This window comes from Fistularia commersonii, chromosome 8 (assembly GCF_037954325.1).
Source record: "Fistularia commersonii isolate RoL2024-O1a breed Wild chromosome 8, RoL_Fcom_v1.0, whole genome shotgun sequence".
NCBI classification, from domain to species: domain Eukaryota; kingdom Metazoa; phylum Chordata; class Actinopteri; order Syngnathiformes; family Fistulariidae; genus Fistularia; species Fistularia commersonii.
This window is the reverse complement of record NC_141291.1, coordinates 17,965,891-18,026,838: the sequence shown is the minus strand read 5'-3', so window position 1 is coordinate 18,026,838 and position 60,948 is coordinate 17,965,891. Positions and strand designations below refer to the sequence as shown.

Sequence of the window (60,948 nt, the reverse complement as noted above, 5' to 3'; positions counted from 1 at the left end):
ATTTGGGGAGGGTTAAGTCCCTTCATTCTGTTTCTCATTTGTACTTCTTTTATATGGTTTAACTCTTTGTTGCACTTCTTTTCCCTCATTAACTCCGCCCTTTTCTGTGCCACACATGTAACATCCCAGCCTGTAAATAGCATCATGTCCATTCATGATGACATCATAAGCAGCCATCTTCCCCCAAGTGATATCCCACTGGCTGCTTCGACAATGCGATGTTATGATACCCTTTGCTACGTTACAGTCTTTTTTTCCAGAATGCTAACTTGATGCCTAACATAGCAGAAAGCAGTGTGCAAAAGACGCAGCATCGATGGGATATTCTTTAGGTTAATGCAACAGTCGCGATCACTAATCAGGAACAATGCTTGGGGAACGAAAAAAAAAACGAGTTTGAATCCAGAAACATGTGATTAGGGTATGTCTCAGGTCATTTTTGGATACCTTCTTGAAGAAAATAAACACTGATGGTAAAGACTGTATGTGTGATAATGTATGTATTTAAGAATCCTGGAAACTCACTATTTGGCTGCAAGTAGGAGTAGGAGTCAAACTGAACCATTGTAAGAATGCAATCATACAGACATACACACACAAAACACATGTAAAACCTTAGATTGAAGATGTTCAAGGAAGCAGTACAAGACAGATGCACAGGAAAAAGGTGATGTGTCAAGAAATGCAACATAGCGGCAATTGCGGCTCAGTTGGTAGAGCAGGCGTTGCCTGCTCAAACCACCAATCAAATTGGAGGGTTGGTGATTTGATCTCCGGTTCCTGTCTACATGTTTAGATCTGATAATCAGACAATGCACTGTACCCCCAATTTGCTCCAAATGGCATGCCAAATAGTTGTTTGTGTTTGTTTTTCTCTGTGTGTGTGTGAATAGGTGTGAAGAGGTTTGAAACCACAATGTAAGCACAAAAAACGTTGAGACCGTCCAGCATTTACAGATGAATAAAAATCAAAGACAAACAGGCAGATTTGAGCTGATGATCTAAAAAAGAAGATCTTTTTAAAAGAGAAACTTTTGAAGGCACTCATTTAGGTGTGTGGTGGAAAATACATATTTTAACATTAGTAACTTCTCTGAATGTGATAATTATGGTAAACATTCAAAGAAAACTGTTAGATAGGTATTAGAATGACTCCAACTGAATCACTTCACAGTGAAGTAATGCAAAGTATTATATTTGCTGTCATAAAATTTAACTAAAAGCAAAGGAAAAAAAACAGTCAACTAAACAGTTGTGAGTTACTCAAAGGAAGTGATCCTTTTCTTACACATGCTTCAGTACAAACAAATAATTGCAAAAGTATGGGGGGCAATTGGGCGGAGAGTAAAATAAAGAAAATTGCATCTCCTCAATTTGTAACTACTCAAGTATGTGAAACAAGGATTATGACAAGGAAGATGTGAGCTGATTGGGGTCATTAGAGCGATTCAGTGTTTTTACGGGTAGAAAAGTCATCAGTGTTGACTAAAAAGAAAAGTCTGAAATTTTTGAGTAATAATGACAGCCTGATGTTATAATGTTGGAACCCATGTTTGAACCCATATAATGTTGGCTCAGATGGCCTAACAAAGGTGATCGGAAAGTGAAGTTGCATTGTGGCGGAGTTAAGAAAGGTACTACTGACAAGACAAAAAGCCCGACATAAAATAAAGCACACTGCAGCATGATCAAACATCAGTAAAGCAGGTCTGGAGATATGATTGTTTAAGAATAACGAAGGGTCACATGAGTTTTCTTTTCTTACTTGCCATTATATTGTCATGCCTGGTGCATAGTCCTGGGATAATTAAATACACCAGCTCTTTCCCATTTCACACATGCACTTGCAACTGTTATCGCAAACATGACAAGCTTACAGCAACACACCAAAACATAATTAATCATGATCTGTTTATAAAAAGTACGCACACACACGCACGCACGCACGCACACACACACACACACACACACAAGCACACACACACACACACACACGCTTAATGAAGTCCAAGGGTTGGTTAACTTCCGGCAGAATTCCCTCCTTCCAAAGGGGGGCGATAGTGTTCACACACCGACAGCAATAACGTCCAAAGAAGAAGATTAGGGCGGAAGGGTACGGCACGAACGACATCAAGTAACCTTTTATGTTGTATTTATTCATTTGTTAACTCGGTGACGAGAGATCAATTCTTGTTATATATTCTCTCAAATCAAGAGGTATGAACCAGGAAGTTAGGGTTTGGGCATTTCGAAAATTCGAAGCACGATTTCCTCATTCAAGTTAGCGCCTTTCCAGTGATTTCAGGAACGGCTCGTATGTTCGCTTATAAAGCATGATAACAACAAAGAAATAATTGCTAAACTTGGAGAATTGGAAGTTTAAACTCGTTGGCTGTTTTGTTTATTGTTTTGCTGCCTTGGTGCTAGCTAGTTTCGCCTGCTTAGGGCGTTGCCATGATAACGGCTGTAGAGACAGCTACAGCCAGGGCTAATGAGCCATGCTTTGCCATAAGCCCATCTTTTTATTCTAATTAGCTTACCATTCCGAAAACATTTATTCTTTACATTGAAAAATAAAACATAACTCAAAGCCGGGATTCGATCCCATTGTCATCTATGCTGGCTAATGTCTTTTAACTCACTTGGCAGTCACAGTACCCGGTCACTGCTGGTGATACAGTATCAGCGCCATGATCGTCACAAGTTCCTTAGCAATGAAAATAATAACAAATACTAAACAGTTTCCTGTACTTTGAAAAACGAATGGTTGATATTCAGCAGTTGGTTATTGGCTTTTGAGTCTAATGCATGTCACGTTTAAGTATCTGATGTGCGGATTTCATGTGAGTCAAATAAATAAAGATGATCCATTTGGCCCACTGAGTGGTCTGTGCCTGCTCCCTTTTCACAGTAAAATGGAAAAGACTTCAGACCAGGCTCAGAGGGATGGCACAAAAACACTGCTTGTCCGCCATCTACCAGCCGAGTTCAGCCAAGACGACAAAGAGGACCTGTTGACGTATTTTGGAGCAGAGTCTGTACGGGTCTTCTCCAACTCAGGTCGTCTGGTAGGTTGCATTTCACAGTGGTTGACTTTTGACTCTCCTGGATTCTATTTTGAGACAATATTATCGACCTCGCAGAAACATGCTGCCTTTGCAACCTTCAGAAGTGAGAAGTCCGCAGCAAAGGTTAGTGTTTTTATTTTTTTTCCACTGAAATTATTGTTTACAACATCATAGTTTTAAAGAATCCCTTCACAGGTTTTAACTGATCACACATTGTTTTACTCAAGGCTCTTAATAGGCTCCATCAGTTAGAAGTTCTTGATCATACGCTTGTTGTGGAGTTTGCAAAAGGCCAAGATCATGTGACTGTATTAAAGGATCCACCAGTGGCAGACAGGTTAGTTACATAAATCATATGAATTAAGAGCCACTGTCTCGTTCTCAAGATGATGGATTGGATTCTAAGCCTCCCCTCTTGTAATTTTAAAATAAATCCCAACTGCATGAAAGATCAAAAATTGCTTTTGCTTTGGTTTTCATCCGCAGTTTTAAAGATGCAAATGGAGAGCAGACAAAATGGGAAACCAAACAGCCCAATATTCCCCTTGTGAATAATGCCATTGCACCCAACCTAGGGTAAGTGCACAAAATTACTGTGCCGATAATCATCCGTAGTCATTTATAAATGCAGCATTGTACACATTTATTTATGGTTTGTTTGCTTTAATACCCAGTCTCCGAATGAGCAGTCTTACACTCACTGACCTGGTGCAGTTGAGTGCTGTCTGACTCATGCAGTCCACACCTAGTCAAAGTTGCCACTTGAGGTGTTAGTAGCTTCTCAGGAACAGGGCGACGGATTAAACCCAGGTGGAAAATTGAGAGTTGTAGTGGGGGGAAGAGATGGGGGATGGCGGTTATCTGCTGTGGGCTGCTTCCCATTGGATGGCCAGGTTGCCACTGAGGTCCTGATATGCCGTCTGTCCAGCCAGTTGTTGGGACCAGGTGGCCTTTGATACTGCCCGCTCCAGTAGTGATATCCATCTTGCTGCAACTATTACAGCTATTTTCCATATTTTAAAGCGGGTTGCATCCTAGTATCAGTCTACTTACAAACACCCATGATGAATAGTTTTGGTGAGGGCTTTTCTAATAGTCACTAAACATTATGAAAAATGGTTGTCATCCATGAACCAAATCCATGAACATTGATATTGTCAAAAAAAAAATGCATATTATTTTATTTTTGTCCCCAAATCCTTTCCTGATTAAAGGATATGTTGGTAAGTTACTTAATATCTAATATCTTCCTTGTGAATGAATTATATAGTTTTTCACAATCTAAATAAATGAAAAAAAATCTAAATTGTTCTCATGGTTTAGATGCTTTCCCAGTTACCTAGATGTCACTGTCTTATTCGAGCTATATTTCTACTAGCTATGTAAAAGCAATCATAAATCTCTCAAGATATCTTGGTTCGTATAAAATTGTCAAAAACACTTTTCACTTGTTGGCCACCATTGTTGTCTCCGTCACAATGCTGTCTGGGAAGTGACATCATGAGCTTGCGCTGGGCTTCGGTCACATTCATTTTACCCTACGGTGGAAACACATATCATCTGTGTAACACTTCCCAAATGAATTCAAGAGAGACATGAGCGAGGAGGATAACACAGAAGACAGAATTCAAATTGAGCTTCAAAATGAAGACAAAACCTAGATGCGAAGAGAAAAAAGTCTGCCAAAGTCAATGGTGTGCATGCAGCAGCTGTGTTGCTATGCCGACAGGGAGAAAGAGCATCTATAAGGAGCTCTACTTTTAGTCCTTGGTTGTTCACTGTAGCCTTATGGACTGCTGTGTGCTGTGTTGACTGACCGGGAGACTCATTGTCAGCTTCTTCCATGATCGTACTGGTGCCTGATTTTTTGTCATCAGATCTTCTCATTGAAAAGTGAAGGCATGGCATTTGGCTTCAGTCTCCGTTTAAAACTAGCAGCACCCGTGAGCTCTTTCACCAGCTTAGCTTGGCTCACTGCGTCTAAAGCATCCAGAGAAAAGTGGCGAGAACACAGCTAAGGATCCTTAAGAAGCTGTGTACATCAACAAGCAATTTCCCGGTCCTTTCTTCTTGTCCTGTGGAAAGCTGCGTAGAATAGCATCAGCCGCTTTGTTTCCCTTGGACTGGAAATTGTACCCAAAAGCAGCACAATGTGGCATTATTGCGAAATATCATACTGTATGGAGCAAAAGTTAGCACGATGCAACCCGTTTATCATCAACCCAGCATGCATTGCACTAGTAAAACTATAGCTGTGCTCGTAGCTTGAAATATGTGTTATAAATTGTGATTTTTAAAGAAACAATTCTTCATGCTTTTTTTTTTAAACAACATTTAACCATATTTTGCTATTTAGTCCTCCAAGGCAGGGTTCTTTTTAAGAAATATAGTCAAGTATATTTTCTCCTCTGTTGAGAACCGTTAATATGCATGTGATGCAAGACCAGTGGCTGGGAAAAGTACCTTTAAAATTTCAGCAGCACAAGTTAAAGTTAAAGGAATAGTTTACCCTAAAATGAATGCTACACTAAGCCCTCTTGATGAGAGAAGGTTGAAGTTGTTCCTTTAAACGACAGCGTTTGGCTAAATGTACATTATGTGCCAGAAAGGATTCCTCTCCCACGCTGTTCCCATTTTGAACTGCTGTATTACTGTTGCTTTGCAGAGAAGCAGGCCATATTTTATTTTGATTTCATCGTAGGCTTGTGCTATTTTTTATTATAATTTGACCTTGTGGATGTGACAATGTTTCCTGTAACCAGGGCACGTGTGTGGCTGCCATATGGACACAGCTGGACTGCAAGAGAATGGATGCTTTTCCTAATCCATTCCACTCTTGTTTTCCCTTGAGGAATTATTTTTGAATTTGCAAAACTCTGAGCAGAACTATTCTGAGTATTGTCAGCGTGCATATCAGTCGCTGGTGGCAGTCATGACATTATGATAAGATGTATTCAGGGCCACAATCCAGTCATTCCTCTTGCACTTAAATAAACTATTTGGATTTGAATAACTAATGTGACATGTGGCCCACCTTTGACTAATGCGCAATTGATCCTTGTCTTCCAGAAGCCCTGATTTAGTGTTAAAGAAGAAGCAAACCGTGCATGATTTTCGTTCCTCCAATTTAGTATTCAGTCAGCGATTTATGGGCTTTGTACAAACTGATTTTGACTATTCTTCTCAGGCCTGGTGGATCACAGGTTTCTGCATCATCAAACCCCGTGCAGGTTTAATTAATGCTTGCACACTTAACTTCTGACTTTGCTTATGAGGCCTAATTTAATTAATATCTGTTCATTCATGCCTAGCCTTGACATTGCTTATGAAATAATTATTATTACATGAGGACAAGCCCCTGGTATTGATGTAGCATGTTTCCTCTGTGGAATCTCAATCTAAGCTGCCTCGTTGCTATTTAGCGGCCATGCTTTAAAATTAGTATTGGATTTTCTTTCTTTATGGTGTCATTTTTTTGGTGGGATTTTGTTTATTCATCTTTTTTGGGAGGATACCCTCCAGAAATCTATGAAGTCTTTGATAGTACAGTACTGTAAGAATGTCTTGAATTTCATTTTTTAAGGGAAAAATGAATTTTGGGATGTACTGAATTCACATCTATTATCTGTTTTAAAAATTATAATGTATGAATATGTAGGAAGCTTTAGTTCCAAACGTGGCGCAGGGGTGCACCTTATGACAGCTGGGATAGACCCCCGTATTCCTGAGTGCAGGATAAGTGGTATAGATAATGAATCAATGAATGATCTTTAGATGTCTCAAAATTCACCTTGAAGTGCTTTTTTTGGCTTGCGGGGTTATAGTTTTTGCGTTTAAAGAAAATCTCGATTTTCCAACGATGTGTCTATGAAAAGTTATCCATCAAAAAAGCAGCAACACCATATAGTGTCAAACTACCATGTGTCAGTACTGCACCATGAGGTTCAATACACAGCGTTTTACTAGTTGCAGCTCCAGTTTTTCAAGTTGCCTAATTCCTTCTCCTTTGTTTCATACAGGGTGAATTTTCAATCAAATCCCACCTTGAAATATGCATATCCACCACCTTCCAGTGGTGTCCTGACAAATATCACCCATGCCCTTGTGAGTGTGCCAAAGTTTTATGTTCAAGTAAGTACTACCTCTTTTCTTACATGTTTTTGCTCATATAGCTGCTAATGTTTTAATATGCAGCTATTCATACAGTCCGTATTTCTGCAATCTAATGTTGTTGCTGTATTCATGCTTTTAGAATATATTCATTAAAATTTTGCTTGACTGGCCTCGAGATTAACATTTTGAAATGAAAATAAGATTCTGAAATTAATTGATGAGCTGTATCCAACCTCCTAGAGATCAAACAGCAAACATTTGCTTTTTAAATTTCAATTTGAAAAGCAAGTGTTAATAATAAACTCTAAGTGGGAAGCATGAGTTATGGGTTTAACATTTCCCTGCAAGCTGAGTTGCCTCGTGTGTGGTGGCTGCTGTTTGCTGCTTTTGCACCTTGGTGGTGCTGTTGTGTTTCTCAGAAGCCACTTCAGCGCTCGCTGTCACCGATGTTGACTCACGTCTACCTCAATCCCTCTTTGATCCATGTCGTTAAAGCAAGAGTGCAAAAACTCTGAAGTGTGTCTCACAAACTGCGCCCAAGTTACACACTGCTTGTTGGAGAGCAGCAGCATCATTTCGTAACCAGCATCTGGCCTCACCTTTGTATCAATCGGATTGAAGTGTCCCTAATACTCCCTGTTTGAGCAGGTTCTGCATCTGATGAATAAGATGAATTTGCCATGTCCGTTTGGACCAGTCACTGCCCGACCCCCCATGGTAAGTTTCGATTATGGAAACCCCCGGATTGACGCTTTCTAGATAAATCCGTACAATTTTGGTGTGATCACTTCTTCAGTACAGATGTAGATGTTAAAAGGCTCTCTGTAACAACCAGTTGATGGGTTTATATAGTATGCGAGTTGTTTTGAATTGAAGTTTGTCGCTCCTGGGCTACTAAGCAATCCATACATTGAATTTATTCTGTGTGGCTAAAGATTTTTCATCTTTATACAAGGCACAATTCTGCATTGAATCACATGTATTTTTTAACAGTAGAGCTGGATTTTGCCATTGCTTTCTTGCAAATAATTGTAGTGACGATTTCTATGACTTTCTATGATACCATGAACACTCTTAAGTACCTACATAAAACATTCTGCACTATCGTGTCACCAAAAACACACATTTATAAAAATGCTCAGTCGTTCAGACGTTTGATGCTCATGAATCTCAGTGTGGGCAGGAGGCAACAATCTCATTGCTTACTGGGGAGTAAAAGAGGAGTTTTTCTAAGCCGTGGGCTTCTCAAAGTAAATCATGATGTTCCATGCAGTTTGAGCTCCTGCCACCCACCCCTCCTATCCCAATGCCACCTCCCCTGCCTCCTAACTATCCCCCTCTACCTGGGGAGGAGATGGAGCTCTCCAGTGAAGAATCCGAGTATGAGAGTGGAGATGATGAAGACAAGGAGAGGTAAGCCGTAGAACGTGTGTTTCAGTGCATGCAGTAAACTGAAAACTAATAATATGCAGGTACTGGCAAAAATGTATTGTCATACATTCACAGTCTGAGTTATACCTATAACTGCCACCATTATAAATGTATCATTCTATTGAGCTGATTCAAGTGTTATCCGGGTGTATTTATCAACAAGATATTGGCCGACTCCTCAAAATCCCTTGGCCTGGTAATGCATCTGGATTTATTGGTGAGCTCTCAAGCAGGCTCTCTAGCTAGCAGCTGAATCCGGCAATTGTTTTTTTCTAAGCTGTAGTTTCAAGTCTCTGCTTAATATGCAGTGCTGTCACAGTTTCTTCTCCTTAACGGTGGACAGTTGCTAGACTTTAACTTAAGGACTGTATTTGGATGACACTTTTACTTTTTGTACTTTTACCTTCCTTGATTATTTTCCACATTATGCATAATTCAGTCTTCTCCTCCATTACATTTGTCTGCTTATCCTTTATTCGTTACCTTTCAGATTGCAATTATTCATCCATTCCTGTCAATTGTAATGCCACTGATTTCAGAACACGGATTATAATGTGAAGGACTCTCTTTATGGATAATTAACATATGTCTTTATGTAAATAAAATATTTTCTTGAATTAAAAACATGTCAAAGATTAACATCCCACAACAGTAGAATAAGTATGCATGTTGTCACATTATGATTCCAAACATTGTTTTTACTTTGAAACACAGGTACATTAACTCGCAAAAGGTTTTGAATGCACACCGCTCGTCATTAATGTGCAATAATATTTCACAAAATTCCTGACCTCTTCCGATAACATTGGGTGTGTAGTTTTATTTCCAATGGAGAAATTCTTTTTACTTACTTCCTGTGCTATGCCTCGTTTTAGGATTGCTCGTGTGATGGGTCTGGTCAACCAAGCATGCAAGAGACCCCTGAGACCAAAAACATCTTCAAAGAGAAAGAAGCCCAAGATCAAGGATCTCCTGTATGCACCCAAACCCGACTCTCAGAGGTACATCAAAGCTGGCCATGCATGTCACAGTCCGCACGTATAACTTGTCTTGAGACCCCATTCGGAGGCATCGAAAAAACAAGCAGGACAAAAACCTCCAGACAATATGCTCTTCTCATAAAACCTGCTGCTAGGATAGTGTTGTTTCAGCATCTCACACACACACTCGCACAAACACACAGTCCCTTAATGACACACCCCAAACCCTGTTTCGGAACTATAAACACACTCTCCAGCCTTTCCTGGCCAAATGTGTGCAGACCGGGAAATATCTCCGGTTCACCAGAATAAAATATCCAGGCCCTGGAGTCACTGAGGATTGGGGTTTATTGTGGACACTCTTAAAAGGCGTCTGCTGAGGGCGCTGATGATTGTCTGGGCTGTGTTTAGTGCTCCAGTGCTGCAGCCCTCAGACGTGTTTGAGCAGCCCCACCCTGCTGGACCCAGGAAGATTGAATTCCACATTTCGGCACCGGAGGTGGCCGCCATAGTGGAAGGAAGTGGGCCCGGTCAGCAAATGCAGGACGATCAAGGCAGTGGTGAGGATTCTATATCACGACCCTTTTTATACTCAGGTGTTTTAATTTTGTTTGTGAATCTGTTGGTCATTCAGTTTTGTCATCATATTTTGGAGTCAAAATATATGCTCTGGCTCCCATGTTTTGGGTTTGATCTTTTTTTAGACCAAACATTAAAATGTTCAATGTACAATTCAATAGCCTTAGAAATGTTTGGCTGTGAAATTGGAAACAGTTATTTGAATCTGAATTTGACACCTCGTAATAGACAAATTTCTCTACTTAAGGATAATGGCTAGAACCTCTTAAATTAAACCCTGATGAAGGTCGGGCTAGGTCACTCCTGTTTGGTTAGATGGAATGAATCCAGATGCCTTAGAGAATAACACCAGCAAATTATTAACATCAATTCGCTTTTTATTTCTAACTATCTAAAATTTGGATAAATGTGTGAGTGAGTGGTTTCAGCTCTATTTTCAAACTAGTCTTTTCCCACCAGCGCGGATTACAGGTAAAGACCTCATGATGTCCAGCATGATAGGCAGGTCGTGTTAACATTTTATCACAATCAATTCACAACTTGACCCAATAAATTGCATTAAGATACATTATACATTAAAATTCAGCATAGTTTTAAACATGTTTGACTAAAGTTTGTATACTTTCCTTTCCTGCAAGTTAGCTTCGGGAATTGGTGAAAAAAATTAAGTGATCTGAAAAAGTCAAGACATAATTGCGGAAATATTTTATTGTAATTTGATAAACTTTTTATTCACAATGAATTAATTTAATCAATTGTGAAAAAAAGAATAGGACATAATAGCAAGTTACATAAGTCTAGAAAGGAACAGTTATATAGAAAATCACCTAATGATACAAATGGAATAACCTGAATTAAACAAAAAGGAAACATCAATAATGTATCCCTTAAAGTAAAAAAAAAATGGTAAGAAAAAACATAAGTGCACCCCAAGAAAAAACACAATGAGGCTCTGTGTTCTAAATCTTCACCCCCTAGTAACACTGACCAAACTCAAGCTCTGGAATACAAGGGGGAGATGAAATATTGAAACAATGGTATTTAAATGCCACGATATATTGGTGTATCAGTAATATTGCACAGCTCTCCCTCCCCTAAATCATTTGTGTCATGGATCCTTGTGTGAACTAACAAATAGAAAAAAAAGAGGAAAAAAAAAACAATTCACCTTCAGTTAGCGGTGTACTTAACAAAAGCAGACAAATGCTTATCGGTGGAATTATTAAAATCACACTGCCAACAGGCAAGGCCTCGTAAGGCCTTGATTATTACTATAGGTCACGTTTATTATCACAGTAAAACAGGAGGTGGCTTGATACTGCTGCTAACATAAGTTAAAGCTCCTGGTGAGGGTGAAGTCGGTGCCGAGTCGCACACAGCAATACATCACAGAAGGAACTTGTGCCGCAAAGGTTTTACCATTATCTCCAAAGAAATGTCATTGGGGGCACAGTCTGTGTTACTTGTCCGCTTTGTCGTTCCCTTTCTGCCTTATCTCCCTACTCTCTAGCTACAACTTCACTCCCCGGCGAGCCCTGGAGAAGTAAAATAGATCTCAAAGTCAAACAGGAAAGATTTCCTAAAGGCGAGGGGGAAAGATAAACGTTGACAGGTGGCTTTTTGGATTAGTCTTGTTTTGGGCAAATGGGGATGGGAGTGGGAATCCGATAAACAAGCTATTTAAATGAAAAGAGGGAGGCGGGGATCTGATAAGGTGCTGGATAATTTTGAAAGCTTGGATCTAGTTTTCTGGCAAGTGTATATCAGAAAAGCTCCCCCAAATTTTTTTGCTCCAGTGCTCACACACTCACACCTTGTTCCATGACAAGCTTTTTCCCCGTTTCCCTGGATTTGTACTGGCTTACTGATCTTAGTAATTTCATCTATAGTGTCTAGGTGCACAGGTGGACCCTCGAAAGTCTGCCTTATCCCTCTGTTTGCATAACAAAAACAAGGTGTCAAGAGTGCATCTTAATTTGACCAGACTTCTTAATTAATATAGACTGTGCATCTAGCTCACTCATTGGTTCCCTCATCTGGTAGCCAAGGATTTATTCTTGTATTATTTATTTATTAATTTATTTTGCTTCAGAGAACAGCATCCATTGAATTAAATTCCCACCGCTGAAATGTTGTCACTATCATTACACCCGGTTCCAAGAAGAACATTTTCCATTTGAAGGGCAATAGGTTTCAATGAAAGTGGTTATTTGATTGTCTGTTCTTAGTTTGGTCATTAAGAACTTTAAGCTGTTTTTTGGAATCGAGAGAGACAGTCCATCTGGTTTGGATCCAGCAAAAACTCCAAACTAAACATTATGCTTATCTGCAAATATTTGGCTTTGTCCATCTTTGCATAGGCATGTTTGATAATTATAAATTGGAATTTTCTTCATAACTGAAGTAAAACATTTTAATGGGGATTTAGCTTATTCCAAATGACTTTCTAAAGCTGTAACTGCAACTTGTAACACGGTCAAAACTCATTTAGACTCCAAAGGTTTTTCATAGGAACACCCTGTTGCAAATATATCGTATGCATTTAATCTGAATGCTGCATATTACAGTGACAGACTTTGACCCTTTAGTTTTAAAATTCAGCCCTGGTATCAGCGTCTTCTATGATTCTAAGAATGATTTCTGCCAACATTAGTTAGGTTGCAGAACATTAATTTGATAACTCTCCATTGTTTAGATTTTGAACTTGCATGATGTACTGCCCTAAGATCTGGTGTCTTTTCTCAGTGGAGGATCAAAGTGATGCTGCCCTCAGCTGTAGCCTGGATGGAGCAGAGGGATTTGGGAAGATCTACCCGAGCGCCCAGATGTCCCACGACCAGGGGGAGCGAAGCGAAGAAGAGCAGGACATCCCATCAGATGTCATCTCCAGAAAGGAGCTAGAGAAAGGACGACTGTCGAGAGACGGTAAAACCATTGTTACAAAGGGTCAACATTTGTTGGTCAACATTTTCCCTGGGTGTATAACATTCCAGCTCTTTTACGACTAAACCAGAAATGTTGCATTCCATGAAAGTTGTGCTTCCTTATATTTAGTACTCTTAACATTTCCTTGCTCACTGAACAACATTCAGAGGAGCAATTAACTGTGGCTTGTTTTAAGTGCATTTAAAGGAAACAACTAATAAGTTCCTCTGAGAAGAATAGGGAAAAAAAACCTTTTCATCCCATAGATTTGAAGAAAAATATTCTTTTTGCGATGGCGTTTCAGCAGTTCCTCCAGGGCCAAATCGGATTCCTTGACCACTTACCTGGTCAGAAGTCCTGTCAGGTATCCCAGGTTTCTCTCATGCTTGAAGTGCTCGTGTTTTTTTTTTTTTTTTTTTTTTTTTTAGCAAGGACATAAATAATAGTGCCCATTCTCTTGGTGTCAAGACCAAAGGCTTTAAACAGACTATAACCTCTTCCAAATTAAGATTCAGTCACAGTGAGAATGACAAAACAATTTGTAGCAATGAACCAAGAGACCAGCCACCAACGTCTGCAGCTCTACTCATTGTGTGAGTGGTCCTTTTTAGCCCTATGACATCACGCGCCATCGCTTTCTCTTAAAAAGATGGTGTAAAAAGGACTAAGAATGAAGCTGCAAGAGTGAATTTTATTCTGGTATGAAAGTATGAGATGGAAACAGAAAAAAATTATCAAAAACATTTCATGCTATTGTGTAAATCTACAACCGTTTGCTTAGAGGAAGTCTCTTTTGAATAGTCGCTGAAAAAGTGTGTTTTAAAATCATTAAAAAGCCTTGAGGACAGACGGAAATCCCTCAGAGTCTCACAGCCATTTTTTAATTAATCCACGTTGGGACCACATTTTAAAGTAGCATCATTCAGGGATATATCAGTGGAGTGCCACTGGTATTTTATTATCAGGATTACGCTTGTGATTTTAAAAGTAATAAATTATAGTTATGTTGTTTTTATGAAAGACTAATTATTAAGCATTCCTCGGCAATGATTTCTTTCTTTTTGTGCCACCACCTAAATCCAAGTTTGAGGACAGTCTTCTACTTTAATCTTTTAAATATTTCTTCTGGGGGAATGTTAAGTGGAAAATGCTTATCAAGGAATCTGCTAAAAACCGAACCGCTATACATGCATTTCTGGGCAAAAATGTTCTTTTTGCGCTTTTAGCAAACGCAAATCCCCATATCTGTATTTCTCTATTTTGTGAATAACTTCTTTTATCCTCCACTGACACACACTGATCATTGTATGCACAGGCTGAGACAGGATGTGCCAGAGTATGTGCTCATAGGCCGCCAGGTGTGTTATCACATCCCACATGTAGTGATGAATAAAACATACACAGTGTGATGAAACACACTGTGTTGATGACGCCTGCTCAGAATAACTTTGAATTGACCCATGAGTAGCGGCATTCATTTTTTTTATACCGGTTTATCATGCACCTTGTATCAAGTGTTTTTTTTTTTGTTGTTCTTTTTCCCGCTTCTCTCCTTAAAACAGAGATAAAAAGGATGTCTGTGTTTAAAAATTATGAACCGGGTCAGCCAACCTGCAGACTCTACGTGAAGAATATCGCAAAGCAAGTGGAAGAGAAAGTAGGTTCCTCTGCAGCTCTCGACCCTCTGAGCACACGATGGCAACGTTATTTGCATACACCTACCTGTATTTTCTGGACTATTTTGTGCTCCTGGATATAAGCCACAATGGCTAAAAATAAACAAATAAACATATGGGTACATATATAGGCCTCACTTGTCTGTAAGTCGCAGGTGTCCACGCTATAACATGAGATATTTACACAGAAACATTTTTTTAAAGTTTAATTAAATACTCTAATATTTGAGTGGATGTGCCCAACTATGATGATTTGCTGGATAACAAACCTTGTCTTTATCATAGTAATTAAAACAATAAACAATCTGCGCTCTCCTCTCTCCACTCTGCCCCCTCGCTCCCGCTCATCACAAAAACCCATTGATAGCCAGTTTGAAATCACAGAATTCTTGACATTCCTCTTAACAGTACCGCAGGGTTTCTACAATACATACCAGCAACATCCACAAATATGTACTGGGAATGCTTTTTTTTTCTGACTATCACATGACTGATGAAAAAGATCGATAATAAATAACACAAGGAAAAGTCCATCCATCCATCCATTTTCCATCCCTGCTTTTTCCTACTCCACCCGATCGCTATCTTTGTCTTCCTCCTGGGCACAAAAACCATTAAAGTCGTCTTCTACGGTGTCGGAATTGAACAGCCTCAGAATTTCACGGTAATTTCATCGGTCTGATGTGACGAGGCTAAACGTTTTGGTGGCATGAAACTCGTTAGCCCAAAAAAAAATCCATAAATCAGCCGCATCATAGGTTAAGCCGCAGTGTTCTAAGCGTGTGCGAAAAGCAGCGGCTTGTAGTCCGGAAATTACGGTACCCTTTTTTTCATAGATACATTGTCACCTGTGAATGTTGATACATGCTAAATGAAACATTTGACACAAGATGTAAAGCTACAAATTGACAAGTCAAACCTGTTGGTTTTAATGAAATACTGACTCTCCCTTATGATTTGCCTTCCAGGACTTAAAGTACATTTATGGAAGATACATCAATCCTTCGTCAGAGACTGAGAGAAACATGTAAGTTGTGTTCCCCTCTGTTCTTCTGTCAAATAGAATGAGGTATAAATGCTTGGACTCTTTTTTTTGTTTGTTTGTTTGTATTTGTTTTTTTTAACAAATAGCAGTAGTGGCTTTTATTCTCTCCTGAGCTTTGCTGATTTTGTGCATCACTTCAGTCTCCATGAGCTCTGTTTTGACTGATCTTTTATTTTTATTATTTTTTGTACATTCGTTTTTAGAACGCATACTCCCGAGTTTTTAGTTGGAGCATGTATTGAGATGAAGGCCAGACTTATGGCACAAGTAGATTTAAAAAAAAAAACAGCACTTGTTTTAAAATGGGCTCTCAATGAAAACATTAATGCTGCCACAAAACATCATCAGTATTAATCACATTAATCAATCTAGTAAGCCCATTACTGTGTGGTGAGCCATTTAGACATATTACAATTTCAATCGCTTTTAGCGTCACATAACTTCAGAGCCTTTTTCGGGTTTTCAAACATCAATTTCAAATATTTTTTGCTATTTCTTTCTCCCTAACATGGCCACAACAGGTGTCTGTTTTGCGCAAAGGAGAAGAAAAAACAGAAAAGAAAGAATAAAAAGGGAAAAGACTCTTTTTATTTTCCCCTTTTCTCACAGAATTGTAAGAGATTGCAATTTTCAGTGGTGGCACAACATTTTTGGCTTAGTGCTTTACTGAAGTAATTAATTGAATGTGTCTATTCAGCTTGCACAGAGGGGCACACAATCCTTCATACATATCCCCAGTAGTGTCCTTAAGTTGTGTTTCATGCTAATTTTTCAAGGGTCTAGAGATCCATTTCAAAACACACTCTCGCACGAAGTCATCTAGGTCGAGATAAGAACCTGCAAAATCTGTGATTTCCATTGAGATGTACCTGTAGTTAGTTGTTAACCCCAGCTCCTCTAGCAGGTAATGTTTTCCATATGTGAGGACTGAATCACCACAATAGGATGGTGACTCAGTCAGGCATTGAGCCTGGAGTGATAATAATGTGGCCCCGCATTGCTTTGTTTTTCCTTTTCTTTTTTTCTTATCCCTCAGGTTTGACATTGTGTTAATGAAGGAGGGACGGATGAAAGGGCAGGCCTTTGTCGGGCTTCCCAGTGAGAAGAGTGCAGAAAAAGCCCTGCGGGAAACCAATGGCTACGTTCTTTACGACAAACCCCTTGTTGTTGTATCCTTTTTTTTCCCCGTTTCCCTCAGATGAAACACGGGCTTTGCACAAACTGGTTGTAAGGTTTTTGATACGGTTATTTTCTGTGTGGAACGTTTGCGTTCATATCACTTCTGACTGCTGGCTTTAAACGACAGATTGCTCCTAGGCTGTTGAAAGGTGGGGGAAGGGGGCGTGGGGAGATTCATTAACAAATATGAAACGCATCTTAAATTACTGCTGCCAAATTTGGTTGAAAAAAGTTTCCAAAGCATAAGTAATCGCTCCCAGGGTCAGAAAATCCCAATTAAGTATGACGCTAAACATCGACTTTGAACAGGAAGCGTTTTTGGGGGGGGGGCAACAAGAAACTCCAAGCCTCACCCACAGCGGTCATGTGATCCTCCAGGGGCGGATTAGTGGCGGTTACACGATTTAATCCCACTGTCCGCAAAATGGGTACTCCCCTCATTTTCACCGTAGTTTCATGTTATTAGCATCTAATCTAAACAATCAACATTATAAAACTATAATAGTAATAATAATGGTAATAATAATGATGCATATTATAATTTTATTTTGTGCACCTTAGTGTCAGGATCCATTGAGGAGTCATTTTTTTTTACACCAGTTCTTGTTTTCTTTTTCTGCAAAGAGCATGCACCATAGGCATTTCTATATAAGCAAAAAAATCAAAATTGGAGTTAAGTTTAAAGTTGCACAGAAGAACCACAGGTACTCCTTTTTGCTCTTCCCTTCAGGGGGCTCTATAGCGAATCATCTGTCTCCATCAAACACTCTCCTCTTCATCCTTTCCTCTCACACCATCTGACTCCATGTCCTCTTTGACTACCCCTCTTCTGTACATGTCCAAACCATCTGAGTCTGGCCTCTGACCTTATCTGCAAAACATCTAACATGTTCTGTCCCTTTAATGGATTCATTCCTGATCCTGTCAATCCTTGTCACTCCCAAAGAGAACCTCGACATCTTCATCTCTGCTACCCTCAGCTGTACTTCCTGTTTTTTCCCCAATGCAACGATCGTTTGAAGAGAACTTAATAATCTAATAGGAAGAGGGAGGATTGCAAGAAAATGCAAACAATAAAAAAGCTGATCATGCTTTAATATGTATAAACTAAGGATCAAACGGTATCCTGTTTTGATGACGTCCTGCCTTTGTTACAGGTGATGCTGGGAACAAAAATAAATTTTCAATGGTGATTTCAAGCATAGTGGCGATCAAATTTATCAAACTGTCCGAGGTTTTAGTTTCCATGCATTCTGGAAGATGATGAGTAATCCCTGAGAGATCCAAGTAGCCACCTCCCCCCAACACTGATAATTGGACATCAGCATTTGAACTTGTGAAATGGAACAGGGTTATTTGTTCCAAAGGTGTTTTTAATGTTGATTAAAGGCTTGCCCATAACAACTTGGCCTTTAGCATTGGAAGCATTAGCCTTAGCATTAGCATTAGCCTTATTAGCATTGGAATTCAAAGAAAGACCGCAACCGAATAATCATTCCAACGTTTTACTGAGTTTGCATATTGATGGGTAAGTCGAGCTCTGTCGCTCAATCACAGCATTTTATTGGATAATATTAGTATATACTCAGACGTCAAAGGAGGAGTTGAGTACATTTTCCTCTTGCTTGTAGTGCCCTCCATCAATCCAGATCATTTTTGTGAGTTATTTGGATGCCAGTCATAGAGATGTCAGCCTACAGATTTGGGGAGGGAGTGGCAATGCTCTTCCTGTGCTCAGAGCGTTGGTTCCAGCCATGAAACCACAGGCTTTTCAGTGTGCAGTGTTCAATTTATGTCAGGAATATTTAGGTTCATTCGAGGTATTCCCACACCATTTATTGATTTGTTGCCCCTATCTGTTTTGGGTTTTTTTATCACTTGATTACCTTGCATACGATTACCTTATGCAAGTCTGTCATTTATACATAAATACGGATTTGGTAATAAATTAGCTGATGCAGAAAGGGAAGTAAGCGACTTGCATGTGCGGTTTGTGATGAATGCAGAGAGAAATGCCAACTCCTTCCCATGTGTTTCTGCAGCAGCACAGCGAGTCTTTTAAATGTCCGTCTTCACCCTGAAAATGCCCAGCTGAACATTTCCAATTTGTGTCAGGCGGGAGGAAAAGATCAGCCTAAATTGGCCGCAGGTGTGAATATGAGTGTGAATTGTTGGTCCTCCGTGTGTCAGAATGGCGAGTGAAAGGCCGCCGGTCCGGGGTCAGCTTGTGCACCGGCTCAATCTCCCTGCCACCCTCTATCCGAAGAATGTTAACTGGTCCTTCAAGAGTTTGTTCGCAGCGTTGTTTGTGTTTCCATTCCAGGAGTTTTTCGCTTCATGTATGATTTTTTAAAATGTATTGTCCCTTACCTGAATGACCGTAAAGTAGCTGCACAGTTAATTTCTTGCTGTGGTGAACAGCTGTGGCTTAAAGCTGCTCAAATCTCCGATCCAGTCTTAAGACAATATTGAATGAGTACCCCATCAGTCTGTCCATCATCTGCCTGGACTGGTTGACTTAAGGCTCATTCCATCAACACCTAATATTCAAGGGGAATGGAGACGAAGGTGGCCGTACCATTTGGAAACTTTTAAACTGGCCAGTTTGCCCGAAAGCAATGACAGTCAGTGTTTGTCACTTTGGTTTAATGGTAGTATTTCCTGCCAGACCTTAACTCTCAATTCCCAGCAATTTGCCCGCTCTGCAAGGCCGAAGCAAGAAAACACAGATGCCAAGAAAGGACCAAAGCACCGGTGAACTTAACTAAATGGGTGAGTTTGATCTTGTAAATGACGCGTTTTGCCGACCTTCGTAAGGACTTAAAAGGGGATTTTACTCTCGTGCGGTGTCTCTGCTTAAAACGCACCACATTATTATTGTAATGCTGTTTTCTTTTTACATTCATTTATTCAAGATGCCAGGGCTTGATATTGTGGGCCAGCTGAACCGTTTGTATCCTTATTTGGGCATATCCTTTGGAAATACAAGAAAATGGGGCAATTTATTTGTCGACGTTTTGGCATAATTGGATCTCAAAACAGTCTGACGTGAACTGTTTTGTAGCCTAAATTTTCGAGGACTGGCTGCAGTTGTTTATTTATTTTCTTTCCTATTCAGTGCTTTGCTATAATCCCTTCAAATATTTAGTTTTATAAAAATTTGTTAATTTAATGTCTGATAAAACTTGTCTTTACAATACTCTTATGTGACTAAATTCCAGGTGATGGTCATCGGATGTCGTCTTCAACTTTTTATAAAAATAAAATATCTTGATTAAACAGTTTTTGTGTCTTCTCTACCCCGCCTCCCTTCATCCGCAAATTTGCACTGCAGTCAAACTATCCCAAGTTATTATCTTCAGTCCCAAAGACTAGGGGAGGTATATGAGATCTAGATTGGCTGTGCAGCAGATGGTAGGCTGTCAACAGAAAGAGGGGAAAAAAAATCCCAGTCCTGAGGAGCCGACAAACAAACCAAACAGACTGCAGTCTGTAGGAAATTGCTGGAACTGGTTTACTTTACCTTTACTATCCTGGCTGGACCCATCTGTGTGATTACAGAGAGTAAACCTTAGAGGGTGAACTTTTCCCTTCAACAGGCATCGTCTGAAGATTTGGAAATCAAATTGGTTTTCATCCTCCTCGGGTGTGAGCAATCCCGTAAGTGTTCTGGGTACATGTCAATCAAAACGGAATTAAAGTTTGTCATGTCACTGATCTCAGCAGGCTGGAAAAGTAAAACAAACCGCTTTGGCAATTTATACCTGGTTTGAGTTTTTCCCCACCTCTGCCGCTTTGTCTCCCTTCCTTTTTCTTTCTTTTAGCAAAGTCTTTTTTTTTTTTTTCCATTCATTTATTTTCATAATGCATCCTTACAATGGCAGTGGTATAACTTTCAGCTTGTTTCATTAAAGTTCCTTTTCCTTCTCAACACAGCACAAAGCCCAGACAAACAGCTTGCGCTGTTCTGGTTTCTCAAAATTGGGCCCGGTGGAGCTGAAACTTCAAAGAAAAAAAAGTTCTGTAATCCAGACATTTCTGACAAAATTTGAATAGAATAGATCTTTTTCAGGTATGCCGCTCGTTCAGCGGCAAGAACCGGCCAGCATCCAGGCAACGTTATGTCACTTTGTCAAAATAAACTACATTTAGACCGCTCAACTTTTCTGTTTAGTTGTAATTAGTTCAACTTTTAGGCTCGTGAGCTCTGGGCGTTGAAGGATGTCTACAAGTCACACCAACTGTATCTATAAGAACGCAAAGCAATGACACAAGACCAGCTGATCCCAGCAATTTAACAAACTAGTGAAAAAGTCCAAATGAAAACAGAAACAAGGTGTAGTTACGTGTCCAGGCAGAGAATAAGTTGTGACTCGGATAAGGCTTTGAATTTAAAAGACTAAAAGGTTTCTTAAGAGGGTTTCGGAAACAAGAAAAGGGGATCTTGGTGGAACTTGAACGTTTCCCATGGGGAGAATATTTAAAATAAATGCACATTTAAAGATTGAAGTCACAGCCAAGGAAAATGTGGTGGGGATTCGGAGCCAATAGCATGTATCGGAGAACAGGATTTTCTTCCCTCAAAAGTCACTTAATGAAATAATATTCTGCCTTCATGTTATTTATGTCCTTTTCAGATTTCAACAATTTTTTCTTTAAATCAGAAGCACAAATGTGCAATAAAATATCCAATTTCTATGTCATATTGAGAACCAAAAGATGTAACTCCGTCATCACAGACCTTTGATTGCTCCGTCGAAACGTCCCGGATTTGATTTCTCGTATAGTGATGCGCCGATCCAATTCCAAAGCGATGCCAATGGTGCTGATCTATTCAGTTCAAGTCTATGTTAATTGGGAATCTGCGCGCTGTCATCCATCAGAAGCGCTCCCGTGGAAATAGGCTACATTTTCTAGGACAGCTGACAGCTGGGTCAGGAGCGCAAAGCAAAAGCTCAGCAATTTGGAAGTTTCTCACTTGCTGCTTGCACTTGCTTATTTCTTTGTTAATACGCTTTCAATTCATTCATATGTATATGGGAAGCCAGTATTCAGGTCTGACTAGATTTTCATCCAACATGATATTAACCTATTCTCCACAGAGAGCTTTTAATTCAGTGTGCGATCAGAACTGAAGGAGTACAAAACATTCTTTTTTTAAGATTTAACTTTGAATGCATCTAACCGAGTTTAGCCTCTTTGACCCGTAGATCTTAAAACTCATTCATTCATTATCTTTACTGGCGTTCACCCTGGATGGGTCACCAGGTGATCACAGGGGTCCGTACAGAGACACACAATCATCCATGTTTTTGAATGGCAATTTAGAGTTTCTAGTGAACGTACTGAATTTTTTTAGACTTGGAGGAAACAGAAGAGTCCCTTGAAACACACACAGATAAGGAAAACATGCAAACTTCACACAGAAAGGCCCCAAGTTTGAATCAAATCAGGAACATTTCTGCTGTAAGTGCTAAACAATGCGCCACCCTCAGTTTGTTAAGTAATTACTTTAGATACTTTTGCACTGTAGAGCTCTATAATGCAACATGTATGGGACAATCTACCTAAATATCAAAACTGGAAAATAAGCAACACCAGTGAATTTAAAAATGCAAGCAAATGTTCAAATACACTCATATTATTGAGTGTAAATATGTAATTCAAAAGAATCTTGGTTACCAAGATGTTATTGTCCTAATTGATCAATATTTAACATAATGCAACCTGTTTACATTGTCAACCCAGCATGCCCCGTGCTAGTAAAATAATGGCTGCGCCTTGAGGTCCAAATGTGTGTTAGAAATTTTGTAAAGTACTTTATAAACAAAGTATATTTATGCCAATTAGTCACAAAGTCGATTTCCCTATGAATACCAGTTGATAAAAATAAACCGATATAACAGTGGAAAACCTTCTTGTATTCTGGTTGATTATTGATGTTAAAATGTCAGTACCTATTTCTCTTAGGTCATGTAGCGATTTAACACCCAATGTGTCATGTTTGGAATTAAACCAGGAACCTTGCCATGAGGCAAAAACCACGAATCGCTGAGTCACCCAGACCTCAAACTCAAATTCTATAATTATAGTCCAGTGTAAAACTGCTGTAATTCAAGTTTTAGAAATTGGTTATAAAGAAAAGATATTGACCAATTAATCTAGTTCAATTTTGGTGGTTCGGAGGTTGCACTGAAAATACGAAATATTGAATGTATTTGTCCAGTCCTCTGTCATTCACGTACATATTCTTAATGCAATTTGTTTCCATAATATTCATTGTCACTATTATCAGTGACCAGCCGTGAACCCAGATGTGTGAAGTATTAGAAAAAGCCTTGCTGTTGACAAGATCTGAATTACATAGTCATTTTTCAACGCTCGATTTAACAGACCCACATTCTGCAGATGCAACAATGACGGATAGATTGGCTGTGATTGACTCCGATATCCCCCGGAGAGGATAATAACCATAATCTCATAATTATCCCTGCTTGTCACGACAGTGCCTCGCTTACCTGCCCTGCGGTTGTTTTTCCATGTCGCCATTTTCCATCCGTGCCTTTCTCCGTTATTCAGACACCACTACCCTGCTGTGTAAATGGGTCACTGAAATGTTTGATACTGGTCCTTCATGAGAAAATTCTGAACTGAGATGCATCACTTATCTTTTCGTACAGTGGTGGGAAAACTACGGCCTGCGGGCCACATCCGGCCCGTTAAAGATTGGTAAAGAATTCATACATTAGGTGAATGATTGAAAGATTGGATCAATGAATGTGGGAGCTCACAGTGGATATTATTTCATTTTTGGATCTACTTGAGAACTCTGAAGAATTTTCTTGAGCTGAATGACACAAATTGGCTCTGTGATTTAGCCTTTACTGTGAACATACTGACATACGTGAAAAAGCTGGACGTGAAGCTACAAGGGAAAAAGCGGTTTGTGCATGAAATGCAAGCAAATGTCAGAGCCTTCAAAACCAAACTGATTCATTTTGAAAGCAAATGCCAGACAATGTTCAGACAAATCTCAGACGATTCTGATATGCACAGGTAACAAATGCGTTTGTTTTTTTTTTTTACATGTATCTTATCTTGTGCTTACCCGGCCCGTTTGTCAAATTTTAAAAGTCAATGCTGCCCAAAATGTTTGCCCACCCCTGTTATAGTACCATAATAATATTTGAAATAAGAGTAAGCTTTAAATTTAACCTTGTTTAAAACCAAGAACTTTGCAGGCATCATGCCACCATTCAGTATCTAAATCTAAATCAAACGCATTCTTTATTTCCTCAATATAGCAACGTTTTATTGTTGCAAGTAATTTCCTGTTGTGTTCTACATTTGGTCCTGGCTTTTTACCATGTTTGAAATCATTTACTCAGGATCTGATCACACACGGTTATATAAACACTGGTCCAAATCCTCTAAACAATTTAAACATGATCCGTATGTACAGTACATCCAACAAATTCATGCCAATATGCTGCTAAACTATTTGAACCATTTGAAAATTTTTGAAATCCTTACAAAATGCTATAATCTGCATGTTTCCTGAACAAAACTCTTTCATGGTTGCATTCCACAAGTGTCTTTTCTGTCCTGGCTGACTAAAATGTCTGCCTCAAAAAAGAATTGTTCTTGAAAGAAAACTTCTTGTCGTCATTTACTTTTAAAAGTCCTACTCATCCCGAATAATAAGGAAAAATAATTTAAAAAGACATTAGCAACACAAGACTCAGTGGGTTATATTTTTGTGATAAACAGTCGCTATTGCTGTGATTTATTCTCCCTGCCGACTGCGGGGGGGACATTCATTTAAAAAAGGGTTGTCTCCTTTCTTTTAATAATTTATCCAATTTGATTTGATGAGTGTAAATCTTCCTGATTTCCTCCCGGGATAAAAAAAAAAAAAAAAAAAAAATAGCAAAATCTGTCAAGTTTCATTACAACTCCAGTCTCCTTGGTTAAGATCCAGGAACAAGGCGTGATCAATCACACATACTAGTCTGGTCGGACCCTCGGATCATACGTCAACGCTGTGTGAGGAAAGGGTTCCCATCTGTGCCCTGCTCTACCCGCCACCTCAATGATGACAAATGTGCGACCCGCTGTGGAAATATTGAGAGTTACCAGGGCATTTATCAGGTAATGTTTGAGCAATATGAAGGATAACCTTTTGTAAGTGGACACAGATAAAGATGTATGCTGAGCCTTCCCTCTCTGTTTATTACTGCGGCTACCCAGAGGTAATATCGTTACAATATCCTTCTTATTGTGGGCTCAACCAGGTGTGTGGTCTGACTGCACGGACTTATGATTCTCGTTTAACAGCAGATGAAGTTGAGCTCCTAGTTCCACTGTCTTCCAGATAAGGAAAATCAGCTCAGGTTAACCGCAGTGTTTTCAGACTATAACCACATCTAAGTAGAGAAATGTGCAAAAGACCTATAGAATTACAGTGCTACAATCATTTATATAAAGTGTTTTTGATTTTCCCCCTGAACCATTTTGGATAATGATTTACATGCATTTTCAACGTCTGACTTTAGACATTTCAGAATAATAATACAATACATTGCAACTTTTCAATTTTTCTTAATTTTTCTTACCTTCCTCTCACTGTATATATTTTGCATCCATGTACTTATTGACATATTTAGCTCCATAATACCATTATATTAAAATTCATCAGATCCTTTTTAGATATTTTCACATTTTTATAAAAGTTGTAATTTCCTACCAAAGGTCTCTGGTTTTAATGCACATAAATAACCCTAAATTATGAGTTTAGAGTGTTGGGATATATATAGAAAATGGTTAGACATTTCTTTCATTTCCTTTTGTGCTGTGAAAATGTTCCTTTTTCCCAATAATGGTGTAAAAAAAAGAGTAGCAGACATGTATTTATCTATATGGATGACAAAGAAGATGATTGGAAGCAAATTAACTGAACTAGACAAACTCCAAATACCTCGGGATTCTGTGTCAAATGGACAAATGGAAGAGGCCGCGAGGAAGACAAAACGTGCACGGAGGGAGGTTGGTCTTAAAAGTCTGCTGGATGGTACAAAACAAGATCTGAATGATTAGAATGGACATCCTTATTTACACGTATCCTCAGATATACCAACTGCTATTATATCTAGCTGGCTGGAGGAGGAGCTAGAAGCCACGGGTATCAGCAAAAGGAGCTCCTCATGATGTACGACAGTTTCACTCCCAAGTCAAGCACCCTGAGACTGTGTACTAAGTGGGTCAAGGACTGGTGAGCGTCACAGCCACTGGTCAGAATAAATCAACAAAGATCAGGGAACACATTTGAAAGCTGGACCCAAACGATGGGCTGTTAGATGAATCGCTCAGGAAGGAGAAACACATAGAACAAAATGCATGATATCAAGAAATCCTAGACAGTTGCTGAAACAGCTGGATTGAAAGACTACAGAATTACAGATATTGTGGAAGACTAGAAGAGGTACTCGGCAAAATCATTAGAGAGGGTGGAGTCCAACGCGTACATCTGAGTGAAAGGGAAATATGCAAGGACTGGGTATGTACCGAAGTTTCCAAGGTCAGAATGAAAGACGTCTCCAAAGAGGGACCGAGCTGTGATACCGCGGGTCTTCAAGACCTGGCCTGTCGATTTGTGATGCGATGATTAGTGTGATGGACATCGTGGTTTTCAACTAACAAGAGTAGCGTCAGGATTGCAAAACCGACTGTAGTACTCCAGAATGAAAACCGCATCAAAAGGAAGGTTGCATGAGAAGCCCCCCCCAAAATAAGTATAGTTATTGGAAACAATTTTACCATTTACATAAATATGCATATAGACATGGGCATAATAATATACATATAAAATGCATTTGCTTGCATTTTTCAATTAACTGGTGTTGCTTATTTTCCAGTTTTGATATCTTAGTAGATTGTCCCATACATGTTGCATTATAGAGCTCTACTGTGCAAAAGTATCTAAAATGATTACTTAACAAACTGAGGGTGGCACATTGTTTAGCACTTACAGCAGCAATGTTACTGATTAGATCAAACTTGGGGCCTTTCTGTGTGGAGTTTGCATGTTCTCCTTATCTGTGTGTGTTTCATGGGACTCTTCTTTATATATATATATATATATATATATATGTATATGTAAATCGACAGCCTTTTTCCCCTTTTTAGCTTTAAAGATCAATAAAAAAATGATAAATAACTATTCCAAAATTGACACACACACACACAATGAGAAGTGCCTTGGCCACAAAGGTGACTTTTGGCAGCGGTTGAATTCTTTTCATGCCACAAGTGTTATGAAGAATTCCAAATTTGCAAAAAAAAGACCTACTAATACTGACATTAATTGCCTGCAAAACAATGCAGTTGAACATCTTGTGGATTTTTTCAACAATGTAATTCCTTCATGTCTGCAGCGTCTTAGCCGGTTTGTATAGACTTTGAAATATTTCACCAAATTACTTAGTTTATTTCTTGAAGAGACTAAACATAAAAGTCTATAGCCAAGCTCTTTTAAAATTAGTCACTATATAAGTGTTCTTGACCTCAATTTGAACTGAGACCCGCATAAACAATTGATGTCCTTCATTGAATTCCTTCCTGCCAGGACCAACTTAACTGAGAATATTTGCTGACTCCGTTGGACCTAATAGTCACACAATGCTTAGTCAACTCCATAGTGTCTGTGTGGTCGTCACTTTTACAAGTCTCTCCAAGAGCAAATGTGTCAATTCTAAGGTACGCTTATTCATAATGAAAAGAGTGATGGCTTCACTATACATATTTGATGCCTTTAAACCTTGCATGTTTCATGAAGTTGTCCGAATGAGTAGCATTTAAAACTGAACTGAAGTAATGTCCTTGAATAATTTATCCATAATGTCTTTGATAAGAATTACACCCAAGGTCATTAGATTTACTCAAGCTGGGAGCTATTCTTATTTATCTTAAATGTATATTTAGGTTGTTTATGGAGGGGAACTAATTGAACTCATCCGTAGCACTCGGATTTTTTTTTTTTTTTTTTTTTTCATTCTTTGTTTCTAAATAATCCGGCGAGATAAATTCACAAGTCCAGTCGCAGAGATGATGAGAACTCAAAATCTTTGTCAGTTATTGCACAGACCTGTAAAGGCTCAATCGGTATGTAGAAGTGCAACCCACATTGCCATTAAGTGTTCATCCTCCGTGCCTATTGCTTCCTCCCTCTTCTTACTCTATATTTCCTGTCTCAGTGCTCTGCCTTGTGATGTCTCAGTTGCAACTAAATCTGAGCCTCATCTAGTCCACCGTAACCTTGTTTATTCCCAGCAGTGGCATTAGCGAAGCTGTAAAAGTATTTATGGAGGTACAAATGTGGGACAGCCAATCTAAGGTAAATCTATAAATCCTGGCCGTTGATTTCTCAGGGCCAGGAGGTACAGGCCAGCGATCAGCAGACGTAGAAAGTATTCCCCGTGTGACTTTGTGTGACTAACACGCTGAGTCCCAGTAGCATGCCAAACAGCGCCACGGCAACGCTGTTGTGCTTTTAATGTAGCCAAACTGACCTTCGCCTTAAAAGTGACACGCAACATGGCTATCCATCTACCTTGTATCGGTGTCATTAGCCAACACCCGATCGGGATCTGACTCAGCGATCGGTGTGAGAGAACAAGTGTGTAACATTATTTTCCTGTCGGTTTTAAAACTGTTATCGGGATTGTAGCTGCAAGGTGGACGGGTTACAATTATGACTGAATCTGCAATGCATTCCATTGGCTGAGGTGGTGCATACCTAGCAGTGAGTGCAGCCTTTTTTCGGAGATGAATCAATCAATTTTTGTCCATTAGGGGGCAGAAGATCATCAACGCTGATGGAAGCGCATATTACACATGAACGGCTTGTTATAAATGTTATAAGGGATTTCAAGACAGTGCGAGTTGATTGACAGTACATTTCATCAGCAAGCCCGTTCACAAATGGCGTTTTATAATTTTGTGTCAACATCAATATCAATTTAAAATGATAAACTGTCAGAAGTGAAAGAGGAGGTATAAAATATAAGCGTGAAAGACAGTGAAGAGTATGAAAGAAACGCCTTGGAAAGAATCGATTTCTTGAATTTGAATTCATGAAAAGCAGCAGAAATACGGAGATCTGCAGTCCGGGCTTCAGAACGGGTTAAAGCAGACCAACAGATTTCTGTAGGTTGGTGCCGCATACAGTATAAGAAGCATAAATTGTGTATTGAATGCTGCTTCTACTCTGCTTTAGATTGTGGCGATAGAAAGCAGATCCATCCCAGACCATGTTAGGGCTTTAACAGACATTCTGTGGGGTCAGGATGAATCAGAATCTTATTTTAAGATATATACCCATGTATCTTTTGGCTTTTGTAAGGTGTAATGGTGTTACAGGTAAGGACAGTCTTGAATCGTGGCGTAAAAAAAACCAAAATAAAATCACATAAAAAAGGATTATCTGTGGATCAGTGAAGACATGCAGCCATAGATCGATTTTTATATCTAGCCGGCAGCATGTCCACTCCCCTCAGAGTATTTCTATGTATCAAATCTCATCATTTTTGCGTAATGTAGGTACATAGAGGAACATATATATTTTCCAATTATACTTAATTGATGTGTACTTCCTAAATGTAAGGTTAGTCATGTTTTTTTGTTTATATGCCGGTCGTATTTCTGTTCATTTGCACCGCAAAGTAAAGTGCAGTTAAAGTGCTTGGCAAGTTAAAGTAAACTTATCGAGACAAAAAAGATGTTCAGTTATGAAAACTGCGAAGATGCTTCTTAGAATCCTTTTAATTACATGGATGAGTTGAATTCCACCATTTTGACATCAAAACCAGAATTTTTATCGGACCCCTCGCGCCCAGACTGCGGAACAACCCGCTATTAGAAGCCCAGATGATTTGCAGAAATCAAGTAGAATATAAAATGAGTACAAATAGCCAATTTTTGTCCTTTAATTCATCCAAATCTGTTGCCTATTTCAGAGACAAACAAGCAAACATCTAAAAAACAACTCTTTAAAGTTTGCTCCGCCACAAATTTAGGGGGCTGATTCGCAGTGACTCGTCGATGTTTGTTTTTCTGTGTGCGGACGAAGGATGTGTTTATCTTGTTTTACATTTTTGCGATATAAATAAAGATGTTTTTTCTTTACTACTACAGAAAAATGGCTAATTAACACAAGTGTTCAAACGATCCGAGCTACAGATGAAATAATTTAACTCATCTAGATTCCCTGATCTGAGGAGAGAGTCAGATATAACCCAGCGACACACATAGATATAGAATTCTAATATGGAATCACCACAAAAGCATTTGTTTACACTAAATTTGAATAGCCGTATCCCTAAGTAAGTCGAAGACCGAATCTTTTCAACCCGGGTCAATTTTATCTAATCTCGAAAACCTCGCGCACCTTTCAGTATCACGCAGGGATGGAGCTTCTATCAGCTTTCATCTCTAATAAGATTTACAGGGTATAGCAGAGAGCGGGCAATATGTCTTGGGAGATCTAGCCTCAATATTGGCAAGGAAATCAATGTAGTGAGTAAACTTACCAGCACAATTTGCAATCACCTGCAAGGCTAAAAGTAATCATGGAATAGAAATAATCCAGGAAAGGTTTCCCCACAGTTGCAAAGTTAATTACAAAAGAGTCATTCAGGACCTTGCTTTGAATTAGATATTAATCCCTGTATCAAGAATAATTACCAGGGCGGTTCAGACACAGTGACCTTGCAGATTGAGCCTCACAGATATGGATTCATTTCAACATTTGTTGAGAACCTCGGTTATGGGATGTATACTCAGGAGCAAGGTTTGCAAAGTGATGATGTAGTTTGGCGCAGATTGATTGTTTTCAAAATACGTTATTGAGTCGTCCACTGGCCGCCAACTTCATCTTTAGCAAGGTGTGTGGTTCGCCTTACGTAACCTCCTAATGCTTCACATTTTAGAAAGTTATGGAAAACTCCCACAGATGATCAAACGCGCAGTAGTCGCTTGTTTTTAAGGCAGATCGAATGTATCCACACGTCCCACCTTACGCCTTATGCGTTATGAAACTCTGCTGCTCCCCATTGTGGGAAGATAAAGAGGCCCCTCTGGCAAACTTTGTCTGCCCGTCGCCTGTCAGACAGCCCGGTGAAGTCTTAGCCAAAGTCTCAAATCATTTGAGTGTGTGGGGTCAAGTACACTTGAGTATGTCTGGATTGCAGGCCCTTCAACTGAGCTTCTCAGTGCGCAATTGTAGTTCATAGAAAAACAGGCACGTCGCTGCCTGAGACAGCTCTCAGAAGCAACCTTCAACCCCTCCCGTCTCAAAGTGTCTGTTTTACTGGGGCACAGAAACAGTTCTTGTCCTGAAACATTAAAGAATCAACCAAAATTGTTCAAGCTATAATAGTGATTTAATACAATTTCAGAGATAAGATATGTTTGCTGGCTAAAACATAGCTAATTCAGAGACTAAGATTAATTAATTTGTCACTATGAAAAGGATTATTAAAATGAAAATGAGTTCACCAGCCGTATTATGTACCGATTTTGAAAACTAACCATGCATCTGCTTGAGATCTGCTCATAACACAACACAACACAACACAACACAACACAACACAACACAACACAACACAACACAACACAACACAACACAACACAACACAACACAACACAACACAACACAACACAACATAACATAACATAACACAGCACAACATAACATGGTTGCCTGCATTAAGAATTGTGACTTATTAACAGGAGTAAAAAAATGAATTTATGACAATGTTATATTTTCATATACTGTTTTATCATTAGAGAATTGATATTATTGGATTGTTACAAACAAACTCATTCTCCTGAGGGAATATATTTGTAACTGCAGACATGATGCTATTCTTTGGACTACCCAAGTACATGGTGAAGGAAAATATGAAAAAGGAAAGAAGGACAAAATGTAACCTGTGTTGCAGTGACAGTTCTGACTGTGTATGTAGAATAAGAGGTGTAAAAGCAAGATGTCGACCTCAACCTACTCTTTGATATCGACACAGGCTTCCTGTTCGTTAAATGGATCCTCGGGTTCTATACATTAAGGATTCAGCCCATTGCTTGAGGTTTGTGAGTCCTCTCCTTGGCCTTGAATTTGTAAAGCTGCAGTAATGATCATAAAGAGCTGGGGCAGAGATCCATCAGGTCCGCCGCTGTAGTAGTGGCATATCAGACGAATGGGCACTCCTTACCCCCTGATTGGTATGTTTGATAGTGGGTGTGCACCTTACCACTGCTGAGCATAGCTGTGGATGCACGCTGGGACTCGCTATGCGGCGCGCTGCAGTGGGTCCCAGTGTGATGTGCAATAATGACCTGTCAGAAATGCAGGCCTCTGAAAACAGGCATAATCCACAGAGGCCATCTGACTAAATGAATTCTAACAGGCGCCAAGCTGCTCCCTGGAGACACCTGAAAAGCATAATCTATTTCAGTGGAAAACTGACAAGAAAAAAAAAGGAGTCTCAAAATGCTTAGTCTTGGCTTCACCAGTCGGAGCCATCGGCCTGGAATGTGAAGTCAAATATTGCATAAAACAGTAAGGACAGTTAACACCCGAGAGCCTTTAAATTGACTTTTAAAGACATTGTATGTTTCTATACCACTTAATTAGAACAATAGCCATTCCAAAAAAAATCTATAATGAGCAACAACCATATATTTACATTTACTGTTTTAAAAGCAAGCAAATTTCTTTGGATGCGTGCATTAATTTTTAAGTTATTTTTTATTATTATTTTAAAGTTATTTAAACTTATATGTTTATTATGACTTGCAGCATTTATTTGTAGTCACGTTATTTTTTTCTGCTTTTTTCCCCCCATCACATATACGGGCAATTAGGTGTGTTTTAACTTGATTCTTTCCGCGTTACATCCATTTGCTAATTTGTTGCCTCTTCCTGAGCAGTCCTGCACTGCACTGGCCCGAAGCTGCAGCAAATCCATCAAGGCAGCTCGCTCTTGGTGTCCGTCCAGGTCTGATTGTTCCCCAGCTCCACATCATTTGTTTTAGGCTCTATTTTGGAGGTAGCAAATGAGCCACATTGAAATGTCTCTATGGATCGATATCGTATTCATAGGCTATTTCATTCCACTTCCTTAAATTATTAATCATCAACTAAGTGAATGCATTCCTAATAAGTTGGGGCTAAAAATCTGTATTGAATCAAGAATTAACACACACGCAATATATATATATATATATATATGAGTATATATGAGTATATATATATATATGTATATATATATATATATATATATATATGAGTGTGTGTGTGTGTGTGTACGAGTATGAAAATACATGAAGGAACACAACAGAATGAATAAATGAATAACATATCACTGAGGTAGTGATGGGTCCCCACTTTGGGAGTCCACTCAAGAGAAAATAAGTTCTCCACAAACTCTTTGCTGCTATATTTCCAGTCTTACCCTCGACAACCAACATGAAATTTACATCCGAGCAAAAAAAAAAAAAAAAAGTTAGCTCATTGAGGTCATTCTGCAAACTTAAAAAAAGGCCATTTCAGTTGGAAGATAAAGCATCAGTTTATTCTTGTGCATGTAGAACCCAATAGTAATCCATGAGGTTTAGCTGGGAATATCTTGTTCCTCAAAATAACAGAGTTGGCTCAGTTTGGTCCTGCCGTTGCAATTGGACCAAGATCCACAAATACGCAGAAATACTGTAAGATGATATTGGGTCTCAGTATTCCGTTGGGGATTGGTAAGGATTGCTGGTAGGCAAATCCAACACCCCTTCTTCATCTTCAGTGGTCTTCTATTTTTGCATTGTCATGATGAAACATACATGCACATTCCTATAAATAAACAAATGCATGAACATATTTTTTGTAAAATCTGGCAACTTATTTCACTACATTATACATACTTTTGAGCAGCTAATTTATCAGCTAACAGTTGCGATTAGGATGAAGCAGTGCCAACTGAAAGAGCAGGTCTCTTTATGCATTAACTTCTTTCAAAAGGACACAATCCTTACTGGATCCCTATTTCAATAAAATAAGATAAAATGAAATGAAATAAAATAAAATAACTGCAGGAATGAGTCTCAGTCTTTAAAAATATGAGACAAATATACAAGGATATATATTGTACCTACCAGTATGTATATTGTGGTTCCCTTTCATACAGTTCAATTCGAATCAAATCGTTGTCTTAATTCAGATCTCAGGAATTCACATTTATTGATTTATTTTTTCTTAAATGTATTTTTAGTTCATTCCTTTTAGTCTGGATTTATACAATTGCCAATATTGAATATGTAAGAAACTTTGACAGAATTAGTAATCATCACTTAATTGCAAAAGTAATATTGAAATGGCTCCTCCATCTCTGGGCTGATGATATTCTTTGTTTGGTGCATGAAAACTTAGGAGTTTAACTTTTGTTGAAACCTGTGGATTCTGGACTTTCAACAGGTTCTTCAGTTCTTTTTGAAGAGCATTTCCAGGGAGTATATCCAGGTGCCTTGTACAGCAGTGGAACTGATGCCCTGCGGTGTGATGCTTTGAGCAACTAAAACATTATGGCTGCAGAAAAGTCTGAAAAGAAAAAAAATGGAGGCACCTTCTGTAAATTCCCCAACGGGGTGAATACTGCACAGAAAACACAGCTGTCAGAAGTGTTGGAAGTCTTTTTCTGTCAGATGTAAGTGATGTTAAATTTGCCAGAATTAATTTTAGATGGAAAACTTAACCTGTAATAATCCTATTTGGGTAAAACAATCACCGTCTTTATAGCTTTTGTTGTGAGTGAAGGTAGACTGTCAGCTTTCAATTAGGCAAAGATTTTGATATCCCCCCTGGCATGGCTTGTCAAAGTGAATAATATAGCTGTCACCCTGAAGGTGAAAACCATCCGCTGCGTGGCTGGAGACCTATTGTCTGGAGGATTGACAAGGGTTGACGCAACAGGCTAAAGTGAGTTAAGGCTTCATAGACACACACACCCAAACACAGACACCTTTTCCTCTCCACTCATCCTCCTTCCATCCCCTGAGAGGGTATTTTTCATGCTTTCAACCACCCAGCAGTGACAAGTCTTTGACACTCTCTGCTTACTGTGACACCTTTGTGAGTCCAGAGGATGTTTCCACCACAATGCCTCCTTTGATGGGTATTTTTAAAGAAGAATTTCACTGCCGGAAAGATGGTATTTTCATAAACTGTGTCTTTCTAAGCAGTAGGAAGGGACGAATACTGCTTAAATTGACGCGTCATGACCAAAAAAAAACCCCTTCCCCCCCAAAAAAATGTGTTGGATGTATTGCCTTCTAAGGCCAGGCTACTCTAGTGAAGCTTTGTTACTGATGATGGATGATAACATTGAATCCCGTCCATTCATTGTCTCCCGCTTTTTTTCCTACATGTTTCTTACGCAGAAATGCTGGAGCCTCTCCTGGATTTCATTGGGCAGGGTCCTCCCTGGACCGCCTGCTTGTCAATTGCAAGGCCATATAAAGAGACAGACAACCATACACCATGTCATTAACATTTCTGGGCAATTTCTACAATTTATTCCAATCAGCCTCCTGCATGCTTTTGCACGGTGGGAAGAAAACCTGAGAACCCGGAGGAAACCCACGCAATTATGGGGTGAGCATCCAAACTCCACACACGGCTTTTTCAGTCAATTACATCATAGGATAGGAAGTGCACCTGTGTTACCCAAGGTTTAAAAGTGTTTGACCCGGTAATAAGAAGTAAACAGATGTTGTAAGAACCCCACATAGATTATGTATGATTTATGTTGAGGGGACAGTTCAGCAGCAATAGCTCAGAACTTAAATAATGCATTTGAAAAATGAGGGAAGATTTGCAAAAAGTAAAAAAAAAAAAAAAAAAAAAATGGATTCATTCATTAACTATAACTCTTATCCTGCACTCTGGGTTGATACATGGACACACAACCGTTCACTCTCTAATTTCCAATTCTGGGCAATGTAGGGTCTTCAGTGAACCTCCTGTGTATTTTTGGACTGTTGGAGGAAACCAATGCAGACATGGGAAGAAACTCCACAAACAGTATGAAGGCTCCATGTCAGAATTGAACCACGGGACTTTCTTGCTGTGACCAGAAGCACTAACCAATTTGCCACCATGCAGCTGAAACAGTATGTGATGAACTGCACATCTCATAAATCCATATTTTTATTCCTAATGGGACAGAAATTACATGTCAGACACTTTGCATGGAAAACTCCTTGACTCCTTTTGAATCTGATGACAGCAATGCATCTTGAAAAAGTTGGAACGGAGGCCACAAAAGGCAGGAAAAGTGAGTGGCACGAATCAAAAACAATTAGAGGAGCATTTGACATTATATTAGGTATATTAGGGTATATTGGTAACATGTCAGAAATATTACTGCCAGTGACATGCAGTCAGTAGAGGCAGGGGAGACTGGGCTTCACCTGTCATCATGGAAAGAAAAAAATTAAAATTAAAAAATAAATTAAATAGTAATATTTATTCAGTAATTTGTACAATAAAGTTATTTTCCATTTAACTTTACCATTTTTTATTTTTCGAAATCACTGAAAAAAAAAATCAAATTTACCGTTTAAATATGAAGAAGAGACATGTAGTGACGCAGCAACCAGCTGGTGATTATGCTATCTGTGCTGGCATGCTATGCACGGAGAGCATATTGCACTCTCTGTGGATGTCACTATTAAAATGCACTTTTAATATATGAACTACATTTCCATAGTTTAGCTGATGTGTATAATGTTGTTCGTCAATAACTGTAACGTGTTTCTTGTCCTGAGCAATCGTAAAACGACTGTGAAGAGCTACAGAATACAGAATACAGAATACCGGTTATATAATTAGCGATAGCAAGCTACAGTAAACAGCCAGCATGTCAAGTGCGGCCAACCAGTTATTTTTTCCCGATCACATCGGGCCGCATAGCTCACAAACGGTGAGGGTTGAATGTAAATGTCCTGGGCGGCTTCTCAACTTTTTAGCCCAGAAGGATCTCATTCAAACTATTCCTGAGGCGACAAAGTTGTTCCGGCCGGTGGTCACCGTTTCGGCTACGACAGCATCGGTGGAGCGCTCATTCTCGGCACCGAAAAGACTCAAAACATAAAAGTCGGAACAGGACCGATCAAGGACGATTTCCATTGAGACAGAGACTTTTTAAAACTGAAGAAAGATAAGGAAGACTTCTACAAGCAACTTACAGATGCTTTTCTTCAGAAGGAGCGCCACATGGACTTCATTTATAAGTACAGGTAAGAGATAATAACTTTTTTTTTAAATGTGCTTTTTTTTCTATGCTATAGTATGTATATGTGAAGAATGCTGATATGATATTCTAAACAAAACACGTTAACTGCTGCCAAGAAAATGGTGAATATTGCTATTCCGTTGGGTTCTTATGTTTGTAAATCTGACTGTGATGACGTCAGTGCTACGCCAGCGATGAACCTCACCATACGTCACTGGTTACTAGGTATAAGAACAACATTTCATGGAAGCAGAGCCTGTAAAGATGGGCACAGGTTCACATATCTGCATCCAAACAGGTCTAAATATTGTGGAATAATTCCTGAAAAATCTTCTCAAATGTAAAGTTGTATGGTCTTTGAGGATCTCACTGTCGACAGTGAAAGAATCAGCACTGCATTAAAAACAGGCAGGTTTCTATAGTGGACATCACTGCCTGGGCTCAGGAACACTTCCAGAGATCTCTGTGTGCAATCCACCAATCTATAAGGGAAAGCTGTGTCATGCAAAGAAGAGGGCATATGTGAACTTCTTTTCCTTACGGCTATCAACATCCTCCATCTTACCCTATTCTCTGTATTCTGTCAATAAGTCATATGTGAAAATGATCCAGATATCGTCTCCTCCGTTCCAGATCTCATTGAAAATGGTCTGAGGGCAAAATGAAAATGGTTCTACGGTCAGATTAATCAAAATTTTGATTTTTTTTTTTGGAAGCCACGCATAACATGTCCTGAAGACAGCATAGGAGAGGGACCGTGCAGCTTGTTCTCGAACTGGACCTTTAAAAAGCCTGCATCTCTAATACTATGGGGTTCCATCAGAGCCCACGACATGGGCAGCTTACACATCTGTGAAGGCACCATCAACGGCAAAAGGTGCATAGAGGTTACAGAGCAACATCTGCTCCCATCCAGACAATGTCTCTCACAGGGAAGGCCTTGCATATTTCAGCAGCACATTGCAAACCACACACTGTACTCCTCACAACAGCATAGCTTCACAGAAGAGGAGTCCAGGTGGCAAACTGGCCTGTCTGCAGTCCAGACCTTTCACCAACTGGAAACATTTGGCACATTGTTAAACAAAATCCACTGCAACGGCGGCCCCAAGGCAAAATTCCTCTCTGAATATTCCGACAATTAGTTTCCTCAAAGTTTGGATGAAGGTTTGCAACATAATGGTAGACATCACCCCTGCTCTGTCTTTTTTGATAAAACGAGTTAATATTTTCCATGAAATGGTAAAATGCCTAATTTACAACATCTGATGTGCTGCTCCATTGGGAATGAAAAAACGGGTTTATGAGATTTGTTAATGGTTGAATTCTGTTTTTATTTACATTTTAAGAATCATCCCAGCTTTTTAGGAATTGGGGTCATTGACAAAAGTCATGTTTTAATATAGACAGTAACATACTGTAATTCATGTATACACAGCAATAAATACTTTAAATACAGAGGAGAAAGAGACATGCTGATGAGGGTAAGGTTGACAAAACTGGTCCATTGTTCTGTGATCTCCTGACCGATGATAATCGCACGAAACGTGATGACAACCGAGCTCATTCTTCAATCACCTATGCACAGAAGCTCATGTTTATATCACTCATTAGAGTAAATTAAGATGTCTCGTCACATTCATCATAACAATCTTTTATTTAGTTTTTTCTATGAGGTACAAAGCTAATCTCTGAGCGGCAGCAATTCATGACAACAGCCTTCATCATGTTCAGTATTTATGAAACACTTGTCCGTTGAATATTAGAAGAGAACTGGTTTAAAATATGTAAATATACCTGCCTCTTGAAGGATAATTCTGGAGTTCATTTTTTACACTGGATCCTGTTGCCTATCAGAGCTAGACCTAAATGATTGCAAAATATGCAGGAGCAAGAACTTTGAGCATTGTGTGAAACAGCTGCTATGTTACATACATGTGAAGAAAGCAAGTCTTTGGGGCTCAGAAATGTATAATCAGTAGCCGACAGCATCATTAAATGATTTTTTTCCCCCTATCTTTTGTCCTGTGGATATTACATGGCTCAACATTACAGATCAATGCCCCTTTCTCCAAGCTACAAAATACAAAAATACAATACGCCAAATAATCTCATTGAAACTTTCTGCACAGAAACAGACTATCTATTCCCCCATGTTCAGTGTTTATGCTAAGTAAAGCACAGCCCAACAGTCTGATACCCAACAGAGCAAACATAAATAGGATACTGTCTATCCCATTGAAGATATAACAAATTCCATCTGTGTGTTTTCATCAGATGATAAAATTCACCTATTAATGCCTTCTCTTTTGTATTCATATGTAAGGTTGTTTTCCCCTGTTGTTTCCTATTATTTTCTGTATCCTGGCTTCCCTGTTTTTTGTTTTTTAAGTTACCTAAGTCCTTCATCTCTGAGTGTTTTGACTAACGGCCTGTCCTCAGACAGACCTGTTGTTGTTTGTGTCAGAGGGCAGCAGCGTGCCGTCATAAAGAGGCCACGTCGGTTTCAGCTCACTGCAGCCGTGGCACTCGCCATGTGTGGCTGAGAGACCGGATCCTTGCATCATGGCGTCTCTCTCTCGCTGAATCTATCCATCCTTTCAGTGCAGCCTGCACAGGAGCAGTCCCTCCCAAGGTCACTCCGCTTCCTCCATTATCTCTCCCTTTGCAATGCTGACAACCTTTTCCGTGAAATCAGGAATTGGTTTGACCATGAAGTTGTTGTTCACATGAGGTAAGACAACTGAGAGACGTTGGCATGACGTCCCAATTATTTACCATAGTAACGTGAAGATAGATATAATTTCTAGGAGTAAAAACAAGCAAAAAAAATTGCATATATATGTATATATATAAAATATACATCAGGGATATCAGACGATGACTGAAGGCGGTACTGTATATATCCTTTGTTTTAAACTACGGAACAGATGGCAAAATAAATAAATGAATACTAATACAAACAAAAAAACAAGCAAAAAACATACCAACTATACCATAAATACCAACCACGTTTTTCTTTTCTTTTTCTATTTTTTTTTTATCAAACATATATCCATATTAATGTGTTCTTTTTTTTTTAGCCAGCTGCTTAGACAGACCAGCATGTTAACATTTTCTGAGACCCTTAGATTCTGTGAGGGTTTGGCGCAGTTGGTGATGTACTTGAAGAGAAACTGATGCGTTCTTCACGTTCATGTGGTACTTCAAGGTGGAAGTCCTTTGATGAAACAGATAAACAAAATCCTTTCCACAGAGTGTGTAAATGTCTTCATGTAGGTTGATTGTTGCCTCTTGTTTTTGTTTTTTTGGACTCAAACCTTCCACTTGGAGGGTCAATATGCTATTTAGAGTCATCCATCTTGATCGCATTCTTTTTCTGCCAGCTGATAGTGTTCGGACACCAATTCCAGCCAGTGAGTGGAATTGTGAGGTTTTGTGTCATTGTGTGCTGTGCATGCATTAATTGCATTAAAATGATTAATCTGGATTAACACATTCATCTGACAGCCTTAACACAAGCGCGCACACATGCACACGCACACGCATACGCATATATATGTATATATGTGTTCACATATATATATATATATTCATATATATATATACAATTCATATTTCATTATATTTCTTATTCTTCCTCCTTTCTACTATTATCCATTACTGTTATGTTTTTTACTTGAAACTCTGGCACAACAATTTCCTTTGGGATTAATAAAGTTGTTCTCATCTCATCATCTCATCTCATCATATGTATATATATATATATATATACATATATATATATATATATGATAAATCCAAAATGACTTAGTGATTAATATATATAAATATATAATCAACATTCTCTACCAAGGGAGGATGACTTTTACCCCGAGCGGAGGACACTGCAGACATTTTGCAAGCGTCCTCTTCCCCTTCATCCACGTACCAAAACACCCTCCATCCCCGCCCGCCCCAACCCCACCCTTCCTCAGCATATTGCACCTGTTCAATTATTTAGCTGCTGGTCTGTGGCTCGGCCCTGTGCTGCAGAGAAAGCTGTACCTGACGATTAGAATGGGGCTCGTCTCAGCAGCTGCCCTGATATCTCCGCCTTGTCGTTGTCTGTGAGAGAGAGAGACAAAGATGCCTTTGGCTACATTATGCAGGGGGAAATGTCATTACCTCATTGCGGGCTTGTCATTTCCAGCCTTTGGTCTCCTAGAGGCAGCGAGGATTTGGATGTGTGCATGTACGTGCGTGCAAAGTCAGCCAACCAACACGAACACACACAAAGGTGGGCAGTTCAGTCTCTTGGATAACTATTCATCTCACAGTTTGCTGCTCTTATTACAAAAAAGGCAGAACAACCAAGATGATAAAAATAAATGAAAAACAAACAAATGAACGAAAAACAACAGAATTTAGATATCTTTATCTTAGATACTAATCTTCTCAATAGTTTAGATATTTGAAAACATAGGTACCTGGACCTATATTATAATCATTGTACATTTATTTAACTTGAGATTTAGTTGTTTGATTGCTGTGATACAGTTCTACAGCTCACCTTGTGAAAATGGCCAAAGGAAGAGAAATATCGAGGTCAAATGTGGCCTCAGTAGCTTCTTTTATGTGCTTGAGGCAAATCATTTGGGAAAAAAAAGGCAACAATATTATAATGTATCCCACCATTTACTTTCAACTGCAGTAATAACAATTAACTTGTTGATTGTTCCAATTCAAGGGTTTCAAAGTTGAAATCTGAAGAAGGCTATATTTACTTCCACTAGGGGACACTGTTGAAGCAATTTCAAGCCTCCTCCCAGCCTTCACTGACCAAAGACTGTTTAACCAGTGCACTGCCTTCAACATTTTAGGGGTGTAGTGAAGATGAGGGTGCTGCATCTTCGCAAACTATCGCCTATACCAGTAAGTGGTGAGATGCTTGAAGTGTCCTTTTACCCAACCTTTTTTTTTGTTGTTTTTATTTTTGTGTTGGACTTGGAGAATTCACCTGCTCTGAGGGAGTGGTCCATGTTTCTGTTGTCGCTGTGTGTAATTTCAAATTTGAACACAAAACTCTCTTCCGGGAGATCCCTTGTCTGCAGAAGGAAGGACAGCTCTCTTCTTTTGTGTGTGCAAGGCAAATGTTTCCTCAACTGCAGGAATAGATATGCAAATCACTTTGGAGTTATTAATCTAACACACATAGGGATTATGCAAATGAAAAGAACAATGAGAGACCGAATTAAAAAAAAAAAAAAGGTCTCAACGACAATAACAGAGAAGTGATATCCAAAGGGATAAAAAAAAAAAAATTTGAGCATTTTCTCCGTTTTCCATATAAATTGACAATTGATTTTGATCTTGTAAAAATAGAACATTGTGATGCCCCATCTCCTTGCTTTTTAATGCTTTTAAACCTGAATATTCATCTGGATCAATGTGACTTAAATGTCAGCAAAAGGTCCAAAAGGAGAACATTTCACATAAGTATTGAATGCTGGCCGTGAGTGTCATCTTAGTGTGACCCAATGGAATGGGGCGGAGAAATGGCGTGTTTAATGCTGCTCAGTGTGGGCGGTTTAGAGCCTGTTGTTTCATCAATTACATTTTATAACTGCACCCATGTGCAACAAGAAACAAGTGTAAGCATAGACACACAAGTAGGTGTAAAAACATCTTTCTAAGAATGGATGTGAATATTTACAATGCTGTGTCATAAGGAGAATGTCTGTGTTAATTTTTCCTGTGATGTAGAACAATAGAAAGCATTATAAAGCAGCTTTGGAAACCTGTGAATATTTCTCAGTGAGATGTTAAACCTGGAGGCACTGTGCTTTCACAAGTTTTCAACACAGCTGCAAGCTGTTGTTATTAAGATATTTTTTTTGTGATTTTATGAATTTGTCAATAGTGTGATGCAATATAATTTTGTATTACACAAACATATTTGCAATCTAATTTTGCATTGTAGTGATGTAAAAGGGAACCGAGTTTGCTCTTCTCTTCAGCTTACTGTGTGTGTGTGTGTGTGTGTGTGTGTGTGTGTGTGTGTGTGTGTGTGTGTGTGTGTGTGTGTGTGTGTGTGTGTGTGTGTGTGTTCTTCACTTTCTCAAATAATTTCTTTGCGCCAAAAGAACTCTTACTGATACATTTTGCATTAGATAGTAACCAGAGTGGGTTGCTTGTTTATCTCAAGAGACTATGTCATTGTTATCAGCAACATGATTGACATGCAATCGTGTCTGATACTGCATCATCACCGTGTAAGTTACTGATAGCTGAGGTTAGAAAAAGTGCTGTAGCCTCCATGAGTTTATGAATATTTGTGTGTAAATGACTGGATATGACAGTATAGTAGAAATTTACTGATTGGTGAGCAATCTTGAAAATGTGCTTCTTTCATGTTGTCTAGTCTTGCCAATTGAAACATATAGTACCCTGTAAGCCCCTAAACTTTAGGTCATTATTACAGTTTTGACTTAACAATCAAATATCAGGTTCTTATGGCATAATTGAAATCACACCTAAATAAATCAATACTATATAAAGCCTCTGCTTTGCAAAGCTATAAAATGCTGCAAAATGCCATTAAATGCTATAACATGCTGAGATACTTCAATTTATATAGTGTGTTATACAATATAAAGCTAACAATGAGCCCAATGTGGTTTCTCACAGGACATTCTCTCCTTGGATTAATTTTTAGCGTTATTGCACCAACTCAAATCCTTGCTGTTTTATTTACCCAATACCCGAGGCACATACTGCAAGTGTGCTACATTGCCAAGGGGCCTCTGGCCAGGGACTCATTTCTGTCACCACATGATCTCATGAATGCCTCCATGACTCCTACCTGTCAACTCTAATTGTCATACTAAGTACGTCAGAAGCTTTGAATTTAGCATCATTTTGCTTTCTAAATTTGTTGATCAAATGTTTATTTTACTACCTTCCTCTGACCTGCATCTACTATAACTATTTTCAGCAACAGCCATAATGATTGATAAGTAAAATGGTCCCAGTTTAAGTTATTATCAATCATGGCTATTTCATCATGGCTATTTCAGCATCAGAACGATTCAAAGGGTTTCATAAGACACATTGATGATGAAATACGTGAAAAATAAAAGCAGAGCATGAAAATTCATCCGCTCCTAAAATGTGCTTGAATGAGTAACAGTTGGAAATGAAACGTCCTTGTAAATTCTAAATTCCAAATTCTAAATTCCAAATAAAGTCAACTGTCAGAAAATGATTTTGACAGGAATTAACCATCACCTGGAAGACTGAGAACCTTCTTTGACATGTTGAAGAAGACTTTCACTTTTTCAAACAGTCTGCTATCCAGCTATCTATCTATCTATCTGTCTGTCCGTCCGTCCGTCCATCTATCTATCTATCTATGATTAGACTTATTTGAAAAAAAAAAAAAAACCTCCCTGACGCCATGAAGGGCTAATAATTATAATTTAACCTTTTTTGGTAGATATTTGATAATCACGGTGGAGAAGATGAACCTGCCTTTCTGAAGGTATAGAGCTTTATCATTAAGAACATGTAGGAGAGGTAATGAAGAACAAAACATACAAATGTGTATATACTGATATTTGCAAAGTATAAAAATGTAGTAGTAATGTTTTGTGTATTCCCCTCTCAATTTTTTAGACATATCTAACCACAAGATTTTGTTGGTGGTTAGAACTTGAGGCTTGACATAATGTAGCGGTGCAAAGTGTGAATGGCCTTTGAAAGGGTATTTTGGAGGAATAGCTCAGGAATACACATGCTTGGAGTCATGTGTCCTTTTTGAAAATAATCTTAAAAGATGATTACCAAGATTTCAGTGACTACACTGACCATATTTCATTTAACCCATGAGGCTCGACCCATTGATTTTCATGACTTTTTAGTATCCCAAAAGGATCTGTATGACTTGATTGAATATAAAACTGTATGAAGCATCTTTGAACATTTAAAGCCCATTGAAAACAATGGATCAGGTTTTTTTTTTAATTAGCAAGATGTTTGGTGGATTGATTTAATTAATTTATTAAGTTATAATGCATTTAACAGATTTGTTTGTTAATTAAGATATTATTGATTATCATGAGGAAAATTAGTCACAGTTTGCTTGAATTAAATACAACTTGGAGTGAACCTATGCATATATAGAGTCAGATGTCGGTCCAATGGAATAATACATTCTACCCGTTTCTACTTCTCCAAGGTTACTCAAACTGCATTCAACACAGCCTTCCTACCAGCAATGTCACAGGTGAAAACCTTATTTTATCAATCGGAAACAGGGTGGATTAAAATTAATTTGACAAATAAATGCACATTTATTTTTGTCTTTACTGCCAAGAGGTTTCTGTTCGAGCAGCTGTGAGATGTCCTTCTCAAGGTAAATCATTAAATTGTGTTTCTTCAGGCAATCTGTCCAAGTAGAGATCTACATCCAAGAACAATGATTAGGACCAAATCCTTTTCTCTGTCATCCTATGGAAGACTTTTTAAGCATTTTTTCGTTTTTCTTATTCTTTCTTTAGTGTTGAGATTGGCAATTCATTTAGACTCAAATGGAACATAGTTTCAAGATGAAGTCGGACTATTCTCTTTATTATCGTTGTTTGGTTTTGATTTCCGGACGACGGTCTAATTTAGTTTCACAAAGGCAGAGATGAGACCAATAAGGTACCAACAACAGAGTTTAATGGAATGAATGACATAAAACAGGGAGAAAAACGTAAAGCCTAATAAATGTCCTTTTCATTACTGTTGAAATTACATTGATGAAAAAAAACAAAACAACAGCATTAAACATTCTGCATCAAGTTGCATAAGCTATGAGATTAGGCTTCAGTTCACAAATGAAACAGCCGTTTGGTAAACTGCAATGGAATCTGAACCAGGGTAGGGCAAAATGAAAAAACAATTTTGGTTTTTCTCAATTAGTATTTCAAAGGATCCTTGACCATATCTTCACTGCTTTCAATACCTTCACCTTTAATCCAGCCCTTGTGTCTGACAATCTTGGACAGTGCTGGTATAGATACATACACGCTTCTGCAGTAGTTTGGCAATTATTATGAAATTCAAGCTGCTTCTGAGGAAATGTTTTTGCATTTCATTTAAAACAGACGAAAGGTATTCAAGTCAAGTTAAGTTCGATTTTGAGAATGGGAGGAGAGGCCATGGAGAAGAACTACCAGAGGGGTCCAAGGGGTTTTTGGTCCACTGTCCGGCAATTGAGGAGGGGGAGGCTGTACATCATCAACACTACTTACAGTGAGAATGGTGGGCTGCTGACTATATTCGAGATGTTATGGATCGGTGGAAGGAATACTTTCAAGGCCTCCTCACTTCTGATGACACGCCCTCTAATGAGGAAGCAGAGTTGGGGGACTTTGGGGTGGACTCTCCAAAATCTGGGGCTTAAGCTGCTGAAGTAGTCAAAAAGCTCCTCTGTGGCAGGTCCCTGGTGGTGGATGACATCTGTCCTGAGTTTCTTAGGGCTCTAGATGTTGTAGGGCATTCCCAGCTAGCAGCAATGTCACATGGAAGGCAGGGGCAGTGCCTCACGATTGCCAAACTGGGGTGGTGAAACAACTCTTTTAAATGGGGATCGGAGGGTGCGCTCCATCTACAGGGGATCACATTCCTTGGACTTCCTGGAAACATCTGCTCGGGAATGCTGCAGAAGCAATGTGGCTTTCGTCCTGGTTGTGGAACAGTGGACCAACTCCATCCAGGGTCCAGGCTCCAAGGACCTTGGTGCACACGGGAGTTTGCTCGACCGATCTACATGTGTTTTGCAAGTATACGTTACTGGATCCTGTATTACGAGCTGTTCATAACTTTATGGACAGAACTTCTAGGTGCAGCCAGGTTGTTGAAGGGATACAGTTTGGTGGCCTCAGGATTAGAAATAAAGCTCTAGAGCACCCAGGGACACAAAGTTACAAAATTATGGATAAATGTTCAATGATTTTGAGTCCCCGCAAATGTGTCAGATTGTTAAATGCGTAAATGATACAATAAACCAAAAAGCAAGAAATTGTGCATCATGGAGTGAATCCATATAACAGTATTCTGACAACCTCTCATTAACCCTTTCATATCAGTTTTTAAATCGCATGAATTGTTTAAACAAAATTAATTGCAAATGTGTCAGAAATGCTCACCACAGCATTGGATCACAGAAAAAATGAAGTCTCTCATAAGGAGTTGGAAGTTGGAGTTGGCAACTCCAAGAGAAAGGAGTATTTCAAAGCAAGCTTGCTTTTCTTCTTCTTATTAAAATATCTCACATTATTTTACTTAAATTGCTGCATGTAGCAACATTCCTACAAATGCCCCCCATCATCATTAACTTCTGTAAATATGAATCAAATGCACAAAGCTACAAAGCAGTGCTTCTTTTATCCTGCATGAGAGACAATAAACTTGAAGCTCAGCGCTTTATGAGGTTTATAATGGCCACTGATCTATATCTGCAGCAGGGAGGGAAGATGGAGGTGATTAGAAGTTGATGCTCCTTCAGGCTTGGGATTATGGTAAATATACTCGCCGTCTCAGGGGATCATTAAAAACAGCTTCCTCATCCCCTCCAAGTCACTGCTTATGTGCGCGACCCCTTGGAGGCAAAGCGAAATCAACCACATCTGCTGATGCCCTGTTGAGAAATTGGGTGCAGTTTTGAAGTGTCCTTTTAGTCATATGTTAAGTGTGTGTGTGTGTGATATTTTCATTTTTTAAATTTTTAATGCAAAGGATATGACTTAAGGAATTTGCTTAAACAAAAAAAAACAACAAACAAAACTGTATCCTAGATCATGAAACTAACTTTTAAGCATTCATTTTTTATGTGTTTTTTGCTTTTCTCGGAATCAGTTTTCTCAGGGAAAATTTCTTACAGAACAAAAAAGGACAGAATAAGAAAAGTTAAGAAATTGGTGTCTTCATTCTGGAACTAATGATATCTCTTATACAGATCATTTACAAGTCTTCTCTGTGAGTGAAGGCGCAACACTTGATGTTTACTTAGCTGGTCTGCTAGTAGGCGAGGCTATAAGTCATTCCATTTAAACCTAACATCATGAACCTGCTGAGATATTCAGGGTCAATAAGCAGACTTCCATCACACTCGCTGTGATGGCAGCAACGCCCCGTCACCCAGAGCTGGTGTTCGCCCACTGGGAGGTCCAAGCTCAGGCTGTGAGAGCCCTCTGTTTCTCACACAGTTCTCACCTTCATCAGACAAACTAAATAGAAAAGGAAAAGCGCGATAGCGAAAAATGTTCTCTGCTTTCAATTGAACACGACGATGTGTAGGAGGTGAAACTTCAAGCCGCTGGTACATTTTACCTTTTCACAAATCTTAATTAAACTGGAATCAAACCCATGTTGGCAAACTGTGAGTGTTGTATAATGTCATTTAAGAGATGGTAATGACAGAAACTCAGTTTTCATAAGCAGGTACCATACTGGTGTTGAGAAGGATCTCGTTACATAGAAACCAGTCATATTCACGGGATACAATAAATACTGTTATGCAACACATTAGAGAACACCATACACAGATGTTTTTGTGAATTTATATTTTTCATGTTTGTATTTTAGATGCTTGAGTTTCCTTACAATTTTTTTTCTATCACGTCAGTAATTATGGCACAGTAGTTAGCTCTCCTGCCTCAAAGGAAGAAGGACCCTAGTTCGAATCCCTCAATGCTCCCCTTCGATGCTCTCGACCTCATAGATATGTGTCAGAGTCTAATTACCATGACGTATGGTGAAGTATCAGGGAAGAAGTATATTTGCAGTGATACTATTTCACAGCTTGAGCAGGTACAGAGTTATTGCATTTGTCTTCAGAGTTTACTGAGTCACATTATTCAAATAAAAGATGATATTCTTTATCAGCATCGCTGATCTCACCACTATCTTGTACACCATTCCTTACACTATGGCTGATAGCCTTCTATCGCATAGTACCCTTACCACTTTTCTCCACCCATTGCAACCTCCTTGAACTTGTTCTTTACCTCTTTCGCACACTCTCAGTTGCTCTAGACTGTTGACCTTAAGTATTTGAAATCCTCCAACTTCTTGATCTCCGCTCCCTGTATCCTCACCGTTCCACCCAAGTTTCTCCCATTCACACAGAATGCTGTGACTAACCTTCATTCCTCTCCTTTCCAGAGCACCTCTCTAAGTTTACCTCAACCTGTACCTTGCTCTCACCACAGATAACAATGTCATCTTCCAACATAATGGTTCATGGAAATTTCCGTCTAACCACATCTGTTAGCCTGTCCATCACCACTTCAAACAAGAAGGGGCTCAGAGCTGATAACTGATGAAGTCCCACCTCCACCTTGAACTTCTGTGTTACACTTACAGAAAACCTGAAACTGTCACACCTAGCATACATGTCCTGCACCAGTCTAACATACTTCTCTGCCACTCCAGACCTACTCAAACAATAACAGAGTTCCTCTCTTTGCACCCTGTCGTATGCTCTTTCTAGGTCAACAAAAGCACAATGCAGCTCTTTCTGACCTTCTCTGAACGGCTGTACCAGCATTCTTAAAGCAAATACTGCATCTGTAGTACTCTTTCTAGGCATGAAGCCATACTGCTGCTCACAACTGTGGACTTCAGCTCTTAGTCTAGTTTCCACTACTCTTTCCCACAACTTCATTGTATGGCTCATCAACTTTATCCCTCTATAGTTGCCGCAATTCTGCACATCCCCCTTATTCTTAAAAATGGGTGCCATCACACTTCTTCCTCATTCCTCAGGTGCCTTCTCACTCTCTAAGATCCTGTTGAATAATCTAACTAGACACTCTACCACTGCGTCTCCTAGACACTTCCTCACATGCACAGTTAAATCATCCGGACCAACTGCCTTTCCACTCTTCAACCTCTTCAATGCCTTCCTCACTTCACTGTTACTAATCTCTGCTACTTTGTGGTCTACAATAGTCACCCCTTCTACCCTTGCCTCTCTTTCATTTGCCCCATTCATCAGCTCTTTAAAGTACTCTTTCTATCTTCCCATCACTCTTTTAGCATCTGTCAATACATTTCCCTCTCTATCCTTAATCAACCAGACCTGTTGTACATCCTGTCCATCTCTGCCTCTCTGTTTTGCCAATAGATCATTCTCTCCCACCTTACTGTCCAACCGAGCATACAAGTCATCGTACACCCTTCATTTTGCCTTTGCTACCTGTATCTTTACCTTATGCTGTATCTCCCTGTACTCTTGTCTGTTCTCATCAATCCCCTCACTACCCCCCTTCTTCTTTGTTGACCGTGTTCTCTGTATATACTTCTGCACCTCCTGATTCCACCATCTATTCTACCGCCCAGAGTCTTTCTCAAATCCTCGCTGAACACCATACAACACTCCTGCCTTTTCAGCTTCCACCATTTTGTTCTCTGGTCTGTCTATGTCCTCTTGATCTTCCTTGTCACCACAGTCATTCTACAGACCACCATCCTATGCTGTCTAGCTACACTCTCACCAACAACTACTTTGCAGTCACTCTTTCAGGTTACCTTGTCTATATAAGATATAGTCTACCTGTATGCTCCTACCTCCGCTCTTACAAGTTACCCTATTCTCCTGTCTTTTCTGGAAAGAAGTGTTCACTACTGCCATTTACATACTTTTTGTAAAGTCTACCACCATCTGTCCCCCTGCATTCCTATCCTGGATACCAAATCTCCCCATCACTTCTTCATCACCTCTTCTACACCAATTATCACTCTCTCATCCAAGGGGATATTCTGAATCACTTCATCTAACTCAGTCCAGAACTTCTCCTTCTCCTCTCACTCACATCCCACCTGCGGGGCATAGCCACTAACAACATTGAGCATCACACCTTTAAATTCCAGTTTCAGACTTATAAGTCTATCTGACATTCTTTTCACCTCCAGAACATTCCTAACAAACTCTTCATTGAAGATAATTCCTACTCCATTTGTCTTCCTGTCAATACCATGTTCGTACAACTTAAATCCTGCTCCTGAGCCTCTAGCCTTGCTACCTTTCCACCTGCTCTCCTTGGCACACAGTATATCCATCTTCCCTCTCATTTCTCTTCCTGTCAGCACAGTGATAGTATATGCTACAAGAATTTCCCTAAAAATACTCTTTAATGTCTTCTATAATTGAGGAAAAACCTGCTAAATCAGAAGAAAAAATAAATCTGTAAGATGTCATATCATATCATATCATATCATATCATATTATAATTCTGTCTTACCTGAAATTTCATTCACTCATACATTATCTACACCCCTTATCCTGCAGTCAGGGACTTAAGTGGCACATATCCCAGGTGGCATTGGGTGAGATGCAAGATTCTCTCTGCACGGACAAACATTCATCCACTCATTCACCTGCCACATACACACAATCACTCTCTCATTCATTGGTCTTCAGTGAACCTACTGCATGTTTTTGGACTGTGGGAGGGAACCCACACAGACATGTTGAGTACAAGCAAACTCCTCACAGAAAGGCCCCCTGTAGGATTTAACCAGGGATCTAATTGCTATCAGGAGGAGGTGCTAACCATGCCATGCCGCCATCTAACAAATTCTAAGAAATTGGCAGGACTTTAGTTAAAATTAAATTAAGACCAAGTACAAATCCTGACTGTGAATCTCACCTCTGCTAAATTGTGTGCAGGGTAATTCCTGTTGTGTGGATGGATACGGATATTTTCAAAAGGACAGCCAGAAATGTAGTGAGTAACAACACACAAATACGTGTGGGTATAAAAGGTTGTACTTTCATATAAAAAGAAAAAAAACAGAGACCCAACTGAGAAGAAAAGATGAGAGATGCATCCAGCTTTTAACAGATGTGATGGATATCAGAAGATGACCTACGCTCCCATCTTGATGCCTTGCCTCAGTCAGTTTGTCATCTTTGTTTTTCACTTATTATTCTCATGGAGAATCAACAGATTTGCCTCAGGTGCATTTTTCATTCTCCGTTTCATTATTTGTTCAGATTAATATGAGAAATGATTTCAGGACCTGCGTGGTTGGCTAAGCTGTGTCTAATAGGCTGGAGTCTAGACATACCCATACCAATTATCCACTGTAAATAGAATCTACGCTTCGGCTCAAGGCTTTGTTTATTCAATTCTATTCACTTTATATCCGCGTTATTATAATTAAAGAAAATAAACACCTTTTTGGATGGTGAAATCTCACATGTTTTCTTGTATCTACATGTAGGAGGGAATTGCATGTCAGTTCTGTGTAACTTAAATTTACCCTGCCGCCATGGAACGCTAAAAACATTTGTATATGAATAAGTGCTTATAAAAAGAAAGGGCTTTTATATATTTAGGAGGCTTTGCAATATTTCCACAGGCACTGGAAATAATGGCTCACTCATCCACATGGGTAATTCCTACAATATCTACAATTTTGATATGGGCTATGACGCTGTTAAGGCACTTTCTTCTCCGTTAATCACTTGCACTGACTTTCGTCCAGGAAATTATAGTGCCGATTTTACCCTGTGAATTGCATTTTCAATGTTATCATTGTGGGAACACGTGCAACATGTCTGCCAAGACTTTTTAACTTTTGAATAAATAAGTAGTTTATAAAAAATGTATATTTTTCTTCTCTCCCCAAAGTGTCAGCTTCCAGGAGACTGTCAAATGTTCTTAACTCCCTCTGTCATTACCCAGTTTCCTGGATTTCCTCGTTGACATACACACCTTTCCCCCCAAAATGAATTAAGTCAGTTTAAGATGCAGGGTTTTTGTCGATGTATCATAGAAGGATGAGTCTGAGTTGGTAACCTACATTTCCAAATGGCTCAGGTGAATATCTGTGTTGGATTAAATATAACTGCCAACGTTACTTTGACGATTAGGCACAGGATAATCATTTTGCATCATTGTTTGGTAAATTGCTTTTCACTACAGGACTGGGCTGTGAATGAGTCGTCTGATTTTAGTATTTTAATTGTTGCTGTAGATGTTGAAAAAAATAAAACCAAGCATGTCAAAGATCACCATATAGAAGGTATATTTCTAAAAAGAAAGTCTGTTTCTGCAGAAATGGTGGGAAGGTGGGAACATGTTAATGTGCATGTTTCAGTCTAGCAAAGAACCTGCCCTGAGGGAATAACAAAGGTAATAACTTGCCCTGAGCTGTGGGGTTTTTATTTTTGATTCAGCTGCTCTGTTCACTTTCAGTTTCCCATCACATTCAGACACAGATTTTTGAAGCCGAAAAGAATACTTTAGTTATAAATTTACGAGAGGCAATATCTTTTTGTGACCCTGATTGATCAAAGTAGTGCATTACATATTTGTTCTCAGCACAACTCTAATTGTCAGTAATGTAGAGGATTAGTACAGGATACAAACCAATGGCCTGTTTTTTTTGTTTTTGTTTTTTTTTTTTGTCCTGGTGGATCCAAACAGCCAGACAAATGACTCGGTCACGAACGTATGAAAAAAGTTAGTTCTGAATTTGAACAATCAAGCCTTTTACATTACATTACATTACATTACATTACATTTGGCAGACGCTTTTATCCAAAGCGACTTACAATAGAGGACATAGGGACTGCAAATAACACTTGCAAACACAAGATGGCCTTATAAAAGCCTTATAAAAGATACATGGGAAATTATACATCAATGTTAAAGCTAAATTTTTGGGACTTTTGCTTGATAACCCAGGATTTATCCTGATAACATCCTATTACCGCAGTATCTGGGGAGCTTTGGATGGTTGCGGGAATTATGCTCCGACAAAATTGCAACTCATTAATGAGACAAATTTGCATATGGACTAGATAAACTGGTTAATGTAAAATAAACAGGTTCTTAAAAGTAAATGGTTAGATAAACATCCATAAATTCTAAAAAAAAAGGATGGGGCTAGAAGAGGGCAGCACAGATACAAAATTTTAAACGGCCAAAATGTAGCTGTGCATTTGTGCACATATACTGCAAAATAACCATTCAACTATCCTGACTTGATGAGAAAGCTGTCAATTATAACTGGGAGTGGCTCTGGCACCATCGTGGTATCAACAATGAAGGCGAAAACAGAGCCAAGATTTGATTTTTTAAAAAGCCTTCCATGAGGCGGAGGGCTATCCCAGAAGTTAGTGCCACAAACTAGTCTCTAGTGTTCTTCCTTAATGGTCCCATGGTTTAGAAGATTGGATGGAATGGCCATAACACCTGTGTCACCTGACACCGAACCTTTTTTTTTTGAGCTAGGAAAGGTCCTTCTATCAATTCTGTATACTGTTCCCCTGTACTTCTATGGAGCAGGAATTTCCTTTTCTTATTTTTTTATTCATTTAATATTTGACTATCTGATTAAATGTATTTTAAACGGGAAGCTAGATGGATCTGATCTCAAATTGAGCTAAATGTCCAAAGGTTGACTTTTGACTGACAAAACATTGTCACTTTAGTTTCTGAGGACTTTCAGGCACCGATAATTGCTTTATATTTTCACCTGAAAATACCATAAACATAATTATACTTTATTGTACTATTATAATTATAATAATTATACTAGAATAATTATATTAACCCTCATCAGACATCGATATTCCTTCTTGGGCCCTGATGGTCGTCAAAGTCATTCATTAAACAAACATTTGCCATGTGGTAATGATAGAACAGTATTTTGGCCCAGAATAATTCCCTGCTTTCTTACAACCTCAAATTCTCTTGTTTTAACAATGTGTGAGACATTACCTCATCAGCTTACATGTTTGGTTACAACCAAAGTGTTTTTAGGTCACAGTGACCAATGACAACCAAGTTCTAATCTGTCTGAGTCGGCAGTCCTACAATGTTTCATTTTTTTGAAATTTGCTCAAGGCCTTACTTAAATATTGCATACATGAGACTGAGACCGTCTGACAGACTACCCCAAAAATACAGTTTATTGCTGATGGCGAGGCATAAAAATGTCAAATATAAGACTATTTTCAGAATTCATGAATCAGCCCTCAGACCTTCAGTTAAGCTGGCTTACTTTCTCAGTCATCTTCACACATCCTTATTCCGTCACCTTGTCCTACTTGCCCAGTGATGTGTCAAGATATTTGCTTGCAGAGCAAAAATCAAAAAATATTCACATAATTTACATACACACACACACACACATATCTATATATATATATGTATAGAGAGAGAGAGAGAAAAAATCTGACCGCATGGTCGCCAACCTGGAGTCATCACTGAAGTCAAAGTACATTGCAAATGACACAGTCTAAAATCTCAGTATAGACAGCGATACATCTTTCATGAATTTATCATTTCTTATTCATTGGAACTCTATTACATTTTTTTCCAACAGATCTGTGACTGACAAGAAAGGTCCTTGGTGTGTGACCTTGAGGGTGTAGTTATAGTTAGTCCAGACTTATTGAAAACATTGCACAGCAGATTGCTAAGCTTTTCTTTCCAGTTACATGATAGACTTAATAGCACTTATGGATGCATAGACAAATACTTGAAAATATGTAACAGTTAGGTGACTATAATGTTAATAATTTGCTCATTGTTGGCATCATGGGGTGATTTGGCAAGGCGCTAAAGCTTTCTGACCACTTAATCAGATCCTATGACCAGCCATTGTTATTGCATAATCTTTAAAATTCATTTATTTCTAGGTGGTATCAATTAGTAAAATATGCTAGAGTGAAAACATGACCATAGAGCTTTTCATTCGTTCATTCATATATTCTATGTTTAGATTCTGTTCTCCTCTCTCTCAGCTAAACACAAACTATATGGTGATTAATAATATATAAATCAGTCGTACTGGGGGCTGCATGAAAAAATACCGTTCATTTGCACTAACAAGTATTAAGGGCAAAAAAACATGTTTGTACATGTTAAAGAAAAAAACAACGAAGGTGTCCTAAATATTTAACTTTGTCAAGCATTAAATTATATCATAGACAAAAATACCATTAAAAGGCTAAATGAATTAATAATAAGATCAACTTGGTGTTGACATGTAACTCTGGTAAGAGGCGGCCTAATTATGGATGATAGATTATTTATCTATCTATCTACCAATATATATATATATATATATAAACAGATACACTTCTCCTTTTGGCTTTTCCCTTCAGGGGTTGCCACAGTGAATCAACTTTTTCCATCTAATCCTATTCTCTGTATCCTCCTCTCTCACACCGACTACCTTCATGTACTCCCTCACTATGTCCATAAATATATACACTATATGGGCAAAAGTATTCGCTCACCTGCCTTGACTTGCATATGAACTTCAGTGACATCCCATTCCTAATCCATAGGCTTCAATATGATGTTGGTCCACCCTTGGCCGCTAAAACAGCTTCAACTCTCCTGGGAAGGCTGTCCACAAGGTTCAGGAGTGTGTTTATGGGGATATTTGACCATTCTGCCATAAGCACATTTGTGAGGTCATGCACTGTGATGCTGGTCGAGAAGGCCTGGCTCTCAGTCTCCGCTCTAATTCATCCCAAAGGTGTTCTATGGGGTTGAGGTCAGGACTCTATGCCGGCCAGTCTAGTTCATCCACACCAGACTCTGTCATCCATGTTTTTATTGACCTTGCTTTGTGCACTGGTGCACAGTCATGTTGGAAAATGAAGGCTCCAGCTCCAAACTGTTCCCACAAAGTGGGGAGCATGGAATTGTCCAAAATGTCTTGGTATTCTGAAACTTTGAGAGTTCCTTCCACTGGAACTAAGGGGCCAAGGCCAGCTCCTGAAAAGTAACCCCACACCATAATCCCCCTCCACCAAACTTCACACATGGCACAATGCAGTCAGACAAGTACCGTTCTCCTGGCAACTACCAAACCCAGACTTGTCCGTCAGATTACCAGATAGAGAAGCACGATTCTTCACACCAGAGAACATGTCTCCACTGCTCCAGAGTCGAGTGTCAGCATGCTTTACAACACTGCATCCAATGCTTTGAATTGCACTTGGTGATGTGTGGCTTGGATGCAGCCACTAAACCATAGAAAGCCATTCAATGAAGCTCTCTGATCACTTTTCTTGAGCTATTCTGAGCTAATCTGAGCTAATCTGAAGGCCACATGAAGTTTGTAGGTCAGTAGCGATTGACTGCAGAAAGTTGGCGACTGCTTCGCACTATGCGCCTCAGCATCCGTCAGTTTACATGGCCTACCGCTTTGTGGCTGAGTTGGTGTCATTCCCAAACATGTCCATATTCTTACAATACAGCGGTCAGTTGAGTGTGGAATATTTAGGAGTGAGGAAATTTCACGTCTGGATTTGTAACAGAGTGACCCATTCTTTCACAAATGTTTGTAAAAACAATCTGCATGCCTCCGTTCTTCATTTTATACACCTGTGGCCATAGAAAGGATCGGAACACCTGATTCCGATTATTTATTATTTGAATTGGTGAGCGAATACTTTTGGCCATACAGTGTACATGACTGATGAAATTCAGAAAGAGAATACAGCTTTTTCAGTTCCTATTGATAGGAAAAGAGGTCTAAAAGTCTGGATATGGATCTTTCCTTCACATGAAATTTGGAAGTCATGCAGTGCTGGGTGTCAAGAAAAAAATGGAAAATTTGTGTCCTTGCTCACAAATCAATAAATTCAATTTTCTGGCTCTTTCACAAACTGTCAGGTTTTGAGGGTGGGTGAGGACCTGAATGCAAGAAGAGAAACACATCTAGCAAAATAAATTAGATATGTAATGATAAAGCTAAACAAACAAGCTGAAGGCTGAAACAGTCCACTCGACACGAGAAGGGGAAAGGTGGGTGAAAGAGACTGACAGGGATTGAAATTAGAGCTAGAATTAAAATCTCCCAAAAAACATCAAGGGATACATGGAGCCCCTGAAGCAAGGTGAATGGTGGTGTATGCATGTGGGCTGATTGATGAAAGTGAATGCAAGAAAAATAGGAGGGCACGTCCACATTGTGGAAGCCAGAGAAATACTTTATAGGCACTAATGTGTATGTCGAGCATTGACTAATAATTGAAATTGTTATGAATGGAGTTTTGTTGGTGAATAAAACCAAAAAATAAAACGTCTGATTCTCAACGATCACGTCCATCTCGTCAGAGATGAAGGTTGCGTGCCATCTATAAGATCAAGCCATAAGTGTCTATACCATTAACTCCCCACTCAAACGCTAAACATGCCCTCAGCAGGCTCTTAAGATGGGAAATTAATTGCTGCATTTAAAATATTTAGAATGAGGCAGATGTCAGAGTCACTTCTGTCTGGAGTTTCCCTCAATTTCCTCAAATCTCTGTCATTGCCTCAGAGAAACCCTGTACTCTGTGAGAGAACTGCAAGGCTGAACGTTACTAATTCGGTCTCTGTATTAAGGTCACGGATCGTGAATATCAACAGATTTTCTTGACGCTGTTGAGCAGCAGAATTGTGTGGTGCAATTCCGTGTGCCTATTGTTCTGTGCTGATTAGCAGCCTATCAGGTGCCAGAAGTTTGGGGCAAGCACGGGTGAGCTGGCGCTGCGGATCTTGAGCCTACGACTACAAAGGCACCACAGAGCTCTGGATTCCACTTAATTCCTCCAAACAGAACCTGAGAAACAAAAAGAGACAGAGATGCCTGGATAGAGTTCTGGCTTTACTTTTCTAAACTTTAAATTGCTGTCACCATTAATGCCTGTCAATAGTTTTACTGGTAGGTGGAATACTGATTAAATTGTTTTGTCATTACATTTCCCTAATATAGTACTCCTGAGAAAACAATTGCTTCTTAAGTAAACTCACATCACTGCTAATTCTAAGGAAACAAAATAAACAGCCTCAACCTTTTTATTCAAATGCATTAGAATGATACATTATGATAATGCAGACACACACACAGACCCAAATATTACACACACACACACATATATATGTGTGTGTGTGTGTGTGTGTGTCTGTATGTATATATATATATATGTGTGTGTGTGTGTGTATATACATACGTATATATGTATATGTATGTATGTATGTATATGCATATATACACACATATATAAATATAAATATATATATATACGTATGTATACACACACACATATATATACATAATGACACACACACACATATATATATATATATATATATATATATATTTGTGTATACCCACACATTGTCTAATTGTCCGTTGAGCTTACTCTACACCAGGGGTAGGCAATTATTTTGGCTGGTGGGCCTCATTTCTTATTTAATTTTTATGCGCGGGACAACTACGTATCATGTGAACAAAATGAAAATAGCAGTTTTTTTGGCGTTCTATTTCAACTTTAAAATCATTAATGAGCATATAAATGTACTGACATTATTTTGCATGTAATCATCCATACAAAATTAAACAAAAGGAAAAATTAAGAAGTTTTGAAATTCAATATTGATTGAAAATACTTATTCAATTATTCAAAGAAAATAGTTTGGCGGGCTGAATAAAAAAGCAGAACGGGGCGGATGTGGCCCGCGGGCCGTAAAATGCCCAGTATTACGCATTGGGTTGAATACGCGCTGGAGCCACTCCCAGTAGTAACCAGGTGAGAAGTGGGGTTCAAGCAGGGCAGGTCATCTGTCAGTCAAAGGCCAGAGACACTTACCTCAGAACGTGCCCTCTTATTTATGTGACCTTGAGCCATGCAAAAAAAAAAACAAAAAAAACAAAACAAAACAAAACCAAGATGTAATCACGTCCCTTTTTAAACAAATTATTAAAATATATATGATATCATATGATGGGAATATATAAGCAGCATACTTTTTAGCTCAGTTTTTAAAGTATGTATAGTTTATCAAAACAGTAATATTCGATGTACCAAGGGAATTCCCAAGTGAGAATTCCAGCCAAAATTCAATACAATGTGTATGGACATTACAAAGCAGATTAAATTCAACAGATGACTGACAGTCAGCTTTGACCACAGGTGAGGTCACCTCTGATTTCTGTGCTGTGTTTTCCCCTATTTATGTTGAGTTTACCCTCTGACATAAAAAGCGAAGACCCACTTAAGGAAAACCCTTCTTGATGTCTGTGAAAACAAATGAAGGCTGCTGTTGCTTGTGTTTAACATTTGATGTGACAGTCAGTTAATTGATGTACATTTGGATTATCACATGAATATACAATAGAAGGCTACAAAACATCAATCACTTAATTACACTATATCTGCACCACATTTAGTAAACTTGAATTCTAGTGATCACACACTAAGCTAAAGGAAGCTCAGAGCTGGCTAAAATAATATTGTTTTATTTTTCTGTTTTTGTGGTGTGGGAACATAAAATGTCAAACACATTTTGCTTTTTTTTTTTTTTTTTTTATATTTTTCCCCGTCATTTGAAAGTACACCCTGCCACTGGCAGGGACTGTTTTTCTCAACAATGGAGAAACCAAAAACATCTTGAATTAAACATGAATAAATCACTTGATGCTTAGTTAGAAAAATAAACAAAAAAGACTTGCATGTTATCATAAGAGACACATGCATTATTTAGGACTAAGTCTCCACAAATTCAGGCTAAGGCCTGATGTGATTATAATTATCTCAGACGTGACTCCGTTGACCTTGGC

At 38.9% G+C, this 60,948-nt stretch overlaps 1 protein-coding gene across 4 annotated transcripts; it reads left to right on the top strand.

Moving 5' to 3' along the window:
- Positions 1-2,077: 2,077 nt before the first annotated feature.
- rnpc3 (RNA-binding region (RNP1, RRM) containing 3) lies at positions 2,078-20,278 on the top strand. Of its 4 annotated transcripts, none has more exons than XM_086151476.1 (16): positions 2,078-2,113; positions 2,912-3,068; positions 3,144-3,191; positions 3,296-3,405; positions 3,555-3,644; positions 7,088-7,199; positions 7,830-7,898; positions 8,455-8,594; positions 9,488-9,613; positions 10,004-10,152; positions 12,917-13,096; positions 14,659-14,753; positions 15,741-15,799; positions 16,854-16,986; positions 19,686-19,768; positions 19,912-20,278. In XM_086151476.1, the coding sequence occupies exons 2-15, from the start codon at positions 2,916-2,918 to the stop codon at positions 19,752-19,754; spliced, it is 1,533 nt and encodes a 510-aa protein (XP_086007602.1). In that variant the 5' UTR covers positions 2,078-2,113; positions 2,912-2,915; the 3' UTR covers positions 19,755-19,768; positions 19,912-20,278. The 4 variants fall into 4 exon arrangements, with proteins under 4 accessions (XP_086007602.1, XP_086007603.1, XP_086007600.1 ...); XM_086151477.1 differs by having other exon boundaries at positions 2,079-2,217; positions 20,218-20,278; XM_086151474.1 differs by having other exon boundaries at positions 2,079-2,217.
- The last annotated feature ends 40,670 nt before the right edge of the window (positions 20,279-60,948 follow it).

Coding starts and splice junctions, on each gene's coding strand:
- rnpc3 (XM_086151476.1), top strand. CDS start 2,916: ATGGAAAAGACTTCAGACCAGGCTCAGAGGGATGGCACAAAAACACTG. Junction 10,153..12,916: donor GCAGGACGATCAAGGCAGTG/GTGAGGATTCTA, acceptor GTCTTTTCTCAG/TGGAGGATCAAAGTGATGCT. Junction 16,987..19,685: donor ACGACAAACCCCTTGTTGTT/GTATCCTTTTTT, acceptor CTCAATTCCCAG/CAATTTGCCCGCTCTGCAAG.